The sequence below is a fragment of the Aegilops tauschii genome, chromosome 4 (genome assembly GCF_002575655.3).
Source record: "Aegilops tauschii subsp. strangulata cultivar AL8/78 chromosome 4, Aet v6.0, whole genome shotgun sequence".
Classification (NCBI taxonomy): Eukaryota; Viridiplantae; Streptophyta; class Magnoliopsida; order Poales; family Poaceae; genus Aegilops; species Aegilops tauschii.
This window is the reverse complement of record NC_053038.3, coordinates 327,085,533-327,157,621: the sequence shown is the minus strand read 5'-3', so window position 1 is coordinate 327,157,621 and position 72,089 is coordinate 327,085,533. Positions and strand designations below refer to the sequence as shown.

Here is a 72,089-nt window from a genome sequence, read left to right as displayed (position 1 = left end):
GGATTGTCTGGCGAAGGCCGCAAATTCCTGATGTGTCGGCGCACTGTACACTCTATGAATGAAAGAAACCCCTCAAATCAGCTCGAATAAAAATGAATTCACGGCGATTTTGGTCGGGTGATTAAAGGAGGCAGATGAATTGGGATAAGAGATGAGATAATATCTCATTAAATTAGTTACCTTGTTGTCCATGAGAAAGAACCCTCTGTACGGCAGATTCCCCAACCGAGCGGAGCTGGGTCGACCGCGAGCAGCGTCGAGAAAGTCGATGGCGATAGGTGGCGGCAAGCGGAAGTGGCGAAATGCGGTGGGGTTTGCCGGCAGCCTGGCGGCGGCGGCAGGCGTCAAGCTAAGTGGTTACCGCCGTGATAGGCGGTTCCATGCATAGACGCGGAGGAGCTTGTGCAGGTGTGAATGGGGACCGGAGGGGGTGGCGGGTGGGGTGAGGGTTTTTGTGACGTGGGGATGGCGTGGGTTTTCTTTTTTCTTTTTTTAATTGGGTGGTGAGGGTTTTCTGTCCCACCTAGAATTTCGGAGGCAACGGTTTGCTAGAGCCAACCGTGTGTGATTGACGCAATAGGAAAAATGAAAGTCATTGCACAGGGTTCCAATTTTGGGAACCGTGTGTGATTGACGCAACAGGCAAAATGAAGTTCATTGCACATGGTTCCAATTTTGGGAACCGTGTGTGATTGACGTACTACCTCCGTCCTGGTTTATTGGTCCCCTTTGTAATTTGTACCAAATTTCGACCTAATATTTAGATAAGAAATGTTTATGCATGTCACCAAAAATTATATCATTGAACACTATGTTTAAATAGGCATCCAACGATATAATTTTTGCTGACCTGCACTAACATTTTGTCAGTTAAATCTTTGGTCAACATTTAACACAAATTATAAAGGGGGCCAATAAACTAGGATGGAGGTAGATTCCATCAACCGAATTGATTGCATCCATATCCCACAGTTAGACATAAGTAAACACAGATTAAACATACTTAGACATAGATAATAAGGGTACACGTACACAAGCATAGTTCAACCATAATTACATAGTTCAACCATCATTAAGCGTTGCTCAAGCGTACATAGTTCGATCCCACATCTCATCTCACATGCTGGCACGATCCTGAAGCTTCTCCAGGTACTCGGCGTACGCGCCGTGCGCCACCCTGCGAGAATACTTCTGCTTGAAGGAGCCAATGGCCCGTCCTCTTGCGTGCGCCAAAACACTTTGATACGCGTCACGAAGCTTATGGTAGCAAAATGGGCATCGATAGCCATCGTCCCAGGTCCTAATACGCCTGTTATGCATTCCCGCATAAAGCTCCCTCAGGATTTGCCTCTTGTACCTCCTCTGGACATCTTCATCCTCGCTGTCCACATCGTCAGACAGCACCTATACAAATAGTAAAACAAATTTGGCATCAAATCAATGTTTACATGCCGTGAAGTAGGATTAGGAATTTATGGCTATTTTTTATGCATATCCAAAGATTATGGTTCGATTTTTTTAACACATTTGTCTATGTATAGACCAATCTTGAAGAAAATAATGGCACAAACATATGCAGGTCATTTAAAATCAATTGTCAAGTCCTCGCTAGGAATTATTAGCACAAACACTAACCCTAGTCGGATTACTAGCAGAAATCATTTCCACAGATGAAACAACTATTCACTTATCACTTGTACCATTCAAACAATCAATACACTACACGGATCTAATGAAACTTACTCAGATTTCATGGATTGGGAGAACATAACCATAGGATTTCTATTCCAAACAGCGGGAGGCAAGAGTAACCAGAGAAACCCTAGGATCAATTTGACACATAAATGGGTATAGATGACTAACCAGTTCTCCGTCGTCGTCGGAATGGTCGCCTGAGTCATCGCCGGGGTCGTCGCCCGAGTCGTCAGCAAAGTCGGTGTGGAACTCCGCCTCCGGCTGTGGAAGCTCGACTAGTCGATGACGTCAGGGTGCAGCGATAACTCGCCGGCAGTGATGGAAACCTTTGTCTCCATCTCCATGCCATGCTCTGGTGCTTTAGCAGCCCTGGTGTCGCCACTCCCTCTGATGGGGCGCTTCGACGGCATCCTCATACACTGACGGCTTTGAGGACTGAGAGCGGCGTCGAGGATGCAAGCGGAGAGAGAGGATTGTGTGTGTGGCGAGGATGGGGGTGCGGCCGCTCGGGTGCACCATTAATATGGAGTAGTGGGAGTAGTGGGAGAGAGGCGGCCAACGGTCAAACCGATGTCTCGCCTCCCGGTGAGCCTGCGCACCAGACTGCTGGCATGCCTACCGTCGTTTCACACAGCTACTCGCACGCCTCCCGGTGACACTGCATAGCAAACACGCCTCCGTCAATTCACACACCTGCACGCACGCCTCCCGGTCTGCCTGCGCGGCGGACTGCTAGCATGCGTCCAGCCAACTCATGCCTGCTCGCACGGCACACGGGTCGCGTGGCTACACGTATATAGTTTTTCTATTTGGATGATTAATGCTGCCATTTTATTGCTTAACCGAAGCATGGCACGTATCCATTGCTGGTCTAACGCTCACGGTTCGAATGAATAATCCGTTTGAGATATTGGTTCCCAATTATTAATAATCTCCCGTTTGTAATTACATATATATTACATCAAAACTGGTCTCAAATTTGACAAAAAAAGTACAATGCCACTTTGTATTGGTGTCCATATGACAACACGATAAGTTTCATGAACTTCAAATAAGTTTTGGATGTACTAGAATTTAAAAATCAAGATTCTCAATGTTTGAAATTTGTTGCACGGGCAGTAAAGATGGACCCAGTGAGACACATGTGTTTTTGCAATCCATTTAGGTGCACTGTCACATGTGCATGTAGCTCAAATTTGATTTTTGCACATTATACCCGTAGAAAATCAATCAATTAATGTACTAAAAGGTCTTAATGATCTCTATTTTTTTAAAATTAAAACGTCCCTCCTTTGGTAACATATTTTCACCGCGGGATAATTAATTTAACATGCATCGTAGTTGCAGTGGATTCGCGGTGTGTGCGTCTGGGGGTGGCGGGTGGCTTGCAGTACACTACGAGTTGTGAGCCACCGTGTGGGTTGGCCGTTTTGTTAGGCAGGCCGGTGCCACATCAGAGTCGTGAATTCGTTATTTAAAACATTACACAACCCTTTCATACATACAAGTTTTGGCCACATGCAGTCGATGATTGTCCTACACGACACTCGATACTCGTGTGTGACGCTTTTTGTGGGCCCGCGAGGTCGTCGTCCGTCACTTTGACGAACATCCGGTAGTGAGGTTAATTTGACCAGCAAGGTAGAATATTTTTTGTTTGTGTTATGGTGGTATATAGTATGCGTCGAAGAGGTGGGAGGGGACTAGCATATATACTATACGTACGCGTCCGTGAACAAGTACACCTCACTCAGTGTCGGGACTTTTTGCTTTCCGAGGCACGTGCCACATCAAAATTGTGAAATTGGCTATTCAAAGATCACACGACACCTCTTTGGGCCACATGCTTGCAGGCGCTGGTTATCCTAGCTAGGACACTCACGTGTGATGCTTCCATCTGTGAGCCCACGAGGCCATCGTCGATGCATGCATGCATCACTTGGACCTACATCGGGAGAGGTTAATTAATTTCACCATCGATGAGGATTATTTTTGGGTTGTATGTATTACGGTAGGAGCATATAGTATGCGTCAAAGAGGGGGAAGGGGACCATCATATGTAGTACGCTTCATGAACCTCGATCCGTGCGGGTGCATGGTTTACGGTTTTTGAGGCATGTGGCACATCAAAGTTGTGCATTTTGGGTATTCAACATATATATGTTTGGCCCACATGCAAAGCGATGGTGGTTGTCCTCTCGCACCCACTTAAGCAGTTATCAGCAATATCGATGCTTTCCATCTATGGACCCGCTTGGTCCATCACTACTTTTTGCCTGACAACGAGAGAGGTTAATTTGACATAGGAGGGGATTATTTTTTTACTTGTAATACGGTATATATATAGGTCATGCTCTGGGATGATATGCATGATACAGTTTGAGCACACACACATGCATGTGTATGCATGAATCCCTCCCATCGAGTCGAAGTGGCTAGTACAATGACATGTCATGAACCAATCTCGCTCTGTGTGGGGAGTGTACGATTTTCGACGCACGCGCAACATCAATGTTGTGAAATGGTATTCAAACATGCATGCACGCATCACCTCCATACATATGCATGTAGTGGTTGCCTTCAAACGGTACACTCCCTCGCGTGGTTATCGGCGACAAGCCTATATATTCGTGGGCCCACGTGGACATCCATGATCACCTTGACCGACAACAAGATAGGTTACCATGGCGGATCCTTCATTTGGTTCGTGTTATCGTAGTATAGGTCATGGTGACATTCAGACCTAATTAAGTTTGAGCGCATATACTATGCACGCATGCATGCATGAATCCCCGTCGTCGGCTTGAAGTGTGGTGTAACATACATATGCATCGTTAACCTAACCCTCACTCAGTGTGGGGATTTCTAGTTCGAAATCACGGTGCCACATCATCCATTGTGTACTCAAAAACACACCTCTCCATACATATGTTTGGGCCACACGCATGAATTGGTTGTCTTCGGGGACTAGCTACTTGCGTGATTATTGGCGAGCTAGCCCATCTCCGGGGTCGCATTGTAACATCCCAAATTTTCAATTTGGAATGTTATACATTAGATCATCATTGCATATCATATTTTATTACATTTTGGCTTGATCCTGGAAATTATACGCAACTCAAGGACCCCCGGAGAGAGTTGGGAATTTCGTTATTTTTCATATTTGAGTTTTCTCGAATTTTGAAAAGAGGATCGTTTGATTTTAATTATTTTCTCTCCGAAATATTTCTTTTATGAAAATAAAAGAGAGAGGATAAAATGACTTCCTCAAAATAAAGAAATATTGGAGATTTAATATTAAAATCAAATAAGAATTTTATTCGGAGTTTTATCGCTATTTTATTTGAATTAGGAAAAATATGCGTTTTTCAAAATTGCATTAGAGTCCCAAATAAATGTTCACCTTCTCCGGTAGATTTTTAGAGGACGGGGAAAATTTATTTCAGGATTTTTGGAGTCCGTTTAGTATTTCTTTTATTTGTTTTTCTGCATGGAATAATTTAAAAAAAATTACCGACCTAACCGGGCCGTGTCCGACCTGGACAGTAGCCTGGCCGAAGCCACAGCCCCGCCCGAAACCCTAGCGCCGCCCGGAGCCTCGACGCGCAGCCCCCCAGCGCTGCCGCCCGTCCCGAGCCCCGCCGCCGCCGGACGCCGCCCGACCCCGCCGCCGGAGCCGCCCGCCGTTTCGCCGGACCTCGCCGGACGTAGCCGCCGCCGCCCTCGGTTTTCGCGAGAAAATCGATCGGTTTTTTTTCGAAACCCTAGATCCCTTTTTTTTATTTTAGACCGGTTTATTTTTCCGGTTTAGTTATTTAGCGAACGCCCGTTAGTTCGTTCGTTTTAACGAACGGTTTTCACCGTTTAACCGCAGACAGCGAACGTTCATTCGTTAACCTGTTCGTTAGTTTTTCTTTTTCTTGGATTTTTCGTGATTATTTTTTATCGCGATTTCTGATCCGATTTTCGTTTTAGTTTATCTTTTCGCTTGTTTATCGGAATCAGGTGATTCAAGCGCCTAGAGTTTCGTCTCGAAGCCCTCTTTCTGTTTAATCAACTTAAACAAGTTTTTGCTACTGTAAAATTTGCCTTTAGTCCAGATTAGCAAACGAAGCTTGTTTCTTTCGCAGTTTGAGTTTCGTTGCTTCGTTTGATTTGATTCTTTTTGCATACCGGAGTTCTTAAGTTGAACTTTCTGGTTAGATCTTCTTATTTGAGTTTTACCCGTGCATCGTTGCTTGATTGCTTATGTATGCTTGTTTGTTTGCGATAGAGTACCCAGAGTGCGAACCGTGCTACTACGAGTCTCTAGGTTTCACGGATCATCAGCAAGGCAAGTAACACTTTGATCATACCTCTTTACTACCCAGTTTTATTGCATTAGATCAATCCTCAAACAATTGCATGGTTAGGATCTGATTAAATTGTGGGTTTTGGAAAGTAGATGAGGTAGTACCTATTCACCTGTTTATTATCAAACCTATGGGAGTTACTTCTACGTTGCTTATATTGCTATGCTATGCTCATAGACGTGGTTTCGGTTTGAGTGTATTCATGACAGATGTGAGTTATTGTTAATTAATGGTTAACTTAAGGTGGCAACTTTAATACACATCTGGGTGGATTGAGGCACCTGGGGAACCCAGTGTTGTCTATATTTTTTTTGGAAATCCCGGGGTACCGTATGATTCTCCTATGGACTGCCACCCAGGCTCAAAGGGATCATAAGATTATTCATGCTAGAAACTTCCATGTGCAGCCACATGCCATTGTGGGCTCTGGCATAGTTGAGTAAGTTGTGGGAAACCTTTCCATGATGGGCTAGCAGATGTAGGGGATTGTAGGTGTACATGCCTATCTATCGGTTAAGGGGACCTCTTCGGAAAGACTGTGTCTTGGTCATCCGTTTCTCAAACATTATGTAGTGCGACAAATCCAACGGAGGAGATCTAGTCTTGTGGGGAAAAGTGCACAAACCTCTGCAGAGTGTACAAACTAATCATGGTTAGCCGTGTCCCCGGTTATGGAAACCTTGAGTATCTAGTTCTTAGATTATCATGTGGATCTCATCACTTTTAATATTATTTGATTGGGTTTAATGATGATGCTTAATTGGGATTGAGTTGGGTGAACCTTCTCAATGTTTAACAACTACATAAAATTTATTCCTTTGTTGTAGGGAAAAATTGGCTTTCCGCAAAGCCTATTAACCATACAGCCTCCACCAGCCATATATGCATGTAGTGATAGCATTATTCTGTTCATTACTATTTTGTGTTGCCTTGCCAGCATATTCCATGTGCTGACCCGTTTCAGGCTGCAACGTATCATGTTGCAGACTTTTCAGACGACGAGTAAGGAGCCTTAGGTCGTGGTCTTTCACTCAGTGATGTCGTTGGAGTTGATGGACTCACTTTATCTTCCAAGCCTTCCGATGTTATCGTATTAGATGGCCTTAAGCCATATTTATTGTAATAAGTTCTCTTTTGAGACATTCGATGTAATAAGTGTGTGATTGCTACTCTGTTATAAATCCTTCAAGTACTGTGTGTGTCAGCATTACCGATCCAGGGATGACACTGATGCACAGAGATCAGATTGTTTGAGGTCTGGTCGCTACAAGATGGTATCAGAGCACACGCTGACTGTAGGACACGACCACTAAGCTAAAGCCCTAGATCACTACTCTCTTCTCATTTCTGACTCCTCTCCATTTTTCTACTCTTTAGGATGGCGGACGCAAGGAACAAGTTTGCACAACCGGATGAAGACACCCCCTTTGGATGACACTTGAAGGAAGTCACTAGATACCTGAACATTGGAATACCAAGCTTCACCGGGACTTACAACACCACTTTACCAGAAGAGGAGCGCTGGATGATTCAAGTTCAAGTTCCAGGAAGGACATTCACGCCAGTCACTGAGCCCGTAGAGTTTTCCTTTGATGCACCAACCAGGAGTCTAGGAAAGAGTATGGCAGCCCACATCACCATGGGACGCATCGGAGAAGTTTACCGCAAGGATCTTAAGGATACTATCTACCAGATTTGTGGGCGCCGAGATGAGATATGGGAGATGATCAGCACCAGGAAGGATAGATCGATTGCAGCTTTCATCCAGGAGTTAAACCAGCACATTCGATGCCAGGAGAACCAGATGTGCGCATGTTGGGAATCGTAGCATAATTTAAAATTTTCCTACGCTCACCAAGATGCATCTATGGAGTATACTAGCAACGAGGGGAAGGGAGTGCATCTACATACCCTTGTAGATCGCGAGCGGAAGCGTTCCAATGAACGTGGATGACGGAGTCGTACTCGCCGTGATCCAAATCACCGATGACTGAGTGCCGAACGGACGGCACCTCCGCGTTCAACACACATACGATGCAGCGACGTCTCCTCCTTCTTGATCCAGCAAGGGGGAAGGAGAGGTTGATGGAGATCCAGCAGCACGACGGCGTGGTGGTGGATGTAGCGGGTCTCCGGCTGGGCTTCGCCAAGCTTCTGCGAGAGAGAGAGAGGTGTTGCAGGGGAGGAGGGAGGCGCCCAAGGCTGTTGTGTGCTGCCCTCCCTCCCCCCCCCTTTATATAGGCCCCTGGGGGGTGCGCCAGCCCTGGAGATGAGATCCAAGGGGGGGGCGGCGGCCACAAGGGGGGGAAGGGGTTGCCTTGCCCCCCAAGGCAAGGGGGAACTCCCCCCCCCCTAGGGTTCCCAACCCTAGGCGCATGGGGGGAGGCCCAAGGGGGTGCCCCAGCCCACTAAGGGCTAGTTCCCTTCCACTTTCAGCCCACGGGGCCCTCCGGGATAGGTGGCCCCACCCGGTGGACCCCCGGGACCCTTCCGGTGGTCCCGGTACAATACCGGTAACCCCCGAAACTTTCCCGGTGGCCGAAACTGGACTTCCTATATATAATTCTTCACCTCCGGACCATTCCGGAACCTCTCGTGACGTCCGGGATCTCATCCGGGACTCCTAACTACTTTCAGGTTTCCGCATACATATATCTCTACAACCCTAGCGTCACCGGACCTTAAGTGTGTAGACCCTACGGGTTCGGGAGACATGCAGACATGACCGAGACGCCTCTCCGGTCAATAACCAACAGCGGGATATGGATACCCATGTTGGCTCCCACCTGTTCCACGATGATCTCATCAGATGAACCACGGTGTCGAGGATTCAATCAATCCGTATGCAATTCCCTTTGTCAATCGGTATGTTACTTGCCCGAGATTCGATCGTCGGTATCCCAATACCTTGTTCAATCTCGTTACCGGCAAGTCTCTTTACTCGTACCGCAATGCATGATCCCGTGACTAACGCCTTAGTCACATTGAGCTCATTATGATGATGCATTACCGAGTGGGCCCAGAGATACCTCTCCGTCACACGGAGTGACAAATCCCAGTCTCGATCCGTGCCAACCCAACAGACACTTTCGGAGATACCCGTAGTGCACCTTTATAGTCACCCAGTTACGTTGTGACGTTTGGCACACCCAAAGCACTCCTACGGTATCCGGGAGTTGCACGATCTCATGGTCTAAGGAGAAGATACTTGACATTGGAAAAGCTCTAGCAAACGAAACTACACGATCTTTTATGCTATGCTTAGGATTGGGTCTTGTCCATCACATCATTCTCCTAATGATGTGATCCCGTTATCAATGACATCCAGTGTCCATAGTCAGGAAACCATGACTATCTGTTGATCAACGAGCTAGTCAACTAGAGGCTTACTAGGGACAGGTTGTGGTCTATGTATTCACACATGTATTACGATTTCCGGACAATACAATTATAGCATGAATAATAGACAATTACCATGAACAAAGAAATATAATAATAACCATTTATTATTGCCTCTAGGGCATATTTCCAACAGTCTCCCACTTGCACTAGAGTCAATAATCTAGTTCACATCACCATGTGATTAACACTCACTGGTCACATCACCATGTGACCAACATCTAAAGAGTTTACTAGAGTCAACAATCTAGTTCACATCACTATGTGATTATCACTCAATGTGTTCTGGTTTGGTCATGTTATGCTTGTGAGAGAGGTTATTAGTCAACGGGTCTGAACCTTTCAGAACCGTGTGCTTTACGAATATCTATGTCATCTTTGTGGATGCTACCACGCGCTATTTGGAGCCATTTCAAATAATTGCTCTACTATACGAATCCGGTTTACTACTCAGTGTCATCCGGATTAGTGTCAAAGTTCGCATCGACGTAACCCTTTACGACGAACTCCTTTCCACCTCCATAATCGAGAAAATTCCTTAATCCACTAGGTACTAAGGATAAGTTCGACCGCTGTCATGAGATCCTTTCCCGGATCACCATTGTACCCTCTTGACCAACTCATGGCAAGGCACACTACATGTGCGGTACACAGCATAGCATACTATAGAGCCTACGTCTAAAGCATAGGGGACGACCTTCGTCCTTTCTCTATCTTCTGCTGTGGTCAGGTCTTGAGTCTCACTCAATACTCACACCTTGTAACACAGCCAAGAACTCCTTCTTTGCTGATCTATTTTGAACTCTTTCAAAATCATGTCAAGGTGTGCTGTCTTTTGAAAGTATCATCAGGCGTCTTGATCTATCTCTATGGATCTTGATGCCCAATATGTAAGTAGCTTTATCCAGGTCTTCCTTTGAAAAACTCCTTTCAAACAACCCTTTATGCTTTCCAGAAATTTTACATCATTTCGGATCAACAATATGTCATTCACATATACTTATCAGAAATGTTGTAGCGCTCCCACTCACTTTATTGTAAATACAAGTTTCTAACAAACTTTGTATAAACCCAAAAACTTTGATCACTCCATCAAAGCGTATATTCTGACTCCGAGATGCTTGCTCTTATCCATGGAAGGATCGCTGGAGCTAGCATACCTTTTAGCATCCTTAGGATCGACAAAACCTTTCATAAATGTAGCTAATGCTAACATGATTCCGACGGACCTAAGCATCGCTACGGATGAGAAAAACTCATCGTAGTCAACTCCTTGAACTTGTGAAAATACTCTTTGCCACAAGTCGAGCTTCATAGACGGTAACATTACCGTCCATGTCCGTCTTCTTCTTAAAGATCCATTTATCTCAATGGCTTGCCGATCATCGGGCAAGTTCACCAAAGTCCATGCTTTGTTCTGATACATGGATTCTATCTCGGATTTCATGGCCTCGAGCCATTCTTCGGAATATGGGCCCACCATCGCTTCTCCATAGCTCATAGGTTCATTGTTGTCTAGCAACATGACTTCCAAGACAGGATCACGCATTACTCTGAAGTAGTGCGCATCCTCGTCGTCCTACGAGGTTTGGTAGTGACTTGATTCGAAGTTTCATGATCACTATCATAAGCTTCCACTTCAATTGGTGTAGGTGCCACAGGAACAACTTCCTGTGCCCTGCTACACACTAGTTGAAGCGACGGTTCAATAACCTTATCAAGTCTCCACCATCCTCCAACTCAATTCTTTCGAGAGAAACTTTTCCTTGAGAAAGGACTCGTTTCTAGAAGCAATTACTTTTGCTTCCAGATCTGAAATAGGAGGTATACTCAACTGTTTTTGGGTATTCTATGAAGATGCATTTATCCGCTTTGGGTTCGAGCTTATCAGCCTGAAACTTTTTCACATAAGCATCGCAGCCCCAAACTTTTAAGAAACGACAACTTAGGTTTCTATAAACGGTGTCGTCTCAACGGAATTGCGTGGTGCCCCTTTTAAAGTGAATGCGGTTGTCTCTAATGCCTAACCCATAAACGATAGTGGTAATTTGATAAGAAACATCATGGTATGCACCATATCCAATAGGGTGCAGTTATGATGTTCGGACACACCATCACACTATGGTGTTCCAGGCGGTATTAATTGTGAAACACTTTCCACAATGTCTCAATTGTGTGCCAAACTCGTATCTCAGATACTCATCTCTATGATCATATCACAGACATTTTATCCTCTTGTCACGACGATCTTCAACTTCACTCTGAAATTACTTGAACCTTTCAATAATTCAGACTAGTGTTTCATCAAGTAAATACACTCAGCATCTACTCAAATCATCTGTGAAGTAAGAACATAACGATATCCACTGCATGCCTCAGCACTTATTGGACTGCGTACATCAAAATGTATTACTTCCAACAAGTTGCTCTCTTGTTCCATCTTACTGAAAACGAGGACTTTCAGTCATCTTGCCCATGTGGTATGATTTGCATGTCTCAAGTGATTCAAAATCAAGTGAGTCCACACGATCCATCTGCATGGAGTTTCTTCATGCATATATACCAATAGACATGGTTCGCATGTCTCAATCTTTTCAAAAACGAGTGAGTCCAAAGATCCATCAACATGGAGCTTCTTCATGCGTTTTATACCAATATGACTCAAGTGGCAGTGCCACAAGTATGTGGTACTATCATTACTATCTTATATCTTTTGGCATGAACATGTGTATCACTACGATCGAGATTCATTTTAGGTGCAAGACCATTGAAGGTATTATTCAAATAAACAGAGTAACCATTATTCTCCTTAAATGAATAACCGTATTGCGATAAACATAATCCAATCATGCTCAATGCCAACACCAAATCTCGATGGTAGAGGGAGCATGCGATGCTTGATCACATCAACCTTGGAAACACTTCCAACACATATCGTCATCTCACCTTTAGCTAGTCTCCGTTTATTCCGCAGCTTTTATTTCGAGTTACTAACACTTAGCAACCGAACCGGTATCTAATACCCTAGTGCTGCTAGGAGTACTAGTAAAGTACACATTCATATAACGTATATCCAATATACTTCTGTCGTCCTTGCCTGCCTTCTCATCTACCAAGTATCTAGGGTAGTACTGCTTCAGTGACCGTTCCTCTCATTACAGAAGCACTTAGTCTCGGGTTTGGGTTCAACCTTGGGATTCTTCACTAGAGCAGCAAACGACTTGCTGTTTCATGAAGTATCCATTTTGCCCTTGCCCTTCTTAAACTAGTGGTTTTACTAACCATCAACAATTGATGCTCCTTCTTGATTTCTACTCTCGCGGTGTCAAACATCGCGAATAGCTCAAGGATCATCATAATTATCCTTGATATGTTATAGTTCATCACGAAGCTCTACTAGCCTGGTGGCAGTGACTATGGAGAACTATCACTATCTCATCTGGGAGATTAACTCCCACTCGATTCAAGCGATTGTGGCACTCAGACAATCTGAGCACACGCTCAACGATTGATCTTTTCTCCCTTAGTTTGCAGGCTTAAGAAACTTGTCAGAGGTCTCATACCTCTTGACGTGGGCACTAGTCTGAAATCCCAATTTCAGTCTTCGGAACATCTCACATGTTCTGCGACGTTTCAAAAACGTCTTTGGTGCCACAATTCTAAACCGCACTGAACTATCACGTAGTCATCAAAACGTGTATGTCAGATGTTTCGTAACATCTACAGACGACGCTGAGGTTCAGCACACCGAGCGGTGCATTAAGGACATAAGCCTTATGTGCAGCAATGAGGACAATCCTCAGTTTACGGACCCAGTCCGCATAATTGCTACTACCAACTTTCAACTAAATTTTCTCTAGGAACATATCTTAACCAGTAGAACTAAAGCGCAAGCTATGACATAATTTGCAAATACCTATTTGACTATGTTCATGATAATGAAGTTCATCTGATTATGAACTCCCACTCAGATAGACATCCCTCTAGTCATCTAAGTGAAACATGATCCGAGTTTAACTAGGCCGTGTCCGATCATCACGTGAGACGGACTAGTCAAGATCGGTGAACATCTCCATGTTGATCGTATCTTCTATACGACTCATGCTCGACCTTTCGGTCCTCCGTGTTCCGAGGCCATGTCTGTACATGCTAGGCTCGTCAAGTCAACCTAAGTGTATTGCGTGTGTTCCGAGGCCATGTCTGTACATGCTAGGCTCGTCAACACCCGTTGTATTCGAACATTAGAATCTATCACACCCGATCATCACGTGGTGCTTCGAAACAACGAACCTTCGCAACGGTGCACAATTAGGGTGAACACTTTCTTGAAATTATTATAAGGGATCATCCTACTTGCTACCGTCGTTCTAAGCAAATAAGATGCAAAAACATGATAAACATCACATGCAATCAAATAGTGACATGATATGGCCAATATCATTATGCTCCTTTGATCTCCATCCTCGGGGCACCATGATCATCTTCGTCACCGGCATGACACCATGATCTCCATCGTCATGATCTCCATCATTGTGTCTTCATGAAGTCGTCACGCCAACGATTACTTCTACTTCTATGGCTAACGCGTTTAGCAATAAAGTAAAGTAATTTACATGGCGTTATTCAATGACACGCAGGTCATACAAAATAATAAAGACAACTCCTATGGCTCCTGCCGGTTGTCATACTCATCGACATGCAAGTCGTGATTCCTATTACAAGAATATGATCAATCTCATACATCACATATATCATTCATCACATCTTCTGGCCATATCACATCACATAGCACTTGCTGCAAAAACAAGTTAGACGTCCTCTAATTGTTGTTGCAAGTTTTTACGTGGTTTGTAGGTTTCTAGCAAGAACGTTTCTTACCTACGTATGACCACAACGTGATTTGCCAATTTCTATTTACCCTTCATAAGGACCCTTTTCATCGAATCCGTTCCGACTAAAGTAGGAGAGACAGACACCCGCTAGCCACCTTATGCATCTAGTGCATGTCAGTCGGTGGAACCTGTCTCACGTAAGCGTACGTGTAAGGTTGGTCCGGGCCGCTTCATCCTACAATGCCGCCGAAACAAGAAAAGACTAGTAGCGGCAAGAAGAATTGGCAAACTCAACGCCCACAACTGCTTTGTGTTCTACTCGTGCATAGTAACTACGCATAGACCTGGCTCATGATGCCACTGTTGGGAATCGTAGCATAATTTAAAATTTTCCTACGCTCACCAAGATGCATCTATGGAGTATACTAGCAACGAGGGGAAGGGAGTGCATCTACATACCCTTGTAGATCGCGAGCGGAAGCGTTCCAATGAACGTGGATGACGGAGTCGTACTCGCCGTGATCCAAATCACCGATGACCGAGTGCCGAACGGACGGCACCTCCGCGTTCAACACACGTACGATGCAGCGACGTCTCTCCTTCTTGATCCAGCAAGGGGGAAGGAGATGTTGATGGAGATCCAGCAGCACGACGGCGTGGTGGTGGATGTAGCGGGTCTCCGGCAGGGCTTCGCCAAGCTTCTGCGAGAGAGAGAGAGAGAGGTGTTGCAGGGGAGGAGGGAGGCGCCCAAGGTTGTTGTGTGCTGCCCTCCCTCCCCCCCCCCCTTTATATAGGCCCCTGGGGGGTGCGCCAGCCCTGGAGATGAGATCCAAGGGGGGGGCGGCGGCCACAAGGGGGGGAAGGGGTTGCCTTGCCCCCCAAGGCAAGGGGGAACTCCCCCCCCCCCGAGGGTTCCCAACCCTAGGCGCATGGGGGGGAGGCCCAAGGGGGCGCCCCAGCCCACTAAGGGCTGGTTCCCTTCCACTTTCAGCCCACGGGGCCCTCCGGGATAGGTGGCCCCACCCGGTGGACCCCCGGGACCCTTCCGGTGGTCCCGGTACAATACCGGTAACCCCCGAAACTTTCCCGGTGGCCGAAACTGGACTTCCTGTATATAATTCTTCACCTCCGGACCATTCCGGAACCTCTCGTGACGTCCGGGATCTCATCCTAGACTCCGAACAACTTTCGGGTTTCCGCATACATATATCTCTACAACCCTAGCGTCACCGGACCTTAAGTGTGTAGACCCTACGGGTTCGGGAGACATGCAGACATGACCGAGACGCCTCTCCGGTCAATAACCAACAGCGGGATCTGGATACCCATGTTGGCTCCCACATGTTCCACGATGATCTCATCGGATGAACCACGGTGTCGAGGATTCAATCAATCCGTATGCAACTCCCTTTGTCAATCGGTATGTTACTTGCCCGAGATTCGATCGTCGGTATCCCAATACCTTGTTCAATCTCGTTACCGGCAAGTCTCTTTACTCGTACCGCAATGCATGATCCCGTGACTAACGCCTTAGTCACATTGAGCTCATTATGATGATGCATTACCGAGTGGGCCCAGAGATACCTCTCCGTCACACGGAGTGACAAATCCCAGTCTCGATCCGTGCCAACCCAACAGACACTTTCGGAGATACCCGTAGTGCACCTTTATAGTCACCCAGTTACGTTGTGACGTTTGGCACACCCAAAGCACTCCTACGGTATCCAGGAGTTGCACGATCTCATGGTCTAAGGAAAAGATACTTGACATTGGAAAAGCTCTAGCAAACGAAACTACACGATCTTTTATGCTATGCTTAGGATTGGGTCTTGTCCATCACATCATTCTCCTAATGATGTGATCCCGTTATCAATGACATCCAATGTCCATAGTCAGGAAACCATGACTATCTGTTGATCAACGAGCTAGTCAACTAGAGGCTTACTAGGGACAGGTTGTGGTCTATGTATTCACACATGTATTACGATTTCCGGACAATACAATTATAGCATGAATAATAGACAATTACCATGAACAAAGAAATATAATAATAACCATTTATTATTGCCTCTAGGGCATATTTCCAACAGCGCAGACATGACAGATTTGAAGAAGGCGGTGACAAGGATCACGGAGCTGGAGGAATAACTCAAGGCTACTCGCGAAGATTATCAGGAGGAAATCGTCATACTAGTGGAGAAGAATGACGACCTAACAAGGAAGCTGGGAGTATTCATGGGAGACCCCGTGCCAGGAGGAGCAGATGACGGTTCCACTTGCCCGGAGAACTACATCATCATCGACGACACCGACTCGGAACCCGACGATAGCGATGATGACTATGTTGATGAAGCTGGAGCGGATATCATGGAGTCTTCGACCGATCAATTTTTCTAGTCGACCACCATATCAGTAGTAGTATTCCACCATGTATATAGTATAGTCCGAGCACTTTTGTAACGATAGTTCTAGACCGATTGTATGCCCTTGATTGATTGACTGAGTGATATGTTTGTGTTTGTCTCATGTGCATATGGGTAGTGTTTTCCCCCTAGACCTCATTCTACTCTGTTTTCTCATCTTTTCTAGAACCAGCAGATGCCTCCGAGACGCGATAATGGATTTGCTTTCCCACCGGAGCTCACTCAGTTGATCCAGCAGCAAAATGCATTGATGCAGATGCTTGTTTAGAATCAGAATCAGGGGAACAACAACAACAACCCACCACCACCACCACCTGTTGATCATTTAGCCCGTTTTCTAAGGCTGAATCCGCCGGTGTTCTCCAGTAGCACCAAGCCGATAGTTGCAGATGATTGGCTCCACAAGATTGAAAAAGAGTTGACCACTTCAGGATGCACAGATGCGGAGAGAGTGCGTTTTGCCGCACATCAGCTTGATGGACCCGCAGCATCATGGTGGGAGAATTTCACAGTCACTTACCCCATCGACACTGTTACATGGGACCAGTTCCAGCAGGCTTTTCGCACTTCCCATGTATCAACAGGAGCTATGGTCATGAAGAAGCGTGAGTTTCACAACTTACGCCAAGGAGGGCGCACCATTGGCCAGTATGTGGATGACTTTAGTAAGCTAGCACGTTATGCCCCAGATGATGTCGCTACGGATGCAGATAAGCAGGAGAAGTTTCTGGAAGGACTGAATGATGAGCTGAGCATGCAGTTGATGGCGGCAAATTTCAATAACTACTAGGAGTTGGTAGATAGAGCTCTCATGATTGAAGGGAAGCAGCAGCAGATTGACAACCGCAAGAGGAAGTATGGACAAGGAAAGTATAATTCTGGAGCTCAGCAGAGACCCCGTTTTACCCCAAACTCGGGAGGACCCCTTCAGCATAACCATGGAGGTCACAATCACACTGCAGGAATTTCGCACAACCATAGTGGCTCCAAGAATAGGAATGGTAATGGAGGAAGCAACGGACAGAACCGTTCCAACCCGGCAACGCCCGCCAAGAAGGATCTAAGCCATGTTACTTGCTACAAGTGCTAGAAGACTGGACATTACGCCAATGAATGTCCTGAAGCTAAGAATGGAAACGGCAATGGAAGCTCTGGGAAGAAGCCCAACCCTTTCACCAGGGGACAAGTGAACCACGTTAACGTGGAGGAGGTTGAAGCCCAGCCAGATGCAGTAATAGGTAAGTTCTTGGTTAAGTCATTTACTGCAGTTGTTCTTTTCGATACTGGTGCATCGCATTCATACATATCAAGGGGATTTGTGGATAAGTATAAACTGCCTACCAAAGTTCTTAGTACACCTATGTTAGTGAGCTCGCCAGGAGCAGAGTATATGGCAAGCCAAGGATGTTTTCAGATGCCATTGACCATAGGTAGGCATGTTTTCCCCTCAGATCTGGTAATTTTGGAGTCGCAAGGTTTGGATGTGATTCTGGGTATGGATTGGCTATCGATGTATGGAGGAAACATCGATTGTGCCAGTAAGACGATTTTGCTCACCACCCCAGAAGGAAGAAGGATCAAGTATGTATCTCGACATGTGTCGAGTAGGACTCAAGTAAATTCCTTATCAGGAGTTGTACAGGAGGAAGTACCAGTGGTGAAGGATTTCCCGGATGTATTTCTAGAAGAGTTGCCAGGCATGCCACCGGATAGAGACATTGAGCTTTTTATTGAGCTTTTGCCAGGCACAGGGCCAATATCTAAGAGACCGTACAGAATGCCCGCAAAAGATTTGGAGGAAATTAAGAAGCAGATTAAGGAGCTACTAGATAAAGGTTATATACGCCCAAGTTCGTCACCTTGGGGATCACCAGTGCTTCTAGTGGAGAAGAAGGATGGACCGTTAAGGATGGTTGTTGACTATCGAGGATTGAATGAGGTGACGATCAAGAACAAGTACCCACTGCCATTGATCAATGATTTGTTTGACCAGCTGCAAGGAGCTAAGGTGTTTTCCAAGATCGATCTGTGATCAGGGTACCACCAGCTGAAGATTCGAGAGCAGGATATACCTAAGACAGCTTTTACCACGAGGTACGGGCTATATGAGTATACCGTTATGTCATTTGGCCTGACTAACGCACCTGCCTATTTTATGAACATGATGAACAAGGTGTTTATGGAGTTTTTGGATAAGTTCGTTGTGGTGTTCATTGATGATATTCTGGTCTACTCGAAGAATGAAGAGGAGCATAAAGAACATTTCCGTTTAGTACTTGGGAAGCTTAGAGAACATCAGCTATACGCCAAGTTCATCAAGTGTGAGTTTTGGATGAAGGAAGTTGGATTCCTTGGACATGTTATATCCGGAGAAGGAATAGCGGTAGATCCCACCAAAGATGTCACTGTGACAAATTGGGAGTCACCCACGTCAGTTGGAGAGATTCGGAGTTTTCTTGGACTCGCAGGATACTACGGAGGTTCATTGAAAATTTCTCGAAGATTGCAAAGCCTATGACGGAGTTGTTGAAGAAGGACACCAAGTTCAAATGGACTGAGGAATGTGAGGCTAGTTTTCAGAAGTTGAAGAAACGCTTGGTTACATCACCAGTGTTGATTCTGCCAGATCAACGCAAGGATTATGAAGTGTATTGCGACGCTTCTCGTCGAGGACTTGGAGCCGTACTTATATAGGAGGGAAGAGTTGTTTCATATGCCTCACAACAGCTTAAACCCCATGAGTTAAATTATGCTACGCATGATTTGGAGTTAGCAGCCATAGTGCATGCGTTGAAGACTTGGAGACATTTTCTCATCGGAAACTATTGTGAGGTATACACGGATCACAAGAGTTTGAAGTATATCTTCACGCAGAAGGATTTGAATCTCAGGCAGAGGAGATGGTTGGAACTCATTAAGGATTATGATATGAGATTGCATTATCATCCCAGAAAGGCTAACATAGTAGCCGATTCGTTGAGCCGCAAGAGTCATGTTAATACACTCATGGCCGGAGAGTTACCCAAGGAGTTAGCAGAGGACCTTCATGAGCTATGTTTGGAAATAGTTCCAAGAGGCTATGTAGCAACATTGGAGATTCAATCTACTTTGATGGACAAGATCAGAGAAGCTCAGAAGACGGACAAGGAGATAGCCGAGATAAAGGAAAGGATGGGCAAAGGAAAGGCTAAAGGAATTCGTGAGGATGAGCACAATACCTTACGGTTTGAGGACCGCGTATATGTGCCAAATGATCAGGAGATCAGGAAGCTGATTTTGCGTCGCCATATTCGATTCACCCAGGAAATACCAAGATGTATCTAGATTTGAAGGATAGTTTTTGGTGGACCGGAATGAAGCAGGATATTGCGGAGTATGTAGCAGTTTGTGATGTATGTCAGAGAGTGAAGGCAGAGCATCAGAAGCCAGCAGGATTGCTACAACCATTGCCGATACCCGAATGGAAGTGGGACAAGCTAGGCATGGATTTTATCATAGGATTACCCAGGACTCGTTCAGGCTATGACTCGATATGGGTTGTAGTCGATCGTTTGACGAAATTAGCTCATTTCATCCCAGTGAAGACCACTTACACCAGTGCTAAGTTGGCAAAGATATACATGACCAGGATCGTATGTTTGCATGGAGTTCCGAGGACCATTGTATCAGATAGAGGAACCCAGTTTACCTCAAAGTTTTGGAATCAGTTGCATGAAACTTTGGGAACCAGGTTAGAGTTCAGTACAGCTTTTCACCCGCAGACAGATGGACAGACTGAGAGAGTCAATCAGATTCTGGAGGACATGTTGAGAGCTTGTGCACTAGACTATGGATCTAGTTGGGACGATAATTTGGCTTACGCAGAGTTCTCTTACAACAACAGCTATCAAGCCAGTTTGAAGATGGCCCCTTTCGAAGCATTGTACGGAAGGAGGTGCAGGACACCGTTGTTGTGGGATGAAGTCGGAGACCGACAGTTGTTTGGACCAGATTTGATTAAAGAGTCTGAAGAAAAGGTCAAGCTGATTCGCGATAGACTCAAGGTAGCCCAATCCAGGCAGAAGAGCTATGCGGATTCTAAACGCAAGGAGACAGTTTACGAAGTTGGAGACAGAGTGTATCTTCGAGTATCCCCACTTCGAGGAGTGAAGCGCTTTGGAGTTAAGGGAAAGTTAGCACCACGTTTTGTGGGACCATACAAAGTTTTAGAACGTATGGGAGAAGTTGCTTACAAGTTGGAATTTCCCGAAGGATTGTCAGGAGTTCATGATGTGTTCCACGTTTCTCAGTTGAAGAAGTGCCACGCAGAGATGGCTGATATCCCTCTGAGAGATACAGTGCCGCTGGAAGCGATTCAGTTGGATACCGATTTGACTTACGAGGAGAAGCCAGTTAAGATCCTTGAGTTTGCCAGCCGAGTTACACGCAGCAAAGTTATCAAGTTTTGCAAGGTTCAGTGGAGCCACCATACGGAAGATGAAGCCACCTGGGAATGAGAGGAAGACCTACGGAAGGATCACCCTCACCTATTTTCTAGCCAACCCGAATCTCGAGGGCGAGATTCATCTTAAGGGGGGTAGGTTTGTAACATCCCAAATTTTCAATTTGGAATGTTATACATTAGATCATCATTGCATATCATATTTTATTGCATTTTGGCTTGATCCTGGAAATTCTACGCAACTCAAGGACCCCCGGAGAGAGTTGGGAATTTCGTTATTTTTCATATTTGAGTTTTCTCGAATTTTGGAAAAAAGGATCGTTTGATTTTAATTATTTTCCCTCCGAAATATTTCTTTTATGAAAATAAAAGAGAGAGGATAAAATGACTTCCTCAAAATAAAGAAATATTGGAGATTTAATATTAAAATCAAATAAGAAATTTATTCGGAGTTTTATCGCTATTTTATTTGAATTAGGAAAAATATGCGTTTTTCAAAATTGCATTAGAATCCCAAATAAATGTTCACCTTGTCCGGTAGATTTTTAGAGGACGGGGAAAATTTATTTCAGGATCTTTGGAGTCAGTTTAGTATTTCTTTTATTTGTTTTTCTATGTGGAATAATTTAAAAAAAGTTACCGACCTAACCGGGCCGTGTCCGACCTGGACACTAGCCCGCCCGGCCCTTATAAGCCGCGGAGGCCTGAGCCGCAGCCTCGCCCGAAACCCTAGCCGCGGTCTGAACCCACCGCCGCCACCGGAGCCTCACCGCGCCGCCGCACCGCCCGCGCCGCCCCCAGCGCCGCCGCCCGTTCCTAGCCCCGCCGACGCCGCGCCACCTCGCCGCCGCCGCCCAACCCCGCCGCCAGAGCCGTCCGCCGCCGCCGCCGTTTCCTCGAACCTCGCCGGAGGTAGCCGCCGCCACCCTCGGTTTTCGCGAGAAACCGATCGGTTTTTTTTCGAAACCCTAGATCCCTTTTTTTAGATCGGTTTATTTTTCCGGTTTAGTTATTTAGCGAATGCCCGTTCGTTCATTCGTTTTAACGAACGGTTTTCACCGTTTAACTGCAGACAGCGAACGTTCGTTCGTTAGTCTGTTCGTCAGTTTTTCTTTTTCTCGGATTTTTCGCGATTATTTTCGATCGCGATTTCTGATCCGATTTTCGTTTTAGTTTATCTTTTCGCTCGTTTATCGGAATCAGGCGATTCAAGCGCCTAGAGTTTCGTCTCGATGACCTCTTTCTGTTTAATCAATTTAAACAAGTTTTTGCTACTATAAATTTTGACTTTAGTCCAAATTAGTAAACGAAGCTTGTTTCTTTCGCGGTTTGAGTTTCATTGCTTCGTTTGATTTGATCCTTTTTGCAAACCGGAGTTCTTAAGTTGAACTTTCTGGTTAGATCTTCTTATTTGAGTTTTACCTGTGCATCGTTGCTTGATTGCTTATTTAATGCTTGTTTGTTTGCGATAGAGTACCCGGAGTGCGAAGCGTGCTACTACGAGTCTCTAGGTTTCACGGATCATCAACAAGGCAAGTAACACTTTGATCATACCTCTTTACTACCCAGTTTTATTGCATCAGATCAATCCTCAAACAATTGCATGGTTAGGATCTGATTAAATTGTGGGTTTTGGGAAGTAGATGAGGTAGTACCTATTCACCTGTTTATTATCAAACCTATGGGAGTTACTTCTACGTTGCTTATATTGTTATGCTATGCTCGTAGACGTGGTTTGGGTTTGAGTGTATTCATAACAGATGTGAGTATTGTTAATTAATGGTTAACTTAAGGTGGCAACTTTAATACACATCTGGGTGGGGTCGCATGGACGGCCATCACTTTGACCAACAACAAGAGAGAGGTTGTACAACCAAGGTGGATTATTCTTGGTCCGTTTTACGATCCATCTTGGTGAGATGCCTCTCTGGCCCGCCGACTGAAAGTGTGTGTGGGGGGCTGCTACTTCGCACTTTGCTAGGTGAACCTCAGTTGGGGGGCATGCATTCATAGCTTAGGATTCCCTTCGTGCCGACATGAGGGGGGCTGCTAGCTACTTCGCACTTTGCTAGGTGAACCTTGGTTGGGGGCATGCATTCATAGCTTAGGATTCCCTTCGTGCCGACACGAGGGAGGGGGCTACTAGCTACTTCGCACTTTGCTAGGTGAACCTTGGTTGGGTGGGAGGGGGCATGCATTCATAGCTTAGGATTCCCTTCATGCCGACACAAGGGGGGTGGAGGCAAGCAATACCGTGCGCTTTGCGAGATAGGTGCCACATCGAAGTTGCATTTGGTATTTGAAAATCAAACCACCCATTTCATACATGAATTTGGTCCACATGCAAGTGTGTTCGTGTTCTGACCCTCTCCCGCGTCATTTTTTGCCAAATTTATGAACATTTAGACAAGTCGGATGACGCAATAGACACGGTTCACTCAAACTAACCGTGTGCATTGGGCTCCGTGAGGCTTCCCCTCTCAAAAATATCTACCTGCCTATAGCTTTTTCTGTTTGATAACACACGGTTATTGTGTTTCGACCGTGTCTGATGTTTCTTGTTCCCAATCCCGCCTGCATCCCTCGAAAATATCTACCCGCCTCATTGGTTTTTCTGTTTCATAACACACGGTTGTTATCTTCGGACCGTGTGCGATGCACCATCATCAAAATTTTCAATAGCCCCGGCATTTCACTCCTGCGTTTGACTCTAGTGTAGTAAAAAAATTCAGTACCCGCGTCATTTCCTCAAACACCCCCCCCCCTCCACACACACACACACACCCCAAAACCTCCTCGGGCATGCGCATACACACACACACCCTCCCTCGCTCGAAACCCTAGCAAGGTCCCCGCTGCCGTAAGGCCTCCATTGTCAACATCTGCCGGTTTGCCCGTGCAGCTTACCCACCGATCTCCATACCCAGGCCGCCCTGAGTTTCTTAGATGACACCTGCCAAACGCCCCCTTTCCCACAGATCCCCATCCCCCACTCTAGAGCGTCGCAGCCTAAGCCCGGCTACGCTTCCTGTGGAGCTCGAGGAGCAACTGTCCCAAAAGAGGTGTATCGCAGTCTCTTCACCCGACGTTGCCGAGGAAGCTGACGACCATTACTGGCCGCAGACACTCAATCAGCGGGCTAGAGTATGCGGGTATCTCATGGACGCTGGCCATGACATCAAGGTCATCGACAGCGTCGGCCTGAGGCCGGCTATGTCACAGGTTAAGTGGCCCACCCCCAACCCCTCGGGTTCAACCACCGTCGATCTCATCCATGGCCCCGCCGCTGATCTCCTGTGGCTCGCTGTCAAGAATTTGCCATCCTACATCACCATCAAGCCCCTTTTGTCATTTCTCAAGGACATGTTCTGCGACTCTGGCTTGGGATCCACAGCTTCCAAGTCAGACCTCATTAACGGGGACCACGAGGAGGGCACCCTCTTCGACTCTTCCAAGGGGAAAGAGCCCGTCTGTGACATCAGGGAGGGCACCCTACAGCCGTGCTCTTCCAAGGGGAAGGAGCCCATATGCGACAACATGGAGCGCATCCAGGGTCCATGCTCTTCCCACGGGAACGAGCCCATCTGTGACAAGTGAGGAAACCCATGATTTGTTTTGCCGTGCCTCTTCACAGGGGGAAACCCATGATTTGTTTTGTCGAGTCCTTTTGTAGTGTAGTGAGAATATGTCCAGTTTTAATTGCTATATCTGGTTGTTTGCAGTATGCCTTGTTTATTTCAGTTGTTCACAATGTGATGCTCTATATGTGCAATTATTTACTGTGCAGTACATTTCATCAATCCAGTTTTAAACATACCGATAGGAATGCATATATTTGCTTGTTGTTAAGCCTGTCATAGCTAGCATATGCCTCTTTTAAAGTTTTTTGATTGTTTGGTTGTTTGTAGTTAGCATATGTCCAGTTTCAAATGCTATCTTTGGTTGTTCGTAGTATGCCTTGTTTATTCCAGTTATTCACAACGTGATGTTCTATATGTGCAAGTATGAACTATGCATTTCAATTTCATCAGTACCAGTTTCAACAATACCACTATGAATGACTACATTTGGTTGCTCCATCTTGTAGTTAACACGCCTTTCCATTTTTATTTAACAATAACCAGTGTGTTTAGACCAGCACAATACCAGTTTGGATGACTATGTTTGCTTGTTGTTAAATGTTAGGCCTGTTGCAGTTAACACACCTTTCCACTTGTTTTGCTTTACTAGCATGCTTAAACCTGCACACTGAAGCTATCTTTTGGAGATTATTTTGTCTGCCATGGATAATTTTGGTTGATGTTTAGCCTATTATGATTAACATGCTTCTCGATGTACCTACACAGGACAATTTTGGGAACGACTGTTGTTTTCCATCGAGGTTAGTTTCATCCCATGGCTTATATATGCTCACTGTTCAGGATATCTGTAGCTGGTGCCATATAGGCCGGGGGCTGATAAGGGACTAATCGGTGAATCGGACTTTTAACTAAATATATCTGCAACCCATTTATCATTAGGTTAACTAGGGACATATGTAATATATCTAAGGCTACATAGCAACATGCACTGTACTTAATGTCTAAATATGCAATCCTAGGCTACATAGCAACAAGGAAGAGTGTTACATTAATGTTCTGATGATGTCTAGATATACGTAGAAGAGCAGCAGCAACAAGAACAACAACACAGCCCTGTTTGGATACTCAACTTAGCTAGAGGTTAGAGTTAGTTTCTAGCTCATGACTAACCCTGAACTAACTCCATCCAAAGAGTTGTTTGGATGGCAGGGTTAGATTGACAATAAATGCACTAGGAGAACTAGCTCCAATTAGCAACTCTTGGGTTGGATAGTTTTTTTGGGTGGGTTATAGATGCAACTAGCTCAAACTAGCCCTCATGTTTAGATATACTTTAGGGCTATTTGATCCCGAACTAGCTCAAACTAACTGTAACCCATGGATATAGCAGTAGTTAATCAACCGATAATTTGTAAGAATGCAATAAACTCCTTGCGGCCCATAATATAAGATGTTAATTCATCTAATATGTGAGTAGATTGGATGTTATAAGATATTATAAAAGAGTGTTGTACTACATCATTGTGCAACTACTGTTTAGCTTCTAATATTAACTTGGTGCTTTTAGGTACATATGTCCTTGGTAAAGATCCGCGCTTCGACCCTTTCTGCGTATGGGGAAATGAGATATCGATGAACCAGCATCAAGTGAGGAAGCTGATAAAGATTGTTAGTAAAATGGGTCAAAACATGGTAATTAAACTATTTGTTTACACTTTATCCAATACAACAGCGAACTGCAGGATGGTAAGTAAGAACTCTGCAGCCTTCTTTTTACTACCCATAATGAGTTGTGTTAGATGACAATATCTGAATCTTTTTCCTTTGCAATGGTTCCCAAAGTAGTTTACTCAAGATTACCTCTCAAACTACATGATTGGTGGGCATGCAAAGGTTAAAGTATTTCTACCAGAACACGATGATTATCTAGATGTTTTCATGAAGACCGTGAAGGATGGGTGGTCGGCCATCACAAGGGGTTGGACTAGAGTCGTGCATGCCTTCTGCATGGAGGAGGGCACAATATGGGCATTCCACTTCACCTTGTTCAGCAACCAGAATGTATTTCGCCTATTTACCGTCTTTAATAGTACAAGTATACAACAGTGGTTCATCATTCTTTATTTGGTTCTTATGTAATTGTTGATGTGTACCTATGAATCAAATAATGCATCGGTTGTTTGAACTTGATGGATATGAATAAAGCTATAGCATACATTCAAATTCAAATCTGGTACAATTTGAAATAGCAGCAATTAAATTACGGTGAAATTACGCTCTCCAGGTCGTTACGACACACATGGTTGGTAAAACACAAACGTTTGTGATATACACCATAATCTGAGACGGTTCACAGAGAAGAAACGTGTGCAAGCATGCACATAGTTGCCGTTTGCAAAGCGTGTGCAATGTCAGACAATATCACAAACGGTGCGGGCAAACTAAACGTTTGTGATAGTTGCCTTATCGCACACAATTCGCAACCATGAACTGTTTATGATGAAGTATGCATCATAAACGTTGCACCACATAATAGCGTGTGTGATAGTTGTCGTGTACGATGATGTTACGACGGTCCGACGTTTCGTAATCCTATCCGACACTCGTACGATGATTAGCTAATCTTCTTAATTAGTTATTGCATACAGTTTGGGACAAGCGAATGTGTGTGATTGTATGCTTATCATACGCGTTCTATAATAGTGAACCGTTTGTGATGGGTCGCGCATCATAGACGTAGCACCACAGAATACCGACTGCGATGGCAATGTGAGCACAAACGAGTAGGAGTACTGTATATGCATCTTGGCTCCCTATCCCCGACAGTTTCTGGGTTGTGTGGGAAGGACCCCCCTATCGCCCACACTCACTTGGCGACGGTTCCAAATGCCGTCGCGGAAAGGGGTTAAAAACCGTTTGTATAGCACCGACGCGTACTAGTGCCACAAGCACCAATCTATAGTTCCGGTAACAAGATTGAACACAAGAGATGAACTAGGGTTTGAGATGAGATGGTGCTGTTGAAGATGTTGATGGAGATTGCCCTCCCCAAGATGGGAGAGTTGTTGGTGATGATGATGACGATGATTTCCCCCTCCGGGAGGGAAGTTCCCCTGGCGGAATCGCTCCGCCAGAGGGCAAAAGTGCTCTCCCAAGTTCCGCCTCAAGACGGCGGCGCTCCGTCCCGAAAGTCCTCTCCTCATTTTTTCTATGTCAAAATGACCTATATACGAGAAGATGGGCACCGGAGGTGGGCCTGGGTGAGCACAACCCACCAGGGCACGCCTGGGCCCAGGCGCGCCCTGGTGTCTTGTGCTCACCAGGGTGGCTGATGCGTCTCCAACGTATCTATAATTTTTGATTGTTCCATGTTGTTATATTATCAATCTTTGATGTTTTACGATCATATTATAGTCATTTCATATCATTTTTTGGTACTAACCTATTGACATAGTGCCAAGTGCCACTTGTTGTTTTCTGCATGTTTTTTTACATCGCAGGAAATCAATATCAGATGGAGTCCGAATGCAATGAAACTCCATGGAGATTTTTTTATGGACTAGAAGACACATAATGGGCTCTGGCTGCGCCTGGGGGTGCTCCGAGGAGAGCACAACCCAGCAGGGCGCGCCAGGAGGCCCAGGCGTGCCTTGGTGGGTTGTGCCCACCTCAGGTGCCCCACGGACCAACTCTTTGCTCTATAAATACCCCAATATTCCCAAAACCCTAGGGGAGTGGACGAAATATTGATCCAGCCGCCGCAGAGTCCAGAGCCAGCAGATCCAATCTAGACACCATCTTGGATGGGGTTCACCACCTCCATTGGTGCCTCTCCTATGATGCGTGAGTAGTTCTTTGTAGATCTTTGGGTCCGTAGTTAGTAGCTAGATGGCTTCCTCTCTCTCGTTGAATTCTCAATACAATGGTCTCTTGGAGATCCATATGATGTAATTCTTTTTGCGGTGTGTTGTTTGGAATCTGATGAACTTTGACTTTATGATCAGTTATATCTTTTTATATCCATGAAAGTATTTGAGTTTCTTTGATCTCTTTTATGCATGATCTCTTATAGCCTCGTATTTTGATACGTCTCCAACGTATCTATAATTTTTTATTGTTCCATGCTATATTATATTCTGTTTTGGATGTTTAATGGGCTTTATTACACACTTTTATATTATCTTTGGGACTAACCTATTAACCGGAGGCCCAGCCCAAACTGTTGTTTTTTGCCTATTTTAGTGTTTCGCAGAAAAAGAATATCAAACGGAGTCCAAATGGAATGAAACCTCCGGGAACGTGATTTTCGGAACAAACGTGATCCAGAGGACTTGGAGTCTACATAAAGCAATCAATGAGGAGAGCAGGAGGCAGGGGGCGCGCCTACCCCCCCCCCCCCCCAGGCACGCCCTCCACCCTCGTGGGGCCCATGTTGCTCCACCGACGTACTTCTTCCTCCTATATATACCTACGTACCCCCAAAACATCAGATACGGAGCCAAAACCCTATTTCCACCGCCGCAACCTTCTGTACCCATGAGATCCATCTTGGGGCCTTTTTCGGCGCTCCGCCGGAGGGGGCATTGATCATGGAGGGCTTCTACATCAACACCATAGCCTCTCCGATGATGTGTGAGTAGTTTACCTCAGACCTTCGGGTCCATAGTTATTAGCTAGATGGCTTCTTCTCTCTCTTTGGATCTCAATACAAAGTTATCCTCGATTCTCTTGGAGATCTATTCGATGTAATCTTCTTTTGCGGTGTGTTTGTCGAGATCCAATGAATTGTGGGTTTATGATCAAGTTTATCTATGAACAATATTTGAATCTCCTCTGAATTCTTTTATGTATGATTGGTTATCTTTGCAAGTCTCTTCGAATTATCAGTTTTGTTTGGCCTACTAGATTGATCTTTCTTGCAATGGGAGAAGTGCTTAGCTTTGGGTTTAATCTTGCGGTGCTCGATCCCAGTGACAGAAAGGGAAACGACGCGTATTGTATTGTTGCCATCGAGGATAAAAAGATGGGGTTTATATCATATTGCATGAATTTATCCCTCTACATCATGTCATCTTGCTTAAAGCGTTACTCCGTTCTTATGAACTTAATACTCTAGATGCATGCTGGATAGAGGTCGATGTGTGGAGTAATAGTAGTAGATGCAGAATCATTTCGGTCTACTTGTCGCGGATGTGATGCCTATATACATGATCATACCTAGATATTCTCATAACTATGCTCAATTCTATCAATTGCTCGACAGTAATTTGTTCACCCACCGTAATACTTATGCTCTTGAGAGAAGCCACTAGTGAAACCTATGGCCCCCGGGTCTATTTTCCATCATATTAATCTTCCAACACTTAGCTATTTCTATTGCCGTTTATTTTACTTTGCATCTTTATCATAAAAATACCAAAAATATTATCTTATCATATCTATCAGATCTCACTCTCGTAAGTGACCGTGAAGGGATTGACAACCCCTTTATCGCGTTGATTGCAAGGTTCTTATTTGTTTGTGTAGGTGCGTGGGACTCGAGCGTGATCTCCTACTGGATTGATACCTTGGTTCTCAAAACCTGAGGGAAATACTTACGCTACTTTACTGCATCACCCTTTCCTCTTCAAGGGAAAACCAACACAGTGCTCAAGAGGTAGCAAGAAGGATTTCTGGCACCGTTGCCGGGGAGATTCGCGCCAAGTCAAGTCAAGTCAAGACATACCAAGTACCCATCACAAACTCTTATCCCTCGCATTACATTATTTGCCATTTGCCTCTCATTTTCCTCTCCCCCACTTCACCCTTGCCGTTTTATTCACCTTCTCTTTTCCGCTCGCCTTCCTTTCGCCATGTCGGAATCAAAAAGGGTTGGGGTTTCTCTCCCGAGTTTTAGCACTTTAGACAATCCTGCTATTCTATCTAAACTCATAAATAATGACGCAATGGAAAAACCTGCCGGAGTTATCAATGAGAGTCTTAATAATTTTGATGAAGATGATTCCAGAATTTCTTGTTATTTACTCGATGAATCTTTAAAATATGCTTGGGATAGACTATTAAGGATCCGGGCTAGCTATGTGCCCCAATACCAAATTGAAATTTACTTAAAGAGCTTTTATGTTGCCCTACCTTCTTCATTTAAGCATGTCTTAGATTCTATATTTGAAGAAGGTTTTCTTGAAGGGGATGTCGTAGGTACTTATGAAAAGATGAAGACCATATTTGGGCACCCCATGAATGAGAAAGTTGAATCTACATCTCTTTTGCTCTCCTACCAAAATGAATCTATCAAAGAGATGAAGGCTAGCTTAGATGCAAATTTCCGTAACGTGCTTAATCTTTCTTCTACCGTTAATAGCCACGTGCTTTATCAAAATAGAAAGATTAATTCCATAGATAATAAGTTTGCTCTTTTCTTCCCTAAAACCAAATATGGCAATACCTAGATCTATCCTTGTTTTTATGCCTAGCTAAAAGGCTTTAAAGAAAAGCGCTTGTTGGGAGACAACCCAATATTTTTAGTTGCTGTTATTCAATAAATAATTGATCTAGCCTCTGGTTAGATTGGTTTTTATGTTTAGTTAGTGTTTGTGCCAAGTTAAACCTATAGGATCTTCTTGGATGATAGTTATTTGATCTTGTTGAAAATTCCAGAAACTTTCTGTTCACGAAAACAATTGTTAAAAATCACCAGAACGTGATAAAATACTGATTCCAATAGCAGTAGATCAATAAGCAAATTGTCTACGTCGTCCTATTTTGGTAGAATTTTTTTGAGTTCCAGAAGTTTGCGTTAGTTACTGATTACTACTGACTGTTCTGTTTTGACAGATTCTGTTTTTCGTGTGTTGTTTGCTTATTTTGATGAATCTATGGCTAGTAAAATAGTTTATAAACCATAGAGAAGTTGGTATACAGTAGGTTTAACACCAATATAAATAAAGAATCAGTTCATTACAGTACCTTGAAGTGGTGTTTTGTTTTCTTTCGCTAACGGAGCCCACGAGATTTTCTGCTCAGTTTTGTGTTGTGAAGTTTTCAAGTTTTGGGTAAAAGATTTGATGGATTATGGAACAAGGAGTGGCAAGAGCCTAATCTTGGGTATGCCCATGGTACACCAAGATAATCTAAGGACTCCAAAAAGCCAAAGCTTGGGGATGCCCCAGAAGGCATCCCCTCTTTCGTCTTCGTCCATCGGTAACTTTACTTGGAGCTATATTTTTATTCACCACATGATATGTGTTTTGCTTGGAGCATCTTGTATGATTTGAGTCTTTACTTTTTAGTTTACCACAATCATCCTTGCTGTACACACCTTTTGAGAGAGAGACACATGATTCGGAATTTATTAGAATACTCTATGTGCTTCACTTATATCTTTTGAGCTATATAGTTTTTGCTCTAGTGCTTCACTTATATCTTTTAGAGCACGATGGTGGATTTGTTTTTATAGAAACTATTGTTCTCTCATGCTTCACTTATATTATTTTGAGAGTCCTACAAAACAGCATGATAATTTGCTTTAATTACGATAGGCATCCAAGATTAGTAAAAAATCTTATGAGTGTGTTGAATACTATGAGAAGTTTGATGCTTGATAATTGTTTTGAGATATGAAGATGGTGATATTAGAGTCATGCTAGTTGAGTAGTTGTGAATTTGATAAATACTTGTGTTAAAGTTTGTGATTCCTGTATCATGCACGTATGTTGAATCGTTATGTGATGAAGTCGGAGCATGATTTATTTATTGATTGTCTTCCTTATGAGTGGCGGTCGGGGACGAGCGATGGTCTTTTCCTACCAATCTATCCCCCTAGGAGCATGTGCGTATACTTTGCTTTGATAACTTGTAGAGTTTTGCAACAAGTATATGAGTTCTTTATGACTAATGTTGAGTCCATGGATTATACGCACTCTCATCCTTCCACCATTGCTAGCCTCTCTAATACCGCGCACTTTTCGCCGGTATCATACACCCACCATATACCTTCCTCAAAACAGCCACCATACCTACCTATCATGGCATTTCCATAGCCATTCCGAGATATATTGCCATGCAACTTACCACCGTTCTGTTTACTATGACACGCTTCATCATTGTCATATTGCTTTGCATGATCATGTAGTTGACATCGTATTTGTGGCAAAGCCACCGTTCATAATTCTTTCATACATGTCACTCTTGATTCATTGCATATCCCGGTACACCGCCGGAGGCATCCACATAGAGTCATATTTTGCTCTAAGTTTTGAGTTGTAATTCTTGAGTTGTAAGGAAAATAAAAGTGTGATGATCATCATTATTAGAGCATTGTCCCAACTGAGGAAAGGATGATGGAGACTATGATTCCCCCACAAGTCGGGATGAGACTCCGGACTAAATAAAAAAAAGAAAAAAGAGGCCATAAAAAAAAGAGAAAAGGCCAAAAAAAGAGAGAAAAAGAGAAAAGGGACAATGTTACTATCCTTTTACCACACTTGTGCTTCAAAAGTAGCACCATGATCTTCATGATAGAGCGTCTCCTATGTTATCACTTTCATATACTAGTGGGAATTTTACATTATAGAACTTGGCTTGTATATTCCAATGATGGGCTTCCTCAAAATGCCCTAGGTCTTTGTGAGCAAGCGAGTTGGATGCACAGCCACTTAGTTTCTTTTGTTGAGCTTTCATATACTTATAGCTCTAGTGCATCCGTTGCATGGCAATCCCTACTCACTCACATTGATATCTATTAATGGGCATCTCCATAGCCCGTTGATACGCCTAGTTGATGTGAGACTATCTTCTCCTTTTTTGTCTTCTCCACAACCACCATTCTATTCCACATATAGTGCTATGTCCATGGCTCACGCTCATGTATTGCGTGAAGATTGAAAAGTTTGAGAACACCAAAAGTATGAAACAATTGCTTGGCTTGTCATCGGGGTTGTGCATGATTAAATACTTTGTGTGATGAAGATAGAGCATAGCCAGACTATATGATTTTGTAGGGATAACTTTCTTTGACCATGTTATTTTGAGAAGACATAACTGCTTAGTTAGTATGCTTGAAGTATTATTATTTTTATGTCAATATTAAACTTTTATCTTGAATCATTCGGAACTGAACATTCATACCACAATTAAGAGAATTACATTGAAAATTATGCCATGTAGCATTCCACATCAAAAATTCTGTTTTTATCATTTACCTACTCGAGGACGAGCAGGAATTAAGCTTGGGGATGCTTGATACGTCTCCAACGTATCTATAATTTTTTATTGTTCCATGCTATATTATATTCTGTTTTGGATGTTTAATGGGCTTTATTATACACTTTTATATTATTTCTGGGACTAACCTATTAACCGGAGGCCCAGCCCAAACTGCTGTTTTTTGCCTATTTCAGTGTTTCGCAGAAAAAGAATATCAAACGCAGTCCAAACGGAATGAAACCTTCGGGAACGTGATTTTCGGAACAAACATGATCCAGAGGACTTGGAGTCTACGTAAAGCAATCAACGAGGAGAGCATGAGGCAGGGGGCGCGCCTACCCCCCCCCCCCCCCCCCGCGCGCAGGCGCGCCCTCCACCCTCGTGGGGCCCATGTTGCTCCACCGACGTACTTCTTCCTCCTATATGTACCTACGTACCCCCAAAACATCAGATATGGAGCCAAAACCCTATTTCCACTGCCGCAACCTTCTGTACCCGTGAGATCCCATCTTGGGGCCTTTTCCGGTGCTCCGCCGGACGGGGCATTGATCACGGAGGGTTTCTACATCAACACCATAGCCTCTCCGATGATGTGTGAGTAGTTTACCTCAGACCTTCGGGTCCATAGTTATTAGCTAGATGGCTTCTTCTCTCTCTTTGGATCTCAATACAAAGTTCTCCTCGATTCTCTTGGAGATCTATTCGATGTAATCTTCTTTTGCTGTGTGTTTGTCGAGATCCGATGAATTGTGGGTTTATGATCAAGTTTATCTATGAACAATATTTGAATCTCCTCTGAATTCTTGTATGTATGATTGTTTATCTTTGCAAGTCTCTTCGAATTATCAGTTTGGTTTGGCCTACTAGATTGATCTTTCTTGCAATGGGAGAAGTGCTTAGCTTTGGGTTCAATCTTGCGGTGCTCGATCCCAGTGACAGAAAGGGAAATGACACATATTGTATTGTTGCCATCGAGGATAAAAAGATGGGGTTTATATCATATTGCATGCGTTTATCCCTCTACATCATGTCATCTTCCTTAAAGCGTTACTCTGTTCTTATGAACTTAATACTCTAGATGCATGCTAGATAGCGGTCGATGTGTGGAGTAATAGTAGTAGATGCAGAATCGTTTCGGTCTACTTGTCGCGGACGTGATGCCTATATACATGATCATACCTAGATATTCTCATAACTATGCTCAATTCTATCAATTGCTCGACAGTAATTTGTTCACCCACCATAATACTTATGCTCTTGAGAGAAGCCACTAGTGAAATCTATGGCCCCCGGGTCTATTTTCCATCATATTAATCTTCCAACACTTAGCTATTTCTATTTCCGTTTATTTTACTTTGCATCTTTATCATAAAAATACCAAAAATATTATCTTATCATATCTATCAGATCTCACTCTCGTAAGTGACCGTGAAGGGATTGACAACCCCTTTATCGCGTTGGTTGCGAGGTTCTTATTTGTTTGTGTAGGTGCGTGGGACTCGAGCGTGATCTCCTACTGGATTGATACCTTGGTTGTCAAAAACTGAGGGAAATACTTACGCTACTTTACTGCATCACCCTTTCCTCTTCAAGGGAAAACCAACGCAGTGCTCAAGAGGTAGCATATTTCTTCCCCGATATTTGGGTTTTGTTTGCCCAACTTGATCTATTTATCTGGCAATGGGAAGAGGTGCTTTGTAGTGGGTTCGATCTTACAGTGCTTGATCCTAGTGACAGAAGGGGAACCGACATGTAAGTATCGTTGCTACTAAGGATAAAACGATGGGGTCTATCTCTACATAGATAGATCTTGTCTACATCATGTCATCGTTCTTATTGCATTACTCCGTTTCTTCATGAACTTAATACACTAGATGCATGCTGGATAGTGGTCGATGTGTGGAGTAATAGTAGTAGATGCAGGCAGGAGTCGGTCTACTAATCTTGGACGTGATGCCTATATAATGATCATTTCCTGGATATCGTCATGATTATTTGAAGTTCTATCAATTGCCCAATAGTAATTTTTTTACCCACCGTTTGCTATTTTTCTCGAGAGAAGCCACTAGTGAAACCTACGGCCCCCGGGTCTCTTTCTCATAAATTTGCCTTTGCGATCTACTTTTCCTTGGCATTTATTCTCAAATCTATTAAACCAAAAATACAAAAATACCTCGCTGTGTTTTATTCTTATTTATTTTATTTGGCATTCGATCTATCAATCTACTACAACTTTATCTCACGTTTGTTTGCCATCTTGAGGCGTCGTACCCGGAAGGGATTGACAACCCCTTGAACACGTCGGGTTGCGAGGATTTGTTATCTATGTGCAGGGGTTGTTTACGTCATGGTGCTTGGTTCTCCTAATGGTTCGATAACCTTGGTTTCAATTCTGAGGGAAATACCTACCGCCGCTGTGCTGCATCATCCCTTCCTCTTTGGGGAAATACCGACGTAGCTTCAAGCGACATTAAAAGGAATTTCTAGCGCCGTTGCCGGGGAGGATCTTCAACATATACCAGGTTCCTAATCACAAATCTCATCTCCTCGCAATTTACATTATTTGCCATTTGCCTCTCGTTTTCCTCTCCCCCCACTTCACAAAAATTTGCCGTTTTATTCGCCCCTCTTTTTCGTACGTTGTTTCCTTGTCGGATCTGTTTTGAGTGGAATCTTGTTTGCTTTTATTATCATCATGGATAGTCCTTCCTCTATTGCTTGCACTCCCGAGAATGAAGTTCTCAACTCTAAACAAAGGGGAGGAGAAAATTTAAAAGATGCTTGGTATAGAATTTGCAATGCTCACAATAGATCTATCCGTAAGCAACCTACCGTTGTTCTTCTTCCTTGTTTTTATGTGGGCATCACCACTTGGTATAGATTCGTCCTTGATACGATTACCGGTGGAAATTTCTTGATGTGTCCCTCTCTTGATGCTTTTAATGCTATGGGAAATTTAGTAGGCTCACCACCTCTTATGATTAATGAAACAACTTTGAATCTTGAGCATGTTATGGAAAGATTAGATGCTATTGAAAAGAAAATGCTTACTTAAGAGCATATTGAAAACTTGGATAAAAAGATGCATAATTTTGCTACTAAAATTGGGTCAAAAGCGGGAGAAGTTTTTAAGTTGTTAAAAGAAAAGGGAACTGTAATTCATGAAAGAATTGAAGAAAGTCCGTCTCGGATTGATAAACTGGAAGAAATCTTTAGTAATTTGAGCACGGCTTTTGCTTCCGCTAAAACTATTGAAAAAACTCTTGTAAAGATTGGCAAGACTACCCAAGTTACTAAGAGGAAGGGTGCAACTTCTAGTAATAATAGTAAAGAGGATCTTAAGATGATTAGTATTCACCCAGATTTTGTTGAAGCTATAAGAGATCCCTTTGGCAGGAATGAATTCTTTAAACTTGTTCCTAGGAGTATCATCATTGAAAATATTTATGCTAAATCTCTGAAGAATTCTAAGTGTTTGATTGAGGAGTTGAATAAGGATGACAAAACTTAGATCCTTGCTTTATGCCTAGCTAAGGGCATAAAACTATAGCGCTTGTTGGGAGGCAACCCAATGAATAAAATTAATTTTTGCTTTTTGCTTTCTGTTCTTGAGTGTTTACACAATTATGCTACTGTTATGATTGTAATTTTTGTGTTTTAATTAGTGTTTGTGCAAAGTAAAGCCTTTAGGATCTTCTTGGGTGATAGTTGTTTGATCTTGCTGAAAACAGAAACTTTTGCGCTCACGAAAACAATTCTTATTTTTAACCAGAGCATGATAAAATAACAATTTTTTGTGGTAGATTAATATACAAATTACCCAGGTCGTCCTAACTTTTCAGAATTTTTGGAGTTTGAGAAGTTTTCGATCAAATCAGATTGCTACAGATTGTTCTGTTTTGACAGATTCTGTTTTCTTTGTGTTGTGTGCTTATTTTCATGGCTCTATGGTTTTCTTTGATGAGTTTTTGCCATATAAAAGTTGGAATACAGTAGATATAATGCAAGAATAAAATATGAATTGGTTTGATACAGTACTTATAGTAGTGATTTATTTTCTTATACTAACGGATCTCACGAAGGTTTTGTTGAGTTTTGTATGATTGAAGTTTTCAAGTTTTGGGTTATCTTATGATGGATGAAGGAATAAGGAGTAAGAAGAGCCTAAGTTTGGGGATGCCCCGGCATCCCAAGCTATTATCCAAAGGTGAGCAAGCAACTAAGCTTGGGGATGCCCCGAGTGGCATCCCCTCTTTCTTCTAATGACCATCGGTATTTTACTCGAAGCTATATTTTTATTCATCACATACTATGTGTTTTGCTTGGAGCATCTTGTATGATATGAGTCTTTGCATGTTTTTATTTTGTGTTTCAAGTCTTGATTCCTTGCTGGACACACCTATTTGAGAGGGCCAAAATTATGTAATGACTTGTTATAATTGCTATCTATGCTTCACTTAAATTTTTATGAGCTATGGACTTGCTCTGGTGCTTCACTTATATCTTTTTAAGCACGGTGTGCTTTAGTATTTTTGAAGAAATGCTCCCTTGCTTCACTTAGATTATTTGAGAGTTAGTAAAATTTTCAAGAAATCCTCTCTTGCTTCACATAAATTAATTTGAGAGAAAGAAAAATTATGCTCATGATCTCCACTTATATTTGTTTGAGCTTATCAAAAGCAACATATGAAAATAAGTTCCAAAGTGATAGATATCCAAGAAGGATATAATAAAAACTTTCATGAAGATCATTGGACAAAATAAACTTGATTCTTAGTAATAGTTTTGAGATATGATGATGTGATATGTGAGTTATGTTGATGAGTAATTATGCTTTAGTAAGAATATCGGTGTTAAGGTTTGTGATTCCCTATGCAAGCACGAAAGTCAATAATTATGCAATGAAATTATATCCTACTTGTGGTGCATTATTCGGTGTTAGTTATGCTTAATGCTCGCTTATGAGATTATTCGTTTCTTGGTTGGTCGCTTCTCAATCTTTTGCTAGCCTTCATTTTGCACTAAGTATGATACCTACTTGTGCATCCAAAAACCTTTAACCAGTTTTGCCACATGAGTCCACTATATCTACCTATATGCGGTATTCTTTTGCCGTTCTAAGCAAATTTGTATGTGCCATCTCTAATTTTCAAAATAAACTTCTCTTTTGTGTGTTCGTTCCGCTCGCGGAGCGGTGAGGGGTGGCTAATATTTTCCATGGTAGATGTGTTATTCTCACGATGAGTGTTTATTCACTTGTCATTGCACGAGAGTAAGGCAAAGGTATTAGGGATGCCCAGTCCCGAAATGAAAATTGAATTTACTTTATGTTGTCAAACAATAAATTCCTTGGAAAGTGTTGGTATGGAGGGCAACCGTGGATACGGCTAGCCATGGAAAGTGAAAGTATGGTTGAAAAAGGAATAAACTTTATTTCCTGTTTGGGAACCGCCTATGATATATCTAGCATGGAAAGTGTTGGGAACTCTAAGTCGTTTTCGTTGGTGGGAAGGACACATCTCCCAAAATGTTTTTATCTCTCAATTTTCGCTTTGAGCTCTGGCACCTCTACAAATCCCTACTTCCCTCTGCGAAGGGCCTTTCTTTTACTTTATGCAATTTTTATTTTGAATTTGAGTCTCCATCTTCTCTCATAAAAGCACCAATTAGGAGGCAATATGATCGTACTTAAGTATTGGGTGTAGCTAATATGCGAGTGTGTTTCATGAATGGATCAATGGTTGAGCATGATGGGCTAGGGATAACTTATTTTACCGTTGATATTTTGAAAGACATGGTTGCTTGTTGATATGCTTGAGTATTTAAATTATCATGTCAAAACTAGCCTATTGCTTTGAATCACATAAAAGTCTAAATGTCCATGCTATAAAGAAAAGAATACGATATGACATGTTAGGCAGCATTCCACATCAAAAAATTTGTTTTTATCACTTACCTTGTGACGCCCCCGATTTGATCGTACACTAATCATACACGCAAATTTGTATGATCAAGATCAGGGACTCACGGAAAGATATCACAACACAACTCTAGACACAAATTAAAATAATACAAGCTTCATATTACAAGCTAGGGGCCTCGAGGGATCGAATACAAGCTCGATACACAAGCGTCAGCGGAAGCAACAATATCTGAGTATAGACATAAAGTTAGATAGGACTGCCTTAAGAAGGCAAACACAAACATCAATGATCGAAGAGGCAAGGCCTCCTGCCTGGGACCTCCTAACTACTCCTGGTCGTCGGCGGTCTCCACGTAGTAGCAAACATCGGCGGTGGCATCTGGCTCCAGGGATCCACCATCTGGTTGCAACAACCAGAAAGAAGAAAGAAGGGGGGATGGGTAGCAAAGCAACCATTAGTACTCATCCAAAGTACTCGCAAGCATCAGATCTATGCTAAGTATGCATTGGTATCAAATGGAAGGGTTGTATCTGTGGACTGAACTGCAGAATGCCAGAATAGAGGGGAAAGCCTAGCCTATCGAAGACTAGCATCTTCAAGCATCTTGCAGCATGTAGAAGAGTAAAGAATAGCAGTTTATAATTAACAAGCATGTTGTATAATTAATGCCCAGAGATCCTTCCTCGACTCCATGAGAGAAAGCAATCCCGGAGCCACATATCCATCACATGTCTCAAGTAACCAGTTCTAGTTATAATAGATCAGGATACAAGTCTGAACGTCCATTACCGTGGACACGGTATTCGAATATATATCTTCCCTGCAGGGGTGCACCACGTTTTCCAACACGCTTGATTACTCTGGCCAGACACACTTTTCTGGGTCAATGCTCGGCCTCGGAAGATCAACACGTCGTAGCCCTACCTAGGCTCAGCAGAGAGGTCTCCGCCGGTCTACATCCTAAGCACTCCGGGGTCTGGGCCCATCGCCTGTTGCACTCCGGGTCGTTGCGAGCAGGGCGGACCAGGCTCCACCACTACAGGATAGTGTCGGCGCAACAAAAAGGGGCGTGATGTGATGTGAGGTGCCGGGCTCTGGTCGTCGATCACGTTGATCGAGTCATCGATGATGAAGCAGGGGCAACAAGGACAAGGTCGAGGTCACTGATGGATCACTAACCAACCTATACTAAGCAGTTTAGGATAAGCAGGTAAGGTACAATGAGCAGGTTACAAAAGCAGGCTATGCATCAGAATAGGAGCAAACAATAACAGTAGCAAAATCTAATGCAAGCATGAGAAAATGGAATGGGCGATATCGGGATGATCAAAGGGGGGCTTGCCTGGAAGCTCCGCTGAAAGGGAAGGAGGGTCGTCGTCGACGTAGTCGATCACAGGGGCATCAACAGCGGTCTCGGGGTCTACCGAAGAGAAGAGGGGGAAGAAACAGTAAATATAATGCAAACAGATGCAACACAAATGCATGACGGGGGTAACACGCGGGGCTAGGGGTTTTCTAACGCAGTGCTACATGATACCGACGAAGGGGAATAACATCCGGGAAAATTTTCCCGGAGTTAGGCATTTTTGGACACACGAACCGGAGGGGAAAAGTTCGATGTTCGCTATGCTAGGGGCATGTGATACATGAACGAAGGGCGTATTCCGATTCGTCTCGTCGTTCTGAGCAACTTTCATGTATAAAACTTTTTCATCCGAGCTACGGATTATTTTATATGAGTTTTCAAAGTTTTAAAAATATTCTGAAATCATTATTAATTCGAATTAAAAAGTAAAATGCTAAGTGTACCAGGGGTTTCCTAGTCTAGTGTATGACAGTGGGCCAGAGGTTGGGTTGACCCAGTCAATTTGACTGGTCAACAGAGGGTTTGTGGCCCACATGTAATAGGCACATTAGTTAACTACTAGGGATTAAACTAACAAGGACCCACATGTCATCTATACATAGACTAATCTAACCACTAACTATTATCTAGTCTAAACGGGGGCTAGTCCCAGCGGCAATGGCCCAAGCCGGCCTCACACACGGCCATGTACAGATGTACAGGGGCCTGACAGAGCCAGCGGCAACAACAGCGCGCGGGCAGCAGCCAGGGTTGTGGTTGTGCGGGCGGGCACTCACCGTTGAGCGCACCCGGGGCGCGGCGAGCGGACGCAGGGCGCGGCCAGGGAGTGCCCCCGGGGCGGCCAGGACTCGACGAAGCGCCACGAGAGCGCACGCACAAAAAACTTCGGGTGCGGCAGCGACGGCGGCATACAACGACAAAAACTTGGGGGATAAGGGGGATTCGGGGGAAGGAGCTCACCACGGAGCCGGGGACGTGGTCGGGGAGGCCGGGGACGGTCGGGATGGTGCGGATCGACGGCAAGAAGGCGGCAACCCGACGAAGAAGACGAAGACGATGTCGGCTACGCAGCTCCCTGACTTGATGAGACGCCCAAAACGGATGATGTCGACCGTGGTAGACCTCGTGGACGTACTCCCGAGCGGCGACGACGATGGTGGCCACGGCAACGACAGCGATGAGCACGGTCACTATGCGAGTTCTCGAGTTTGCGATCGAGCAGAAGGGGATGGAGGAAGATGGGGGATCGAGGGGGAGATAGATGTGGGCGGTCTAGGGTTTGGGGGGTGGCCGCGGGGTATTAGTAGGGCACCAGGGGGGCGGATGGCCGCCACGCCCGGCCATCGTCGGCAGATGGGCGCCACGATCCCCCTGCATCCCTATTGCAGAGGAAGGGGACGGTAGGGAGCAGCTGGGTCGGCCTGGCTGGGGAGGATGTTGGGCCATGGCCCAGGGAGTGGGGGGTTTCTCTTTTGTTTGTTTGTTTTGTTTTACTTTTAAAAACTTTTCTTGTTTCTTTATTTTAATTAGCAAAAATAGTTTTACTAAAATATACAACTGGATCCATAAATTGAGTTACAAAATAACCCACTACCACAAAAGGTTTCACTCGCAATTTAAATAGTTTGATATTTTATAAATTATAAAGGGCATTTAATTAATTATTATAGCCACTACTATATTCACAAAAGGGCATTTAAATACTTTACAGAAGTGTTGGGTCATCACCATAATTAGTTATGGAATATTTGCCACACTTTGAACATTTTATTTTGCATGTTTGAGAAACTTGAATTTTGGACTTTAATTTGAATTTGAGTTTGAACTAAGATTTGGATCAAGCGAGGATTAGCAACAGTAAGAGTGGTGACGTGGCACCATTAACTTGGGATTACTGTAGCTTAATTATCCGGGTGTCACATACCTACTCGAGCACGAGTAGGAGTTAAGCTTGGGGATGCTGATACGTCTCCAATGTATCTAAATTTTTTTTATTGTTTCATGCTGTTATATTATCAATCTTGGATGTTTTATAATCATTTTATAGTCATTTTATATCATTTTTTGGTACTAACCTATTGACATAGTGCCAAGTGCTAGTTGTTGTTTTCTGCATGTTTTTACATCGCAGGAAATCAATATCAAACGGATTCCAAATGCAATGAAACTCCATGGAGATTTTTTATGGACCAGAAGACACATAATGGGCCCTGGCTGCGCCTGGGGGGTGCTCCGAGGAGAGCACAACCCAGCAGCGCGTGCCAGGAGGCCCAAGCGCGCCCTGGTGGGTTGTGCCCACCTTGGGTGCCCCACGGACCGCCTATTTGCTCTATAAATACCCCAATATTCCCAAAACCCTAGGGGAGTGGACAAAATATTGATCCAGCCGCCGCAGAGTCCAGAAACACCAGATCCAATCTAGACACCATCTCGGATGGGGTTCACCGCCTACATTGGTGCCTCTCCGATGATGAGTGAGTAGTTCATTGTAGACCTTCGGGTCCGTAGTTAGTAGCTAGATGGCTTCCTCTCTCTTGCTGAATTCTCAATACAATGGTCTCTTGAAGATCCATATGATGTAACTCTTTTTGCGGTGTGTTTGTTGGGATCTCATGAACTTTGAGTTTATGATCAGTTATATCTTTTTATATCCATGAAAGTATTTGAGTTTCTTTGATCTCTTTTATGCATGATCTCTTATAGCCTCGTATTTCTTCTCCGGTATTTGGGTTTTGTTTGGCCAACTTGATCTATTTATCTTGCAATGGGAAGAGGTGCTTTGTAGTGGGTTCAATCTTACGGTGCTTGATCCCAGTGACAGAAGGGGAACCGACACGTATGTATCGTTGCTACTAAGGATAAAACGATGGGGTCTACATAGATAGATCTTGTCTACATCATGTCATCGTTCTTATTGCATTACTCCGTTTCTTCATGAACTTAATACACTAGATGCATGCTGGATAGCGGTCGATGTGTGGAGTAATAGTAGTAGATGCAGGCAGGAGTCGGTCTACTAATGTTGGACGTGATGCCTATATAATGATCATTGCCTGGATATCGTCATGATTATTTGAAGTTCTATCAATTGCCCAACAGTAATTTGTTTACCCACCCTTTGCTATTTTTCTCAAGAGAAGCCACTAGTGAAACCAACGGCCTCCGGGTCTCTTTCTCATATATTTGCCTTTGCGATCTACTTTTCCTTTGCATTTATTTTCAGATCTATTAAACCAAAAATACAAAAATACCTCGCTGCATTTTATTCTCATTTATTTTATTTGGCGTTCGATCTATCAATCTACTACAATTTTATCTCACGTCCGTTTGCCATCTTGAGGCGCCGTACCCGAAAGGGATTGACAACCCCTTTAACACGTTGGGTTGCGAGGATTTTGTTATCTGTGTGCAGGGGCTGTTTACGTTGTGTTGCTTGGTTCTCCTACTGGTTCAATAACCTTGGTTTCATATCTGAGGGAAATACCTACCGCCATTGTGCTGCATTATCCCTTCCTCTTTGGGGAAATACCGACGTAGCTTCAACCGACATCAGTGGCCCCCTATGGTACTTATTTGCTCCAATATTCTTCATTTATTCCATAAAAATTGTCCATGAAGTTTCAACTTGTTTGGAGTTGTGCAGAATAGGTAGCCTGACGTAGCTTTTCCAGGTCCATATTTCCAGCTGCTGGAATTCTCCCTCTTTGTGTGTACCTTGCATATTATGAGAGAAAAGGCATTAGAATTACTCCAAAAAGTATTATTATGCATAAAACATCATAAATATCAGTAGGAAAACATGATGCAAAATGGACGTATCGGACACTAGCATGAGTAGGATATGAAGACCGTGAACATAAATATCATAGAGGCTATGTTGGGTTTGATTCAACTACATGCATGAACATGTGCCAAGTCAAGCCACTCGAACATTCAGAAGAGGATACCATATCATCATACTACATCACAATCATTTTGACGCAATGTTGATATCCAAGATAAATCATTATCCACTCCTAGCTACTTATGCATTGTTTAATCGTAATGGGCTGAATTATGGATACTAGGTTAAACATATTTACAAAAACAGAACAAGTCGAGTTCATACCCATTTCTCTCTGCCACAGCCAGTTCATCAAATATCATCATTATTGCCTTTCACTTGCATGACCGAACGATATGAAAATAATCATAGTGCAAGAGTGTTGTGGACTAAGCTGGAATCTACAAACATTTTATTCAACAGGAGAAGACAAAGTAATATGGGCTCTTTGTTAGATCAACAATAATGCAAATGAGAGCCACTCAACATTTTCATCGTGGTCTTCTCCTCGGTACGACTCGAATAAAAAGAAACAAAATTCAGAGAAACACACTGAAATATTTTTGGAGTTTTTGATTTTCTTGAACAGGAAAATAAAAGGGAAAAGCAAAAGCGAGGAAAACTATTTACACGGGAGAGCTCCCAACAAGCAAAAGAAGAATAAGGAAATCTTTTTGGGTTTTTTAGTGCTACAGCTAACTACTCTAGAAAGAAAAATCAAAAAGAAGAAGGAAATATTTTTGTATTTTCTCAAGTTTTTCAAGCACACAAGAAGAAAGCGAGAAAATAAATTTAACATGGATAATACAATGAAAAAGTGTGGACACCGACAACTGGAATCAAATGTGTGAACATGAATGTAATGTCGGTGGAAAACACGTACTCCCCCAAGCTTAGGCTTTTGGCCTAACTTGGTATCAGTCAGTAGCCTGGATAATAGTCGGAGTGGTAGCTCACGGAGGCTCTCGGTGCGGATGCTTCGGCCTGCCGTGCCACCACAACCGCCGCGTTGTGAGCTCGGGCCTCACTCTCAAGAACAAAATATCTTCCCTTGTTGTGATAATCAAAAAGAGTAGGCGCAGGCAAATAGGTGTGCACAACAGAATCTTGGTTAAATAGCAGTTTGTAAGTGAAATTATGGGGTTCACCTTTAAGGATCTTATGGCGTTTCACAGCATCAAAATCTAAATACTGCATGGGTAGAATAGGGTCATAGGGCAAAGGTGAAACACCCAGCTCTCTTGCTAAACGTGTGGCATAAATTCCACCATAGAAATAGCCATTATTAACATTATGTTGCAACCTGCATGCAATGATCTCTCCTAGATTATAACTTCTATCACCGGTGAGAGCGGTGCGTATGAGGCTCAAGTCTGGAGCACAAAGTGTACTACAATCTTGTTTGCCTACTATACATTTTCCATTGAATAATGCAAAGTACTGAATTGCGGGAAAATGAATGCTCTTTATTCTACCTTGCGTCACTCCCCTCGCCTCACCGTAGCAAAGGCTAGATAAAAATGCTTGGAATTCAGACCTTGGTGGTTCGTCAAGTGAACCCCAGAATGGGATTTTGCTGTGGTGAGCAAAACTCTCTAGTGATATGGTAAATGAATTTTCATACCGTTTAAATGACACCCTAGACTCGCGGGGATGGAATTTAAATCCTTTGACAAATGATTCAGTGAGAGTGTGGTGTTGATTGCACTTATCTGAAATGTAGGGACCGAGACCGGCATTGTGAACATATTGCTCAAATTCCTCCTTAATGCCCACATGCACCATATACTCGTCGCACAGCCACAAGCATGTTTTGGTGGCGGCATCTTGTATGGAACTTTCACTTGGTTCAACATAAGACCGACGAATGGAACTGTCACTAGAAGATGCCTCCGAGGATCTCCTCTTCGAAGACCTCCTTCCAAAGAGGTTCATCATATTCGCGTACAATCTTCTGAAAAATTTTGGGTGGCAAAAATTTATCAACAAAATTTTACAAGATTGATAGCAACTACTCATAGGGATACACAGAGGCCATAGCAAGCATTCAAACGACTTAGAACTCTAAGATTCAACATGCAAGCTCATCTACGGCAGCACCAAGAGTAGCTAATTATTCAAAATATAAACCACTAAAAAAACTAATTGGACAAACGAAGGAGTCACATACCAAGCAACAATCCCCCGAAACAGTTTCAGAAACAGAGCTTCGAGCAAAGAGATTGAAATCCGCGGGTTTGAGAGCAAGAACACGAGAGAGAGAGAGAGAGAGAGAGAGAGAGAGAGAGAGAGAGAGAGAGAGAGAGAGAGAGAGAGCAAAGGTGATTTTTTTATGGAGGTAGGTGATGATGTGGTGTCAAGAGATAAGTGAGGGGGCCCACATGGGGACCACAACCCACCAGGGCATGCCTGGGGGTCCTGGCGTGCCCAGGTGGGTTGTGCCCACCTGGTGCACCTCCCTCTGATGTTACTTGCACCAGAAATTCTTAAATATTTAGAAAAAATCATATTAAATTTTCAGAGCATTCTGAGAACTTTTATTTTTGGGTCATTTTTTATTGCATGGGAAATTAAGAAAACAGACAAAACATGACATTTTATTTTATTTATAACTAAATAAAAACAAAAAATAAAAGGTAGGGACCAAAGGTAGTGCTTACTAAATTCATCAACTTCATACCTCTCAAAAATGATCCATTAATAAGGTTGATCAAGTCTTATTAACAACCACTTTCGATTAACATGGAACCGAAGAACTTTCATAAATCACTAAGTTACCTCAACGGGGATATGAATGTCCCCAACAATAAGCATTTCATATTTCTTTTTAACAGTAGGTAGAGGTAGTTGAAAACTTCCAATAGTGATTGTCGGAGATTTTTCAATAACATTGACACCATTCACTTGGAATTGTTTCTTCAGAAAGTGCACCGTATGCTCATTACCATTGATATGAAAAGTGACCTTGCTTTTATTGCAATCAATAACAGCCCCTGCAGTATTCAAGAAGGGTCTACCAAGGATAATCGAGATGTTGTCGTCCTCAGGCATCTCAAGTATAACAAAGTCAGTCAAAATAGTAACAATAGCAACAAAAACGGGCACATCCTCACAAATACCGATAGGTATGGCAGTTGATTTATCAGCCATTTGCAAAGATATTTCAGTAGGTGTGAGCTTATTCAAATCAGGTATTTTATATAAAGATAAAGGCATAACACTAACACCAGCTCCTAAATCACATAAAGCAGTTTTCACATAATTTCTTTTGATGTAGCAAGGTATAGTTGGTATTCCCGGATCTCGAAGTTTTTTAGGTACTTCATCTTTAAAAGTATAAGTACCAAGCATGGTGGGGATTTCAGCTTCCGGTATTTTTCTCTTATTGGTGATGATGTCTTTCATGTATTTTGCATAAGCAGGCATTTTAAGGATATCAGTCAAGCGAGTACGCAAAAAGATTGGCCTCAGCATTTCAGCAAAGCGTTCAAATTCTTCATCATCTTTCTTTTTAGTTGACTTAGGTGTAAAGGGCATAGGTTTTTGAACCCATGGTTCTCTTTCTTTATCATGTTTTCTAGCAATAAAGTCTCTTTTATCATATCGTGTATTCTTGGGTTGTGGGTTATCAAGATCAGTTGCAGGTTCTATCTCAACATCATTGTCTCGTTCTTTACTATTTGTTTGAGTATTTTCATCAACCTCATCATTATCTTTTTCATTATCAGAAGGTGAGTGTTCACTACCAGGTTGAGTTTCAGCATCAGAGATAGAAACTTCCTTATCATTATCAGGAGGTTTTTCTACTTCAGGTTCACTAGAGGCATGCAAAGTCCTATCATTTTTCTTCTTTTTCTTTTTAGAAGGACTACATGCATCAGTGTTAACTCCTTGTGAGTCTTGTTCAATTCTTATTGGGTGTCCCTCAGGATAAAGTGGTTCCTGAGTCATTTTACCTCCTCTAGTTGCTACTCTAACAGCAAAGTCACTTATATTATTGATCATTTCATCAAGCAACTCTCTTTGAGATTTAGAAACTTGTTCTAGCTGAGTTTGAACCATAGAAGCATGCTTTCACACACCTCTAACATCATTTGAGATTCTAAATAACAAGTCACTCAAGCGAGCAATCATATCAGAATTGTATTTCAATTGTTTCATAACATTTGCATTGAAGTGGTCTTGCTTTCTAATGTAGTTTTCAAACTCATAAAGGCATTGGCTAGGGTGCATATTGTGAGGATTATCATTATCATTAAATTTCATTAGAGAATTTACCTCTACCACCTTAGATGGTGGTGGTGTATCAAGCCCATGTATTTCTTCAATAGGAGGTAAATTTTTGACATCCTCGTCTTTAATACCTTTTTCCTTCATAGATTCATTTGCCTCTTGCATATCTTCAAGACTGAGATATAATATACCCCTCTTCTTTGGAGTGGGTTTAGGTGGTGGTTTAGGAAGAGTCCAATCATCATAATTTTTCAATATGCTATTCAATAATTCTTCAGCTTGCCCAATAGTTTGTTCCCTGAAAACACAACTATCTAAGAAATCCCTAGAAGCATCGGTTAGTCCATTATAGAAGATATAAAGTATTTCATTTTTCTTAAGAGGATGATCAGGCAAAGCATTAAGTAACTGGCAAAGCCTCCCCCAAGCTTGTGGGAGACTCTCTTCTTTAATTTGCACAAAGTTAAATATTTCCTGTAAGGCAGCTTGTTTCTTATGAGCAGGGAAATATTCTTCAGAGAAGTAATAAATCATATCCTGGGAACTACGCCACAACCAGGAGCAAGAGTATTGTACCAAGCTTTAGCATCACCCTTTAATGAGAACGGAAAATTTGAGAATATAGTAATAGCGAGTTTTCTCATCATGAGTAAAAAGGGTGGCTATGTCATTCAACTTAGTAAGATGTGCCACAACAGTTTCAGTTTCATAACCATGGAAAGGATCAGATTCAACCAAAGTAATTAACTCTGGGACAATAGAGAATTCATAATCCTTATCATCAATAAAGATAGGTGAAGTAGCAAACTTAGGATCATATTTCATTCTAGCATTCAGAGATTTTTCTTTATACTTGCATAATAATTTCTCTAGATGATCTCTATCCTTACAAGCAAGAATGTCTCTAGTTGTCTCCTCATTCATAACATAGCCTTCCGGTACCTTAGGCAATTCATATCTAGGAGGGCTAGTTCTAGTAGGTGTTTCAAGATTTTCAGTTTCAAGCTCATCATCGGTTTCAACAATATCATGTTGTCTTACTCTAGCAATTTGTTCATCAAGAAAATCACCTAGTGGCACATCATCACCATCAAGCAAGGTACTAGCATCATCATAAGTATCATTCATAGAAGAAGTAGCATCATCTATGACTTGCGACATATCAGGATTAATAGCATGTGGTGGTGTTGCAAGTTTACTTATAACAGAAGGTGAATCTAAAGCAGAGCTAGATGGCAGTTCCTTACCTCCCCTCATCTTAGAGGGATAAATCTTAGTCTTAGCATCCTTCAGATTCTTCATCATGATAAATTGATAATAACCCCAAGTGACTCAACAAATATAGCTATGCTCCCCGGCAACGGCGCCAGAAAAAGGTCTTGATAACCCACAAGTATAGGGGATCGCAACAGTTTTCGAGGGTAGAGTATTCAACCCAAATTTATAGATTCGACACAAGGGGAGCCAAAGAATATTTGCAAGTATTAGCAGCTGAGTTGTCAATTCAACCACACCTTGAGATTAATTATCTGCAGCAAAGTGATCAGTAGAAAGTAGTCTGATATTTTTGATAATAGTGGCAGCAACAATAGTAGCGGTAACAGTGATAGCAGTAATTTTGTAGCACGTGCAGCAGTAACGATAGCAGTAGTAACTTAGCAAGAACAATATAAGATAAATTCGTAGGCATTAGATCGGTAATTTGTTGGATGATATTCATCATGTGACAGTCATAACCTAGGGCGATACAGCACTAGTTCCAGTTCATAAATGTAAGGTAGGCATGTATTCCATAAATAGTCATACGTGCTTATGGAAAGAACTTGCATGACATCTTTTGTCCTGCCCTCCCGTGGCAGCGGGGTCCATACGGAAACTAAGGGATATTAAGGCCTCCTTCTAATAGAGAACCGGAACAAAGCATTAACACACGGTGAATACATGAACTCCTCAAACTACGGTCATCATCGGGAGTGGTCCCGACTCTTGTCACTCCGGGGTTGCCGGATCATAACACGTAGTAGGTGACTATAACTTGCAAGATCGGATCTAGAACGTGGATATAATGGTCATAACATAAATGTTTCAGATCTGAAATCATGGCACCCGGGCCCAAAGTGACATGCATTAAGCATGGCAAAGTCATAGCAACATCAATCTCAGAACATAGTGGATACTAGGGATCAAGCCCTAACAAAACTAACTATATTACATGATGAATCTCATCCAACTCCTCACCGACCAGCGAGCCTACGAAGGAATTACTCACTCCCGGTGGGGAGCATCATGGAATTGGCGATGGAGAAGGGTTGGTGATGATGAAGATCGAAGATCCCCCTCTCCGGAGCCCCAAACGGACTCCAGATCTGGCCTCCCGATGAAGAACAGGAGGTGACGGCGGCTCCGTCTCGTGGATCATGATAATTCTTTCTCCCTCATTTTTCCAGAAAAATAGGATTTTATAGCGTTGGTTTCAGGGTCTGTGGGTCCACCAGGTAGGGACAACCCACCTGGGCGCGCCTGGGGGGGCAGGCGCGCCCTGGTGGGTTGTGCCCACACAGGTGCCCCCTCAAGTGGCTCTTGGCTCCAGAAATTCTCTTTTATTGTATAAAAAATCCTCGCAAAGTTTCGTTCCATTTCGGGAACTTTTATTTCTGCGCAAAAACAACACCATGGTAGTTCTGCTGAAAACAACGTCAGTCTGGGGTTAGTTTCATTCAAATCATGCAAATTAGAGTCCAGAACAAGAGGAAAAGCGTTAGGAAAAGTAGATACGTTGGAGACGTATCAGTCCCCGGCGTCCAGATCCTCGCGCAGCGCTCCCAAGCGAGCTGGCGGGTGCTTACTGCCCACGGCTATCGACAGGCGCCCGCCTCTGGACCCTTAATCAGGCGCCGCGACCCGGCATGACAATGACGGCCACCCATGCTCAGGGGTCGCAAGTGCGCGGAAAGTAATGGAAGGGCGACATCGGGGAGTGCAACACTATTTAATACATCATAAAGGGAGTTCTTCCAACAAAATGCCTTCGCATCCCCGCCGGGTCACATTCAAAGTCTTGACAGGAAAACAGGGAAGACAAGCCTAGAGGGATGTCCCGTCACTATCACTGCCGTTGTCGCCGTCATCATCGACCCCGTGCTCCACGACCACAGGCGCGCCCATTTTTAGATTTGTTTTCGTATGGCTACTAATTTTTGGATTAAAAATATTTTGTTCCCCAACAAAACTATGCGAATTTTTAAAAAATTGCATATTTTTTAGTTCAAAATTTTAACCCCGGTACTGACCAGAAAATGGGCAACAATTCTAAAAATGGAAAATGGGCTGCAATAAATTCCATATGAATTAGCAAATGGGCTGTAAATTATAAAAATAATAGCAAATGGGTTGTACATGCAACAAATTTCGAGGTTGACTTGTTTACGCAAGGCTTTATCAACTTATAGTCAACACACGATTCTAGCAGCAGTGACTGTTGGATGTCCATCCAACGGCCGACGTGCTTCTTCAATCTCTGATCTTCCTGCTCCAGCCACCTAAACCAGCGCCGGCGGGACTGCGTGCTCCCTCCTCTTGTGGCCGGCAGTGATGCCGCGCAGGCTTCACCGGCCCACCCTACTCCCTCCGCTAGCCTGGCCATCCCTCTACCCACCCGCACCTCCTGTTATTCTCCGGTGATGGCAGCATCACGCATCAGCCAAACCAGTCAACCGTCATACTCCCCTCAGCGTGGGCATCCACTTCTGTGTCTTCGCCGCCTCCGGGTCGTTCCATTCCTAGGCCTCACCGTCGTCCACCGCGTTCGTGCTCTAGGCGCAGCGTGCTCAACATGGTCAACATTCAACAAACGACAGCCATCGGAATAGGGATGTACATGGAGAGGCTGACAGTAGGGACCCCATGGTCCATGGCCGCACGCAAGCAACTGCCTCCTTGTTACGCGAAAAAATGATTCCTCCCACTAACATCTGGGGCGCACCGGTTCTGAGGCAGACCTGTGGGCATACTAAGTTGACGCGTATGCAGGGCTTTTTCAACTTAGTCAACAAACAATTCTAGCAGCAGTGACTGTTAGATTTTAATCGAACGGTCCTGTTGCTTCTTCAATCTCTGATCTTCTTGCACCAGCCGCCCAAACCAGCACCGGTGGGACTGCCTGCTCCTACCTCTAGTGACCGGTTGTCCGGCCGCGCAGGCCTCACCACCCCACCCTACTCCCACCACTGGCCAGGCCTTCCCTCTACCCACCCACACCCCCTATTATTCTCCGGCGACGGAAGCCTCAAACCGTAGTCGAACCAGTCAACCCTCGTACTTCAATCCACGGGGCATCCGCTGCTGCGTATTCCCCGGCTCCGGGTCATGCCCTTCCTAGGTCGCGCCATCGTCCACCACCTTGGTGCTCTCGGACGGTACAACATCGTCAACACGGTCAACGAACGACAGCCATCAGAAGAGGACTGTACGTGGAGAGGCTGACAACTGGGTCCATGGCCGCACACAAGGAAGTGCCTCCTTATTACGCGCAAAATAATGATTCCTCCACCTGACAGCTCGTACCCACTGGAAGGGCCTCTGTATTTCATGAAAACAACATTCCCCCCTGACAGCTGGGACCCACCAGCTTTATCTTCGCACGGAAGGAAGTGCCTTCGTACCCCCTGACAACTGGGACCCACCAGGTTAAAGCGAAGGTAGCGTTATCCGTTTGGCCGCGAACGTGTACATATATAGCGGTCGATCAGTCTCTCTGCAGCGACGTACCGCGGCCGAGTAAGGAGCGGCATGTGTTGAAGTAGAGGCGCTGACGTAGCATGTCACACAGTCCCGTCTATATTGTGTACACGTACGTAGCCACGCTGCAAGATAGTAAATACGGCTACGTACGTACATACGGGCGGGGTCTCTAACGCATATAGCGACATCGTCCTGTTCATCGGCAGCTAACCGGTTGGGTCAGAACAGAGTAAACAACGTCGCGTGTTCATCAGGGGCCAACTGTCTTGGACGAAACATCCGAAACGAGCTCTGGCGTAACACAGAATGGAGGAAACGGCCTTCTGTACGACCGCGTATGGTCGAAACGGTGTCCTTTTCATCGGGAAGGGTCTAGCGTACCGCAACGGAGTAAAAGGACTTTTTTTGAGTGCCTACGGTCGAAACAGGGTCCTATTGATCGGGAGGGGTGTGGCTACCGCAAAATGGAGGACACGGACTTGTGTTGGTGCGCCTACGGTCGAAACAGTGTCCTGTTCATCGGGAGGGGTGTAGCGTACCACAAAACGAGACTCCACGGACTACTGTTCATCCACCGTCTATTGCCCTGCTCCAGCCTCCACGGGCTACTGTTCATCCACTGTCAACTTCCTCTAGCCTCCACCTGCTACTGTTCATCCACCGTCGACTTCCTCCTGCCTCCACCAGCTATTGTTCATCCATGGGGTCCTGTTCATCCAGCTTCCACCGGCTACTGTTCAACTAGCCCTCCACGGGGTCCTGTTCATCCACCCCCACCTCCTCGATCGGGGTCCTGTTCATCCAGCGGCAACGGCCTATTCTACCACGGGGTCTTGTTCATCCAACCCCCACCGAGAACTGTTCATCCAACCCCCAACAATGGTCATTGTTCATCAAGAGGTAGCAGGTTCGATCGGCTTCAATTAGCAGTAGTAGCGAAGGAATCACTCAGTTTTAGTTAACAGCCAAGGGATCGATCGCTGGGTTCAGTGATGTAGCTAGTGCAATCACTCGGGTTCAGTAAGCGAACGCCTCCCTTGGGTTCAATTACAGCCCAACGCCTCGCACACACGCGCGTACGTGCAACGCACAAACCTCCGTGCATCACTCGGCCCTGACCACCCAACGTAACCGGGAACTCCCTGATATTTTCCTTGCCCTCGCTTCTACCACGATTTTTTCCGTCATGGACGGCCCAAAGAATGTCATGCAGGTGCATCCCCGGCCCGCCCAAGATGAAAAGCCCATTTTCTGACATGATTTTTTTGTCATAGAAGTAGGATCCCACCACACCTATGATGATACATGCTTTTGTCACAATTATCGTCATAGAAGTGTCATAAGCATGACAGAAAAAATCGTTCGGGCCAAAATGTCACGGATGTGTCTGTTTTTGTAGTGTATGATCCAATTATGTTATCACTGTTGAGAGATTTTGCACTAGTGAAAGTATGAACCCTAGGCCTTGTTTTCAAGCATTGCAATATCGTTTTTGCTCACTTTTGTTACTAGTTACCTTGTTGTTTTTATATTTTTAGATTACGAAAACCTATATCTACTATTCATAGTACACTTGTATCACAATCTCTTCGCCGAACTAGTGCACCTATACAATTTACCATTGTATTGGTGTGTTGGGGACACAAGAGACTCTTTGTTATTTGGTTGCAGGGTTGTTTGAGAGAGACCATCTCCATCCTATGCCTCCCACGGATTGATAAACCTTAGGTCATACACTTGAGGGAAATTTGCTACTGTCCTACTAAACTCTGCACTTGGAGGCCCAACACGAGTCTACAAGAAGAAAGGTTGCATAGTAGATATCAATGATTCATTAATTAAGTACTAGCTCAGTAGTCAACCATGTGGTTGTATGATAGAATAATATAGGTGTTTCCTAACCCACGATATAGCAGCTAAGCAACTGCTCGTTGGTTACAAGGTCAGGGTATAAATGGACCTATATCATTCTAATGGGTTCTGTCAAGCATAGAGTAAAATCCTATAGGGATTCCTAGTTGAAAACAACTCAATGCATGAAAACATGGGTTATTGATCAAAGGTTACACTTGCCTGTATTGACGATTCTTTGATCTCACAATCCTCATCAGGTTACTCTTCGCTCTCTGTACAATCTACCATAAGTAAAGAGCAATCATAAATAACCATACAATACAATCAAACATACAACAAGTGTTGTGCATGGTGTTCATGTCATTGTGCTATGAGATCATGTGTTATGGTCAATGTTGGTGTCAAAACCGGCGGATCTCGGGTAGGGGTCTCGAGCTGTGGATCTTGGATCAATGGGGAACAAGGGGCGAAGGCCACGATGTTTACCTAGGTTCGGGCCCTCTCTAAGAGTTAAAACCCTACGTCATGCTTGATTATATTGAGGTGTATAGGATGATTACAGAGTCGATCTACCACAAGATCAGATGAAATAAACCCTAGGCAAGTAGGATGATGGTTGTTGTTCTAGCCTCTACGGACTAAACCCTCTGGTTTATATAGACACCCGGGGTACTAGGGTTACACATGGTCGGTTACAACAAGGGAATTAACATGCTGAATCTTCTATCTTAACTTGGAGGACACACCAAGACTCTGAGGGCCTCCTGCCCGGATACGAAGCTGCCTCGTAGTCTGGCCTTCCAGTAATTCTAGTGTGCCCACCTGTCTGGCCCGTGAAAGATGAGGCAGCAGCCCGAGGACCCCCTAGTCTAGGTCTCCCTCAGTAGCCCCTGAACTAGCCTCCAACACCGGGGTTCGTGATTGCCGGCCACCCACCCGAAGTCTTCGGCTTGCGAGGCGAGTTCTTGACCCCTTCCATGTTCAGTTGTTTTAACAGTTCGGTCGCCGATGACCTTCTAATCCGTCAAGTCATTGTTGGACCCTCAGTATTAATTTTCATCAAGGGTTAAAGACAACCCTCGACTTCCGTGTACCCATCAGGAGGCGAACAGTCCAATGCTCTTTTATAGAAACGCCCCTCTGGGAGCAGAAAGCGTACCTATTTAACAGGTCAGGAGCGTGACGGGTGGTTAATCCATCCCAAAGCAAGAAGCCAAGACCAAACCAAAGAAATCTCGGGTCAAATGGCCAGCGTCCCAGGTTCATCCTCGCGCCCTCATGGCCCTCTCCCGGGCGACTGGGCTAGCTCCTCGGTTTCATGCCTCTAGTTAAGAAATCTCCATACGTAAGGATATCTTCCCGCTGCTGATCTCGTATCTGTCTGCACCGGATTAACTTCCATGAACGGCGAGGCCTTCATGGAGAGCTTCCCTGCCCCAAGCAAGGAAGAGAGGGTATGTTTCATGCCTTTCCTCCTAGGAGGTTTAGGCTTCCCCATTCACCCCTTCCTGCGGGGCTTGCTGGAATTTTACGGGATCTAGCTTCACCACCTCACCCCCGGATCCATATTGCACATCTCCGGCTTCGTCGCCCTTTGTGAGATGTTCTTGGGTTGTGAGGCTCATTTCGATTTATGGAGGAAATATTTCTGCCTCGCCCCCCGTACCCATGGGGGGTTAATTTTTGAAGTAGGCGGAGCCGAGGTATGGCGTATAGCCAGGACAAGGTATCCTATTGGGACCCCAAAGAAGGATTCCGAAGAGTGGACCTCAAAATGGTTTTATATTGAAGACGTTCCCCTTTCCGAGCTAGTTGGAGGGGCCGGCCCGAATATATGGACGCTCCTCTAAAGAAGAGGTTCAACTGGCGGCCAAAGAGCCCTGCCCAAGAAGAAAGAGCCGAGGTGCCGTGCTTGGCCGCCAAGGTTCGGCTGCTGACCCACAGCAAGTTAACCATTGTTGACATGATGGTTGCCGCCATCGCTCGGTGCGTACAACCTCTTCAACAAAGAATGAACCCCCCTATGGTGCTACAACGGGAAAAATGACGCAACTCGTTACAAGCAACAGGGGCCGGATAACCAGGCGGTAATGGATGTCATACTAGCTGATCTCTTCAAAGGAGAAGAGGAAGAATTTGCCCGTTTGAGGAACAGGGGCGGCTATGCAAGATATAATCCCATAGAATGGGTAAGTTCAACTTTTCGTTTCGTAGTCCAGACATTACATCCGTATACTAACAGGATCTACTATTTTTTCTAACAGAATTGGAGGCACCAGGTCGACACCATTAGCTGCCTCTCTCCTCAACCGGAGAGCCATTCCTGTGACGACGACCCGGGATTTTATGATGACCCGGAGACATACATTGATTTCGAGGATGGGGTCTTTTTCCAAGAAAGCCTTGATGGGTACCAAGGTGGCCCACATAGCCGATCACCCTGGGGTTCCTTCCTTCTTCCGCTGTAAGTAGCAAGATGGCCTCTTCCCGAATAGGGTGTTTGCCTCGCGCCACCCCGCGTATGCTGACTTCTACTCCCAAGGGTCACTGTACCACGCGCCGAACACCAGGGGGAGCGGTGCAGAACGCGTCGGCATTGGCCAATAACGAAGCTTCCGAGCGCAAAGTAACCACAGGAGCTACATCGACCGCACCTTCGACCAAAAGGTAGTATATTGAGATTATAGCTAGGTGAACATTTGACGTTGTCGCCATGGGTACCCGTAACATTACTGAAACCTGCAGAAGAAGGGCACCACCACCACTGTCCGAAGACGTCCAGGAGGTGTCAGGGCGTAATCCCGGGTTGGGGTCCTCGGCGCGGGTCGGGGTCAATGCGGAAGATTTTACCACAGACCCGCCTCGGAAGGATCCTGGGGATGTCCCGGTTACCAATTTCGAGGTTGAAAGTGTGATGAATCACTGATGGCGAAGGGAATCCTTGCGCCATATCGCTTTTTCCGACCAGGAGTTCAATGCATTCAATTCGGTGGATGCATACCTCGGAGCAGCCCGAATAGGTCTTGAGGGGATTGCCAACCTCCTGTCCACCAACATGCAGGTACGAGATTGGTTTTGAAAACAGAACATAAATCCTAACCCAGTAGCCACCGAGCCTCGATTCGGGTGGGACGGCCGAGTTAAGGGTCTATGAGTATATGTATTTTTGATATTTTGTAGGCTTCGAGGGAACAGAATAAGAAACTGTCCGAGGACCTCGAGTTGAACCGAACACAGTTGGCTGATGCAAAAGCCGAACTAGAGGCGGTCAAGAATTTCACCAGCGAAGCCCATGGTGAGGGAAAAGTTTTAGAATGCATGAATTATTTAGGGTACCTTGTTTAACATAGGCTTCCCTTATAGCGGTTGAATCCATAGGTCAACTAGAAAAGGATCTGGACGCGGCCAGAGAAGCTCAAAGGTACGCCGAGTCACAGCACAAAGCTAGCTGCCGAGTGCTGACGCGAAGCCATGAGGAAAAGAACAAACTGATGGCGGAAAACCAACAACAGGCCAAAGAAATCGAGAGTTTGAAAATTCAATTCGCGCAAGCCCTTGAGGAGAACCGGAGATTGAAAGGCGGCATACCCGGTAAGTGATATTTCAACTAATGCGCACGTGGATATTCGCAGTGTCTTAATGTAAAGGACATGCAATACCTTATGCTAGGTCTCCTGACAGGGCGGCCCAAAGAAGAGGTCAACTCATTTGGAGGCAACCTTTTAAAGGAGATGTCCATTGTGCACGAGAGAGCTCTGAAAGCCATGAAGAGCATGGTCAAGGCATTATGGCCGACCGAGACACCTCCAGAAGGGATGGCCGAATTGGCCAATCGTTTCAAAGGAGCTCGGCGTGGCTTTGAGTTATGGAAGATATCGGCTTGTCGAGAAGGAGCGTGCAAGGCCTAGGCAATGGTGAAGACCCGATTTACCAACCTCGAGCCAAAGCATATGGCTCATATTGGACCGGCGGGGCCAGACGGGCAAGAAATACCGCTTCGCCTAGTGTATGACCAAGTTATGCCTGCTGCTCGGTACTCCCAAGAGGTCTGTGCCCTGGACAGGTTCATAGACAATATTGACAAGGAGTAAGGTGCTTGGTTCTATGTATCTATGTGATGTCTACTATGCAACCTTCTTCTAGTAGACGTTGTTGGGCCTCCAAGTGCAGAGGTTTGTAGGACATCAGCAAATTTCCCTCAAGTGGCTGACCTAAGGTTTATCAATCCGTGGGAGGCGTAGGTTGAAGATGGTCTCTCTCAAACAACCCTGCAACCAAATAACAAAGAGTCTCTTGTGTCCCCAACACACCCAATACAATGGTAAATTTTATAGGTGCACTAGTTCGGCGAAGAGATGGTGATACAAGTGCAATATGGATGGTAGATATAGGTTTTTGTAATATGAAAATATAAAAACAGCAAGGTAACTAATAATAAAAGTGAGCACAAACGGTATTGCAATGCTAGGAAACAAGGCCTAGGGTTCATACTTTCACTAGTGCAAGTTCTCTCAACAATAATAACATAATTGGATCATATAACTATCCCTCAACATGCAACAAAGAGTCACTCCAAAGTCACTAATAGCGGAGAACAAACGAAGAGATTATGGTAGGGTACGAAACCACCTCAAAGTTATTCTTTCCGATCAATCCATTGGGCTATTCCTATAAGTGTCACAAACAGCCCTAGAGTTCGTAGTAAAATAACACCTTAAGACACACATCAACCAAAACCCTAATGTCACCTAGATACTACAATGTCACCTCAAGTATCCGTGGGTATGATTATACAATATGCATCACACAATCTCAGATTCATCTATTCAACCAACACATAGAACCTCAAAGAGTGCCCCAAAGTTTCTACCGGAGAGTCAAAACGAAAACGTGTGCCAACCCCTATGCATAGGTTCATGGGCGGAACCCGCAAGTTGATCACCAAAACATACATCAAGTGAATCAATAGAATAACCCATTGTCACCACGGTTATCCCACGCAAGACATACATCAAGTGTTCTCAAATCATTAAAGACTCAATCCGATAAGATAACTTCAAAGGGAAAACTCAATCCATTACAAGAGAGTAGAGGGGGAGAAACATCATAAGATCCAACTACAATAGCAAAGCTCGCGATACATCAAGATCGTATCACCTCAAGGACACGAGAGAGAGAGAGAGATCAAACACATAGCTACTGGTACATACCCTCAGCCCCGAGAGTGAACTACTCCCTCCTCGTCATGGAGAGCGCCGGGATGATGAAGATGGCCACCGGTGAGGGTTCCCCCCTCCGGCAGGGTGCCGGAACAGGGTCCCGATTGGTTTTTGGTGGCTACAGAGGCTTGCGGTGGCGGAACTCCAGATTTATTCTGTTTCCCAAAGGTTTTAGGGTATATTGGTATATATAGGAGGAAGAAATACGTCGGGGAGCCACGAGGGGCCCACGAGGGTGGAGGGCGCGCCCCCTGCCTCGTGCCTTCCTCGTTGATCACCTGGCATGCACTCCAAGTCTCCCGTATTGCTTTCTTTCCAAAAATAACTTTTCCGAAGGTTTCATTCCGTTTGGACTCCGTTTGATATTCCTTTTCTGCGAAACACTGAAACAAGGAAAAAAAGAAACTGGCACTGGGCTCTGGGTCAATAGGTTAGTCCCAAAAGCAATATAAAAGTGCATAGTGAAGCCCATAAAACATCCAAGATGGATAATATAATAGCATGAATACTTCATAAATTATAGATACGTTGGAGCGTATCAGCATCCCCAAGCTTAATTCTTGCTCGTCCTCGAGTAGGTAAATGATAAAAGAAATAATTTATGAAGTGTGAATGCTAGCAGGTGCATAAGTTTAATCAATGATAATTTCAATCACCTTTTCTAGCATCATTATATGTCATAACAGTAGTTCAACTCATAGAACTTTGCATGATCAAGTAACAAGCTATTCACATGTTAAAGTATAGATCATAAACTTTCTTGAAAACTAACAAACCGTGTTATTAGTCATCAAACAATTACAATTCATCTTATTTTTAGGAAGAGTCTATGTCAGAGCTTTGATTTAGCAAATCCCACATACTCAACTATCATATAGTCTTCCATGATTGCTACCACTCAAAGCATATTTGTAGAACAAATAGCATCCATCGAACACAGAGAAAGATAGGGGCTTAATGTTTCGCCTCCCAACTTATTTATCATATAGACAATTGTCAACAATAATAATTCATGATCAAATATATTTGAATGGCCATATATGCTTAGATCTTTCCATCACATGATGCTTGCCAACTAAAGAGTAGGTTGGAATGAGAAGGAATACTATTGACTCTTGCATAAAAGTAAAAGATAGGCCCTTCGCAGAGGGAAGCAGGGATTTGCAGAGGTGCCAGAGCTCGAAGCTAAAACAGAGATGAAAATAATTTTGAGAGGTATGCTTTCATTGTCAACATAACGACCAAGAGTTCCCAATATCTTCCATACTAGATACATTATAGGCGGTTCCCAAACAGAAAGGTAAAGATTTTACTCCCCCTCCACCAACAATCACACTCCACGGCTTGTCCGAAACAACGGGTGTCGTCCAACTTTCAACAATCTTGGGGGAGTTTGTTTAAATTATTTGCGAATTTGTTTTTGATCTTTTGATCATGGGACTGGGCATCCCAGTTACCAGCCATTTTCTCGTGAATGATGAGCGGAGTCCACTCATCGTGAGAATAACCCACCTAGCATGGAAGATACTGCTAGCCCCTAGTCGCTACATGAGCGATTCGGGCATACAAAACAGATTATTATTTGAAGGTTTAGAGTTTGGCACATGCAAATTTACTTGGAACGACAGGTAAATACCGCATATAGGTAGATATGGTGGACACTCATGGAAGAAACTTGGTTCAGCGATTTTGGATGCACAAGCAGTATTCCCGCTTAGTACAGATATTTTGGCTAGCAAAGGATTCTAAATAGCAAGCACCACATGTTAGAGGATCCATAACAATATAACTCTATACAAATATACCCAAGCATAACTCATTAAGTTGTCTTCCTTGTCCAACTTCAACTAATTTGCTCAGGTTTGAAAATAATTAATGGGGCTCACAATCATAGAAGATGTCCAAGATAGTATATTTATATGTGAAATCTCTCTTCCTTCAATATTCTTTCATGAATTGTTCAAGTGACCAATACAATGTTTGCTAACCTTTAATAAATTTACCACCTCTACTTCTTATATGTGAAATCATTACTCCCCATGGGATAAGCATATGAAACATATAAAATTTCAGATTTATGACATTCAAATCATTCAACCATTTACTCATAGGATATAAGTGAAGCACACGAGTAAATGACAAACTACTCCAAAAAGATATAAGTGAAGATCAATGAGTAGTTAAATAATTATGTAGCTATGTGAAGACTCTCTCTCTCATTTAAGAATTTCAGATCTTGTTATTTTATTCAAACAGCAAGCAAAACAAAATAAAATGACATTCTAAGAATAGAAAACATCTCGTGAAGAAGCAAAAACTTAGGATCAACCGATACTAACCGATAGTTGTTGAAGAAGAAAGGTGGGATGCCAACCGGGCATCCCCAAGCTTAGACGCTTGAGACTTCTTGAAATATTATCTTGGGATGCCTTGGGCATCCCCAAGCTTGAGATTTTGTGTCTCCTTGATTCCTCTCATATCACGGTCTCCCTAAATCTCAAAAGCTTCAACCACACAAAACTCAACAAGGACTCGTGAGATAAGTTAGTATAAACCAATGCAAAAACCTTATCATACTCTATTGTAGAAAATCACTAAAATTATTATTCAACATTGCATACTAAATGCCTCTGCATATTTAATAGTCCTATCCTCAAATAGAATCATTAAACAAGCAAACACATGCAAACAATGCAAACATAACAGCAATCTGCCTAAACAGGACAGTCTGTAAAGAATGCAGCAAGATCCATACTTCCCTAGCTCCAACAATTATGAAAGAAAATTCCCACTGTAGTAAATTTATCAGATCTTATTATGCAAAAGGTTTCATCATTTTATCACATTCTGATTTTTCTAGGGAATTTTTGCAACAGCGGTAAACTTTATGTTTTCAAACAGCAACATGTAGACTTGTAAAATAAGCATGGTAAAGGCTATCCTTGACATTTTTATTGAAAATAGAGATGAAAAACATTATTCTAAATAACAGAAAGAAAATACTAACAAAATAAAATGAAGCTCCAAGCAAAACACATATCATGTGGTGAATAAAAATATAGCTCCAAGTAAAGTTACCGATGAACGAAGACGAAAGAGGGGATGCCATCCGGGGCATCCCCAAGCTTAGGCTCTTGGTTGTCCTTGAATATTACCTTGGGGTGCCTTGGGCATCCCCAAGCTTAGGTTCTTGCCACTCCTTATTACATAGTCCATCGAATCTTTACCCAAAACTTGAAAACTTCACAACACAAAACTCAACAGAAAACTCATAAGCTCCGTTAGTATAAGAAAATAAATCACCACTTAGGTACTGTTGTGAGCTCATTCTAAATTCATATTGGTGTAATATCTACTGTATTCCAACTTCTCTATGGTTCATACCCTCCGATACTACTCATAGATTCATCAAAATAAGCAAACAACACATAGAAAACAGAATCTGTCAAAAACAGAACAGTCTGTGGTAATCTGTATCAAACGTATACTTCTGGAACTCCAAAAATTCTACCAAACTAGGAAGACCTAGATAATTTGTTTATTGATCTACTTCAATTGGAATCAGTATTTTATCACTTTCTGGTGATTTTTAACAATTGTTTTCGTGAACAGAAAGTTTCTGGAATTTTCAGCAATATCAAATAATTATCATCCAAGAAGATCCTATAGGTCTTACTTGGCACAAACACTAATTAAAACATAAAACCACATCTAACCAGAGGCTAGATCAAATATTTATTACCAAACAGAACCAAAAAGAAAGAACAAAAATAAAAATTGGGTTGCCTCCCAACAAGCGCTAACGTTTAACGCCCCTAGCTAGGCATGATGATTTCAATCATGCTCGCATAAAAGATAAGGATTGAAACATAAAGAGAAAATCATGAAGAATATGATTAGCATATTTAAGTATAACCCACTTCCTATGCATTGGGATTTTGTGAGCAAACAACTTATGGGAACAATAATCAACTAGCATAGGAAGGCAAAACAAGCATAACTTTAAAACTTTAAGCACATAGAGAGGAAACTTGATATTATTGCAATTCCTACAAGCATATATTCCTCCCTCATAATAATTTTCAGTAGCATCATTAATGAATTCAACAATATAACCAGCACCTAAAGCATTCTTTTCATGATCTACTTGCATAGAAAATTTACTACTCTCCACATAAGCAAAATTCTTCTCATTCGGAATAGTGAGAGCAAACTCAACAAAATAACTACCATGTGAAGCATAATCCAATTGAAAATTAAAATCATGATGACAAGTTTCATGGTTATCTTTATTCTTTATAGCATATGTGTCATCACAATAATCATCATAAGTAGGAGGCATGCTTTCATCATAATAAATTTGCTCATCAAAACTTGGGGGACTAAACATATCATCTTCATCAAACATAGCATCCCCAAGCTTGTGGCTTTGCATATCATTAGCATCATGGGTATTCAAATAATTCATACTAACAACATTGCAATCATGCTCATCATTCAAAGATTTAGTGCCAAACATTTTAATGCATTCTTCCTCTAGCAATTGAGCACAATTATCGGAATCCTTATTTTCACGAAAGACATTAAAAAGATGAAGCATATGAGGCATCCTCAATTCCATTTTTTTGGTAGTTTTCTTTTATAAACTAAACTAGTGATAAAACAAGAAACTAAAAGATTCGATTGCAAGATCTAAAGATATACCTTCAAGCACTCACCTCCCCGGCAATGGCGCCAGAAAAGAGCTAATTGACGGGGTGTGAGTGCCGCTTACCTAGCCTCCCCAGCAACGGCGCCAGAAAAGAGCTTGATGTCTACTACGCAACCTTCTTCTTGTAGACGTTGTTGGGCCTCCAAGTGCAGAGGTTTGTAGGACATCAGCAAATTTCCCTCAAGTGGCTGACCTAAGGTTTATCAATCCGTGGGAGGCGTAGGTTGAAGATGGTCTCTCTCAAACAACCCTGCAACCAAATAACAAAGAGTCTCTTGTGTCCCCAACACACCCAATACAATGGTAAATTTTATAGGTGCACTAGTTCGGCGAAGAGATGGTGATACAAGTGCAATATGGATGGTAGATATAGGTTTTTGTAATCTGAAAATATAAAAACAGCAAGGTAACTAATAATAAAAGTGAGCACAAACGGTATTGCAATGCTAGGAAACAAGGCCTAGGGTTCATACTTTCACTAGTGCAAGTTCTCTCAACAATAATAACATAATTGGATCATATAACTATCCCTCAACATGCAACAAAGAGTCACTCCAAAGTCACTAATAGCGGAGAACAAACGAAGAGATTATGGTAGGGTACGAAACCACCTCAAAGTTATTCTTTCCGATCAATCCATTGGGCTATTCCTATAAGTGTCACAAACAGCCCTAGAGTTCGTAGTAAAATAACACCTTAAGACACACATCAACCAAAACCCTAATGTCACCTAGATACTACAATGTCACCTCAAGTATCCGTGGGTATGATTATACAATATGCATCACACAATCTCAGATTCATCTATTCAACCAACACATAGAACCTCAAAGAGTGCCCCAAAGTTTCTACCGGAGAGTCAAAACGAAAACGTGTGCCAACCCCTATGCATAGGTTCATGGGCGGAACCCGCAAGTTGATCACCAAAACATACATCAAGTGAATCAATAGAATAACCCATTGTCACCACGGTTATCCCACGCAAGACATACATCAAGTGTTCTCAAATCATTAAAGACTCAATCCGATAAGATAACTTCAAAGGGAAAACTCAATCCATTACAAGAGAGTAGAGGGGGAGAAACATCATAAGATCCAACTACAATAGCAAAGCTCGCGATACATCAAGATCGTATCACCTCAAGGACACGAGAGAGAGAGAGAGATCAAACACATAGCTACTGGTACATACCCTCAGCCCCGAGGGTGAACTACTCCCTCCTCGTCCTGGAGAGCGCCGGAATGATGAAGATGGCCACCGGTGAGGGTTCCTCCCTCCGGCAGGGTGCCGGAACAGGGTCCCGATTGGTTTTTGGTGGTACAGAGGCTTGCGGCGGCGGAACTCCTGATCTATTCTGTTTCCCGAAGGTTTTAGCGTATATTGGTGTATATAGGAGGAAGAAATACGTCAGGGGAGACACGAGGGGCCCACGAGGGTGGAGGGCGCGCCCAGGGGGTGGGCGCGCCCCCTGCCTCGTGCCTTCCTCGTTGATCCCCTGACATGCACTCCAAGTCTCCCGTATTGCTTTCTTTCCAAAAATAACTTTTCCGAATGTTTCATTCCGTTTGGACTCCGTTTGATATTCCTTTTCTGTGAAACACTGAAACAAGGAAAAAAAACAGAAACTGACACTGGGCTCTGGGTCAATAGGTTAGTCCCAAAAGTAATATAAAAGTGCATAGTAAAGCCCATAAAACATCCAAGATGGATAATATAATAGCATGAATACTTCATAAATTATAGATACGTTGGAGACGTATCACTATGTACTGTACATCAAGCTTTCTCGATCCGCATTGTAAACGCTGTCTTAACCGGCCAGCGGCTTCCGCCTCTCCGGCCAGTGGTTGGGGAGTGTTTCGTACCATGTGACCTGAGAAACTAGTTCCTCTGTGGGTTCCTTTCTCCAGGCTTGTCCTGTTGACCATAGATGTTGTATCCGGATACTGATAGTATGCAGGTGTTAGTCATTTTGGGAATCGAACCCGAGGATTTTAGTGGTGAATACCTAATTATTTTCACTTCCCTCGTGGACAACCCATTATTTTCTTAAGAATGCTAGCTTTCGGCTTCACCCGTCTGAGGTACATACACGACTGACCCGGTCGTAGCAATAGCAGCGGTGCTCCCTTTATCCCCTAGCCAAACAATCGAGAACGTATGGATTAAGCACAGGAGCCAGTCAACCCGGCTTGGCAAAGACTTAAGTCAAATTGATGCATATGATGGCTTGAAACGGTACGCACTACTAAAAAATACACTTCTGTGATGATACGTGTTTGTCACAGTAGGTCGTGTTTTTGCCATGCATGTACATCCATGACGATTTTATGACAGAATTAAGATAGTAATACCTGTGCTGTCGTAGAAGTGTTCCCTGACATTACCAAAATTATCATCACGGAAGTGTCCACTTCCATGACGATAAATCGCGCGTCACAGAAGTGCTTTCGTCAAGGGTGACCGACACGTGGCATCCACCGTAACGGAACGCCGTTAAGCTATCGGGTCCGGTTTTGGATCCGATAACCCGTTAACAGCCCCGACCAATGGGGATTTTCCACATGTAAAATCGTCATTGGCTGGAAGAAACACGTGTCGGCTCACCGTTGGGACAGATGTCATCCACTCATTGGACCCAAAGCGCCTATGATACGTCGACACGTGGCACGACCCAACAGAGGCCCATTCCTGTGAAAAGGCCAGCCCGTTTGACTTGGTCAAAAGGTGGCGGGCCGGCCCACGGCAAGCCTGTTAACGGCATGTTCGCATACAGCCCATTTATAGCCCGCTAACCCAGGGCCCGTTTACGGCCTATCCGAATTAGGCCCAGTAGCGTCATCTGGGCCGTCCAATATAATTCTAGCCCGTTTTAACTTCCGGCCCATGTATGGCCAATGACATCTTTCGGCCCATATGAGGCCCTTTGTAACTCTCGGCCCATTAATGGCCCGTGGTAAAACTGGCTCGTAATGAATAGTGTATCACTTTATACCCATTAACGACACGTGGTGAAACTGGCCTGTAATGAATAGTGTATCACTTCATACCCATTAACGGCGCATTATTCCATTGGGCCGTTTCCAGCCCATGTTATCTTTCGGCCTTCTTAGGGCCCATTTATTCTTGGGCTCATTTCCAGCATTCGGTTACTTACGGCCCGTTACTGTCATTTTCTACTTGTGGGCCAAATTTAGCTTGTGGTTACAGTCGGCCCGTTTGTGGCCCGTTAATACGTTGGGCCGTTTTCATGTCAAAAAACACGTTGGGCTGTTTTCATAGAGTTATCAAATACGGCCTATTAACGGCCCGTTATTGTCCACGAATAGTACGGCCCATGATTGGCGAAATGATGATACGCCCCGTAGAAGGCTCATGGATCGTACGGCCCGTAAAACGCCCATGGATTGTACGGCCCGTAGAAGGCCCATGGATCCTATGGCCTATATAGAAGGCCAATGGGTCCTACGGCCCGTAGAAGGCCCATGGATCATACGGCCCGCGGGAGGCCCATGGTTACAACAGTCTGTGTGTTTCCATGATTATTTTGGCCTAGTTTCCAAAAATAGGTTATTGTGGCCACTAGAAAAACACAGAAAAAGAACTTTTTTTGAAATGGAGGCATGCCCCCGGCACAGAAAAAGAACTGCAGTGACTACAAGCAAACAACTAAACAAGACAATAAGGAAATAAATAAGCAAGCAATTAAAGCTAGCCTATTACCGCTATTACACATATTACATCCACTGGGCATCAAAGTTCGCCACCAGTGCAAATATAGGGAACAAAGCAGCATATTACATACACTGGCCGTCAAAATTGGCCACCAGTGCAAATAAACGCGGCCGCAAAACAAGAGCATAACTGAAACAACTTCAGAAGAGCTCAAGAAACGTTATCCTGGGTATCCACCATGCTGGCAATAAGCTTAGCAAGCTTATTAGCTTTGTTCTGTTTGGCGCTAAAATCCTCCAACGCTTGTTGTTGCACTAGAAAGTATGCATCTGAATGCTCCAAGGACTTCCGCAGTCCTTCCGCTTCTTGTCGCAGCATAGCTGATCGATGTCTTTCAGCTTGTAGTTGAGACTCAAGAAACCGAACTGATTCAGACGGTGAGTTTGAATAGCTTGTGCAAGCGGTAGTGGCCAGTAACTCAAACACTAAACCAAGACAGGACTTTGGGGTTGTCTCACTGTCTTCGAGATAGTCTTCCTTAGCTGTTTTATCAGCTTTGTTGGAGACCAACAAGGATGTGTCACTATCCTGAACCTTATCTGCATTACTTCCTTTACCATTGCTTAATAAGGCACTCTTCCCCAATATTCTGTCAGCATTCTAAAAGAAGAAACAAGCAGACACATAATAGGTTTAGCATGTACTAGTATATGAAACTCATTTCGGTGAACCAGTTCATTAGTAAGGTGGACAGGATTAAACTACCAAGTCTTCTATTGCCAAGTACTAGTACATAATAAAAGCATCAAACAAACATATATCTATGTCCTATGGTCACTGCATTGTCTTGCCAAATCAAAATAGAGACACGGTTCAAATCATATCAGTTCAAGACAAAGCAGCAGTGAAAGAATACAAAGCGTGGGAAACTACACGGCACAACAAGATTTCAGATGGGTACCATGGGTCTACATGTACAACAACACTATTGGCTCTGTTGTGATGCTAGTAATGTGCATGATATGAGAAGTCAACTGTATACACAATTGAAATTGAAATCAACAGAGCTATTGATAAGAGCAAGCCTGTTAAAGAAACATGCGTGAACATACCTGCTGTGCCATTGGAGTTTCGATTGGATCCTTCAATTTAAAAATAAGTTTGTATGAGTAAATAGAGTGATACAAGAGCAAAGCAGTATGCATGATAGCAATCATAGTTAAAAAAGGCGCGCCTAAGCGAGCGCTTAAGCGCGCCTAGGCTCCAGGTGTTGGCAAAACGCATTGCGCATAACTACGCTTAATCTGTGCATAATTGTGCATAAGCATGCGCTTTGGTCAGTAAAGCGCAAGACAGTGGCAAAACGCACAATTAACGCCTAGCGCTTTTTTTGAACTATGATAGCAATGGAATCTTAAATTAGAACAGTTGTTCTTCAGGTTTAGGCACTTGTTCTACATGAACAGAGTACAGTAAGACGCAAGAATGTAGTACTTAAAATAGAAAATGAGCTCATAGACCTTACCACATTCTTGGTTCGGGACCAGTACAGAACAAGGCGTTCCCAGTCATCGTCCAGTAAATGTGTCTCAGGAGAACGTAAGGGAATTTGATGAGTTTCTTTGCCAATGAAGTACGTTTTCTTCAGGTAATTCTGATACTGCCACCAAGCATTCTTGAAGATACCAGAGGTATTAGCACAGGTTACCTCATCCTGAGTTTCCAAATCGGTCCTTCTCCATAGAGAAAAATGGGAAAGTTTGCTGTATTATAACCATCATGGAGGTAGGATGTATGGGACAAAGCAAAGTAATTGCCATGAATAACATTACTTACACATAACTCCTGGACAAACACTTGCAACTAGCATTTTCCTTCATCTTCAGTATAATATTTCCAAGATGGGAAGATACGCACATATGATTTAACAACATCAAAATGCGATAGATGCTAAACTACGACTAGTTGGTTGTGCTTCCTCCACAGGAATAGGCGTACTAACTGGTGGAGTTGGGGTTCGCCGTGGTAGTACTGGACATTTGGGCACTGAAGCTGCCTTACTAACTGCTCTTGTCTGGGAGCACTGTGGTGGAGATGGTGCTGTGTCAACAGGAACTGGGTTACTATCTGCTGGGGTTGGGGTTAGATTGGGTGAAGCTGGTTCTCTGTCCATCGCAGTAGGGGTACAATCTGCGAGAGTTTGGGTTATGTGTGGTAGGGCTGGTTCTCGTGCATGTAGAACCGGGGTGCTATCTCCACCAAGAGGTAGCACTGTTTTATTTAAAGACCGTGTTTTTAGTCCGCTAGATACTGGCATCACCCGCTCCAATTCAAATGGCTGATAAACAGGAAACATAGTTGAATGTACATACATTGTATGAGAGACAGATGCAATAGATAGTGTGGAAAAAAGAGGACATGAAATAGTTGACATGTATATTGTTTAACTAAAATGGATAGCATGACATAATTTCACATATATGATGTCTATCCAAACTGGATAGCATAGCATAACACAATTCAAAGATATGATGAATAACTAAACAGGATCGCATGACATAATTCACCTACATGTTATCTAAGTAATCAGGATCGCATCATTTAATTCACATATGT

The 72,089-nt window shown here is 43.6% G+C and overlaps 1 long non-coding RNA gene across 1 annotated transcript; it reads right to left on the bottom strand.

The window, feature by feature from the left end:
- Window positions 1-39,980: 39,980 nt before the first annotated feature.
- Window positions 39,981-42,561, bottom strand: LOC141021522 (uncharacterized). The gene is made up of 3 exons (XR_012182840.1): window positions 42,178-42,561; window positions 41,194-41,271; window positions 39,981-40,250 (listed from the first exon to the last, which is right to left on the bottom strand). It is a non-coding gene; the product is annotated as an uncharacterized lncRNA (long non-coding RNA).
- Between the last annotated feature and the right edge of the window lie 29,528 nt (window positions 42,562-72,089).